Source organism: Ochotona princeps, chromosome 14, assembly GCF_030435755.1.
Source record: "Ochotona princeps isolate mOchPri1 chromosome 14, mOchPri1.hap1, whole genome shotgun sequence".
In the NCBI taxonomy this organism is placed as follows: Eukaryota; Metazoa; Chordata; class Mammalia; order Lagomorpha; family Ochotonidae; genus Ochotona; species Ochotona princeps.
In genome coordinates, this window is record NC_080845.1 from 32,301,690 (window position 1) to 32,373,778 (window position 72,089).

Consider the following 72,089-nt stretch of genomic DNA (forward strand, 5'->3'; position numbering starts at 1 on the left):
ATCTGGGACTGGGAGGGCGCCTAGTAGGAGGAGTTGAAGAACTCCCCTTCTAGGCCACATCTCTCTCTGAGAGCCAGGATTTGGAGGTGGGCCAGGCAGGCAACGCTGCAACACCTGCTGGTACTAGTGAGAGCCAGAATGGGTGTGGGACAAGCTGAGTGAAGCCACAGCACATGCTAGCATGCACAAGAGCCAGGACAGAGTGTGGCTACACCACCCCGGACTAGGCTACACCACCATCTAGCAAGAGCTGAGACTGAGAACAGGCCATGCCAGGTTGGGTTGAAGCACCCCATGGCACACATAAGATCTGGAGGTTGTCTTTGTTCATTTTCTATCTTTTTAACAAAATAGTTGGAACTGTTAATGTATAAAGAATAGAAATTTAGCTGTCAGGATGGCAAAGCAGTCTAAAGCACTGTGTTCAGAATAGAAGTTTATTTTGCTCACATTTCTAGAAGCTCTTTTGAGATGGTAGCAACATCTCCTTGATATCTGATGAGAGCATCTTGCTGCAGCCGTGTTGCCACAGAGAGAACTCACTTTTATAACAAAATCACTCCCTTGACAACCCATTAATCCAAGAAAGGATTGATACGTTCATAAAGGTAAAGCCCTTTTTACCCAATCACTCTCCAAAGATCCTACCTCTTTGGAAGACATATTTAAACTATTGCATTAATATTATTAAATGCTTTCATTGTTATCTTTTAATTTGGCAAAGCACTAACTCTTCCTCATAATTTATTCAAATTTATTCTTCAAATAATTGATTCATCTTTTTTCCCAAAATTTATTCTTCATAATCTTATTCTTCAAATTAACTCCTCAAATTACAGAGTAAGGCAAGGTTTAACATCTCATTATTTGGATCTCAAAGCACACAGTGGATGAGGAAAAGAGTTGCAATGAGGACACTGGGGTCAACCTAGGATGTGGCCACAGCAGCTCAAATTCTCCCCTGAAGATAAATGCAAACATGTCAGTAATATGCCCATTACACAAGACTGTGGTGGGGAGAGTTAATAAGTGATTAAAGTGATTACAAAAGTCTTTGTGAATACAGAATGTTGTAGAAATGCAAAGTGGCTACAACTGTAATTAGGTTTTCTAATGACTGTCTATTCTGTGTGCAGCTGTCTCTCAACATTCAGTTTGACAATTTAATCACCCCATTCCAATGAGTGAAGTGACAACCCTTTTTCTCAGACTCTTAAGAAGCTGTCCCGCATCCTCCCCAGCTGCCATACACCTTCCCCCCTTGATTCCCTAGTAATCAGCAAAGCCTGGATGCTGGTGTTAGTAGGAAACAAAGGGGTCTTCTTGAGCCTGGAGGCTTTCAAATTCTTGGTTTACAAACAAAATTGGGCACAAGAGCCTGGAGAAGTACGAAGAATGTAGAAAACAGAACTTGCTCTCCCCTACATAAGAAGGAGCTTTTCCTTCTTCTAAGTTACAGTCAATGCTCAGGTAACCATGGTGATGTACAATTTTATGAATCATTGTTTCTTTTATAGGGGAACTAGGATATAAATAAATAAAAGGTAAGATACCAAATACCAAATCAAAGTAAGTACCAAATGTACTCACTAATAACTAAAAACTACTAACCTCAAAGCACCCAAACTTTGCCTATCACCATTTCAATTAGCATGGTTCAGCAGTGTGCTACATCACAGAAACATGGCAGCCCATGCCCCATCTATTTGGCATAGTTGACAGAGTGAGGAGCTGCAGAAACTCAGCATGGATTATTTATTTATTTGCTTGTTTGAAAGGCAAAATTGCAGAAAGAAGGATTGACAGAAAGTTCTTCTATCTGTTGATTCGCTCCCCTAATGGCTACAATGGCCTTGGCTGAGCTGGTCCAAAGCCAGCAGCAGGAGCCTCCTCTGTGTCTCCCACATGGGTGCAGAGGCCCAAATACTTGAACCATCCTCTGCTGCTTTCCCAGACCATAAATACAGAGCTGGGTCAGAAGTGGGGCGGTTGGGACTTGAACTGGTGTCCATATGGATACCAGTGCATAGAGGCCCAGCATGCCATGAGATCAACCCCACCGTGGATGGTTTTTGGCTTTTAATATTTAGAATCTCCTTTTAATGTTCAGAAACAGGAGTGGGCCAGATCCAGGAGTTTGATTTTCATACAGGAGAACCTTATAGGATACTGACTGTTATTGTATGGTAGCTTTCTAGTCTATCAAGTGACACAATGAAATGCAACTGTTTATATGAATATTTCCTAATGAAATATATACAATAAGAGCTGAGTAAAATGTGGCAAATATGACAATAAATTCAACATGTTTGTTGCCTACTTCCTATCAGATGTTTCTATAGATATAAGGGCCATAGCAATCATCAAATCAGAATAATCATGGCCCTCATAGATCTTCGAGTTTCAATGGTGAAAGGTGGGTACTTAACATACAAGTAAAACTATATTATATATCAGAATGAAAAACAATCATAAAAGAAAGAATGATGAGATGATCATTTGAGGTGGAGTAGTCCAAAAAGATCCTTCGGGGAAGTGATATCTGATTAGAGTAGTGAATAAAGTGAGGGAGAAAGCAATGCTAGGATCACCGGCAGCAGAAAGTCAGGGGCCACAGCAATTGCAAAGGCCTTAAGTTAGGGGCAGGAACAACAAGGCCAGTATCAGTTGGTGAGAGCCCTGAAGAGAACAGTAGGGGCAGATTTTGGAGTATTCCAAGCATTAGGCAATGTGGGAAACCCTTGGCCAAGGTTAAGCTTTGAACTGATTTGAATTTTATTCTACATGGAATGTAAAACCACTAAATGATTGATCAAGGATATAATAAGATTATATTTATATTTTATTCAGCACACTCTGGTTCTGAATACCCCTTGATAACTGACTATGGGAGTAAGAATTAAAGTAGGACAGAGGTTCATGCAATCAATCACAGATGGCTTGGGCTGTTTGCAGGGGTATTGGCAAGAAATGGCAGGCTGATAGAACTTGCTGGTGGGTTAGATGTGGTATATAAGAGAAAAGAGGCATCAGCAATGGCATCAAAGGTTTTGGGCTGAACAGTTGAGAGAAGGGAGCTACTATCTACTGAGATGGGGATATTCAATTGGAGATACAAAGTTGACATTCGAGTAGAACAACTGATTAGGTGTAGTTGCAAATATTTGCATTAAACTGAAAGGAGAGGTTGGTCGTAAAAATGTAAGCTCAAGTCATCAGCATATGGGTAGTATTCAAAGTCATAGGAGTAGATGAAGTCATGTAGGGTGTAAACACAGATTAAGAAACTAAGAAACAAGAGGACTGAGGCCTAAGCCCTGGAAATGCCAGGTTTAGAGATTAGAAATATGACACAAACAGATCATGATCAAGAAAGAAAACTAGGAAAATATGATGTCTCTGAGCTTTGTTAAGTATACTGTAAAGATAAAAGGAAGTAGCCAGCCATGTTAATGTGACTCAGCATGTAAGATGGAAACTGAATTGAAACTTGGATTTTATAACCTTAAGACCATCGCCTGTCCAAGAGCATTCTCAGCACAACGGTTGGAGTTGATAAGTTTAGATTCATGGGAGATAAGGAGGAGAGGCAATGAAGATATTATCAAGAAAAGAATCATGAACTGAGAGGCATTATAGAATAAAGTATTTTTGTTTTGTGTTGTTTACTTAGGAAGATATTTTACAGTATGTTTGTGTGCTGATGGAATATCAGAATGATTCAGTAGAGATGAGAATGAGGTGAGTATTTTTTAGTCAGTAAGGATATGAACACATCAGTGGCTCCTCCTTGTGGGTAGGCAGATAGAGTCTAAGCAATACAATGCTATGGATTCCCTGATGAAACATGTAGGGAATATAGTGGTCCCTAAAATGGAAGACTAAAACAGAACCAATAAATTAAACTGTCTGGCCTTATTTGGTGAGCAATGTAGCTCAGATGGTCTCCTCCCCTCAAGGGAAGCAGACAAGTACTAGAAAGAACCAACGCAATGTTGCCTAGGGGTGAAAAAATCCTGCAGGCTCTTAAAAACCATCTCTGCCTTGAATGTTATATTTCTCATATTAATTTTACTCTGTATTTACTTTTGATTGTTGCTTTGAAGTATTTACTAAACTCTCACCCAGATCATCCTAATTATTTCAGCTGTGCTACAGAGAAATTAACAAGAGCTCTGTGTCCAGATGAGCATCAGAATGTTAAGAGGCAGCAATTTCTCCAAGAGGAGAAAATTGTGGCCAAAAAAGTAGGGACTGGACCACAAATTCCAAGCAGTCTTTACTTCTCATCCCAATGTTGATCTAAGAGAATCTCCATTTTATGTAATGAAGAAGAGTGTAACATCCTTTTAAAATCATAATATTTTATAATCCTAATCATTCTAATTTTTAAAATAGTACACAATTTCTATTATAATTCTAAGAAGATAATGGGTATATGAATACACTGTTTCTGTTATTAAATAAAATTCAAACATTCAATCTGGAAAAAGACTTTCCAGGCAGGAAGGAGTAATCTTTCCAGGAAGGGGAATCTTGCACAAGCAGTTCTGACACTCTTCCTCATATTCTCCTGTTCCTTTGGGACACTGTTGGCCCAAGAAATCCTGGGGTGTGTTATTCTTTCACCTGTGTCAAGCAGTACAGTGTAAGCAACAGGCATTAACTGAAAGCCTTTCTAAGGAAAGGTTCAGTTTTGGGGCAATCCCTTCTACCAAGTAAAGCCAAAAGACTTGATAGAACACTTAGAGCACTCTGAAAAATAAGTGGCAGTAGGTGAACTGAGACTAGAATCCAAAGTATCATAGGATCAGTGGTGATTTTATTTTTTTCCCTGTAATATTCTTTAGTGGCCACCATTTGTGCCGGGTCTGCACAGCAGGCAGCAAACTCATGCGGACCTGGAGGATGTTACTGGTTGGGGTGTGCAGGGACATGGGGGCTCACATCTAGGCAGGCAGAATGAGCCTGGGGATTTCCCTGCATGCTTGGTCCCAAGCAGGGGGAAGGGGAACTGAGAAAAGGGAGGGGAGAGCCCTGGGTTGGCTTGCTGGCCTGATGTGCTGGTGCACCATCCTTGGGAAACTTTGGGTGGGCCTAGATCTTGGATGTGTGGAGGAGTGAGGTCCTGGGCCAGCATATGTGCCAGGAGTTTAGGACCCTATTGGACAGATAGTTCTCCTGAACAGCACAACACCCCACCAAAAGACTGGACTTTGGAATGCTAAGCTAAAGAACCCATGAGCTCCCAGGCAAAGGGACTGTGGATTGATCAGGGAAAGGGGAAATGGGATGTGTGGGAGGGAGGACCAATGAGGGAATATGTTGCAGGTGAGGAATGACTTCTGAGGGACTTCCATTGACAAGACCACTGTACTTGCAGGTAAGCAAGGAGGCTGAGACTTAGTGGTTTGGAGGGGAGAAGTAGCAGAACCTTTTTGGGTCAGACCAATACACCAGCCCATGTGGAAGACCTGAGCTGGGCATGTTAACATGGATCACCACTAACCACCATGCACTGACCCACACTAAAGCTAGGGCTGGGAGCCTATGTGGCAGGACAGGTTCACAATACCCACCAGTGAGAGTCAGTATAGTGGATAGGTAATATTAGACTGAGCCATGACACTAAGCAACACAGAAAATAACCAGTTCTGATGACAGATTCTGTGAGGGATATGTGGGCTCACTCCTGTGGAACTGGTTTTTCCACTGGATGGTTTATGAGTTTGGGGTAGTAATGGGCTGAGCTAGGTATGACCATGGAACTCTTCAACATTCATGGGTATGGGGGTTGGGAATAGGACAGGATGGTCCAGGATGCAACACCCCCAGGCACACCCCCAAAATAGGGTGTGGGGCAGGCCTGGATACAACATCCACTAGCTCATACAAAGGTTCAGGAATGATGGGGCAGACTATGCTGGGTAAAGGCCTAGCACCTGCTGGAATGCATGAGATCTAGGTCTGGGAGTGAGTCTGGTGGGGGAGCTTGGTAAAGTCCCCTGGTGAACATGTGATTTAAGCCTCGGTGTTGATCAGGCAAGGGCAAAGTAGCTCCAACCATCGGCAAGTGTGTGCATTGGTTCTAGAGTGGAGTGAACTGGCATGGCTTAGTCAGCCTTAGCCCACGGGCATGTGCAGGAGACAAGCTGGAGTACAGGTCATAATTGACTAGACTGTCACACCAACCAACATGCATGAGCAATGGTTGAGAGCAGATTGGGTAAGGCTAGGCTGCAGCATCTGCCAGCAAGAATTAGGACTGGGGGCAAGTCAGGACAGGACAGGCTGTAGCATCCAATGTAGCATCTGACCAAGGTGGTGGGTGGGCTATGCTGAACTGGATCAGAGCAACCACTGGCACATGCAAGATTTGTGTCAGACAACAGGCCTGGTTGGGGAGCTAAGGGGATACCCCTGCTGGGTTGTGGTTCCCACAGGTGAGTGTGAGAGCCAGAATGGGGGCAGTAATCTGGGTTGCACAAGACTATAGTGTCCCTTGGCGAGAGTGTGGACTGGGTCTAGGGTACACCAGCCTGGGCTGAACTCTAGCACCCACTGGTGCATGGTGGCTGCAGAATGGACTGGGTTAGGTCTCTGCACCCACTAAACCACACAAGAGCCAGGTGTGTGTGTGGAACAAGTGTGGCTGGGCTGTAGAACCCAACAGCAAAACCGGAATAGGTGTGGCCCAGTTGCGCAAAGCCACTGTTCTTGCCAAGGCATGAGATGGGCCAAGTCAGTCTGGACCAAGGACCCACTGGGAGGAGACCTGATAGAGGAGCAGAACGCCTCTGTCAGGATGCAGTCCCTGCAGGTGAGAACAAGAAGCAATGCTAGGAGCAGCCCTGACCAGGCCAAGTTATGGTACCTGCCAGCACATGTGGAGGCCAGGTCTGGGGGGTGGGCCAGGATGGGCTATTTCTTAACACCCACTGGTAGATTTGAGAACCAGGACAGGGTACATGACAGGCTAAGCTGGGCTACAACACTAGCCAGTCACATTAGCGCCAGACCTGGGGGCTGGCTGGGCTGGGCTAGGCTGTGGCACCAACCAGCATGAGCTGGAACTAGGAGCAGACTGGACTGGGCCAAGCTTCAGCACCCGCTGGCAAATGCCAAGGTGAGGCAAGCCTTGCCAGGCTGGGCCACAGCACACACAGCACAAGTGAGACCCGAGGTGGGTAGGCAGGGGGAATGTGTGAGTCTGTTAGTGGGACTGCAGAGAGCCCCTACTGGGTCACTGCTACCATTGTTGAGCGTGAAAACTGGGACCAGGAGCAGACAGTGCTGGACAGAGATACAACACCTGTTGGACCTGCATGTGAATACAGTTGGGGGAGAGCTAGGCTGGGCTAACTGACTGTATTCACTGGTGCATTCATTAGCCAAAGTAAGTGCAGGTTAATTGGGCTTTGCTGCAATATCAGCTGGAAATCAGGGCAAATTCATTCAAGCTAGACCACAGAACCACCTGAAGAGTGCAAGATCCAGGACTGGGAGTAGGCCAGGAAGGAAATGGTGGGCACTTCTCTGATGGGTTGCAACTCCCACTGGTGAGAACCAGGGCTGGCAGGGGCAGGCATGGCTAGACCAGAAGGTGGCACCCACCAGCATGAGTGTGAGCTGGATAGTGCGGTTGACTGAGTTGAGCTAGGCTTCAATGCCCATTGATGTATACAAGAACTAAATGGGATGTGGGAGAGATGTATGCATATACTGCCAGATGTGTGTACATATTGGCAAGCACAGGAACGAGGGTTAGGGGAGGACCAAGTGGAGGTTATTGGGGGTTGCTCCAACTAGACTACAGTTGCCCCTGATGTGTATGAGTGCAAAGTGTGTGGTGGGTAGGGTAGGGTTGGGTTGTAGCATTCATTGGTTTGTGTAAGAGACAGGGCTGGAGACAGAACCGACCTAGCAACTGCAATTACCAGTGTGTGTGTAGGCTGATGTGGGTGACAAACTGAGCTGAACCTTCTACTGGCAAGCACACACATGAGAGGTCTGAGATCATCGCAGACCAGATTTCTTTTGGGATGTCCCTAACTGAACCACTGGACTCAGAACCCCAACCATGGGGAGAATCACAGGTATGTTGTCTGATCATGGAGTCCATATATCAGAACTGGACTTCCTCAGTGGCTTAGACGGAGCAATGGGTGGCATGTGCAAATGAATAAGGAGGATATGGCAGTCAGTTGGGGCCCGTAAAGGACATCTGGAAGGAGGGCAGAACAAATTGGACAACTACCCCAGCCAAGCATTGACAGCAAATATCTTGGAGAATGGACACTGTAAGTTGGACCATGCAGCCAATGGACCTTGGAAGGATTTCCTCATCTTTGAGTTGGTGAGAATGACAGCACATCAGAACTATCAAAACCACTTTAGCAGAACCCTCAGAGCATGTTCCACATTGGGGACCCTGGGATGACATTTGGCAGCTGTTCCCCATATCTGGGTACTGAGGCAGTTGGGAGGCTAGATGTGTCTTCTCCCATTATTTCTCCCCCTTCTCCCAGATACAGGAAGAAGAAAAAGAAAATTTGGAAACAATGGTCTACCCACTTTCCCCTAATCCTCAATTCTTCCCACCCTAATCAATTACCTAAATATAATGAAAAATAAAATAAAATAAACCTCTCTAACCTGAATTCAACCCAGTCTGAAATCTGGAAGTATATAAAGAGAGCTGCAACAAAAGCCCTGATTCCAGCACAAGAGACAGAGAAATGGGTTTCTAAAACTCCAAGCATAAAAATCAACATTTCTTTTCTTCTTTCAGTTTTATTTCTCTTTTCTCAAAGCCTCTAGTCAATGATCTTGACAATAACAGCATTGAGGAGCTTTACCCTATGATCAAAAGAGCTGAAGCCCCAAGAGGATGGGGTGAACCTCCATTGTGATTTTCTTTCTTCCTTCTGCCTGGTCTTGGTACAATCATGGGAAGTGGTTCATAGCGTGGGTTAAGTAACACCCTGGATTGTCCTACCCTAGAACAAGAAAATAGGAGTCCCAAGAAAATATTTATTGGGAAGATTGTGGAGGGAACGGAACTTGGCAAAGAAACCCTTGAAAGTTGTTTATGTGCCCCTGAGTTCACCTCCAAAGTACACATACACATACTGATCTATTCCTAAACAGCAAATGCAGTCTTTGAAAGCTAAGTTATTAAATTAACTGATGCCCAGGTCCCATAGTGGGGAATCAATGGGGCACATGTGAAGAAAGCATTGCAAAGACTCTGAGAACTGAACTGATGTTTAATCAGATAACGTAAGATTAGTTGAAACCCATCATCTGAACTTAACTGGATAGATCATCTGCTCAAATTCAGACATCAACATTATCTATATGATTTAAACAGCACTCAAATTTCTATAAGATGGCAGTCAAAATGTCTGAAATATGATTCAAAGTTATTCAGCTAATGAAGAAGCAGGAAAATCCCAACTGCAGAGAAAAATACAGTAAGTGCATGAAAATGCTAAAATCAGACATATGTTGAAATGATCTAACAGAGAGGTGAAGCAGCTATTATAGAAGAACTCCAACAAAGTACAAGTGAATACTCTGAGAATAAACAGATTTTTTTAAAAATTCTACAAAGAGATAGAATACAGACTAACAAATGAAAAATTTGAGATCAAAATATGTGATAACAACAATAAACTTCACTGTATTTCAAATTAAAGAAGGCAGTGGGAAATGTCAGTCAAATTACATCAAAATATATTAGTATTGAATTTGGACAGCTTTGAGAATAAGTACGTATTTCTTTCTTTTTATTTCTTATTTGTTTGAAAGACAGAGAACACAGAAAAGGAGATAGAAATATTGAGATCTTACACCTGTTGGCTCACTGCCCAAAATGCCCCCAACAGCTGGGGCTGGACCAGGCTGAAACCAGGAGCCTAAAGCTCGATCTGGATCTCCAATGTGGGATAAAATCACTAGCAGCTGCTTGGGCACAGAGAAGCCAGTGCTTGAATCGGCACTCTAAAAGGAACGCAGGAATCCCAAGTGGCAGCTTAACTTGCTGCACCACAGTGTGCTCTGGCAGTATCTTATGAACACGTACATCCCAACCAGGCCCCACCTAAGTATGTGTCTCAAAGAAATAAGGACCTTTGCTCACTTAAAATCTTGCACACCAATCTTTAGAGTGTCTTCATTCAAGCTTGTCAAAAATGGAAATGATTCAAATGTCATTCAGTGAATGAATAAATTGTAGTATGCTATGCAACAGAATACTGCTCAGCAATTAAAAGAATGAACCATTCACACACAAAATAATTTGGATAAATCTCAAAGGCATTATGCTAAGTGAAATGAGTCAGTATGAAAGAATATGATGCCGTGCCCGGCGGCGTGGCCTAGCAGCTAAAGTCCTCGCCTTGAAAGCCCCGGGATCCCATATGGGCGCCGGTTCTAATCCCGGCAGCTCCACTTCCCATCCAGCTCCCTGCTTGTGGCCTGGGAAAGCAGTTGAGGACGGCCCAATGCTTTGGGACACTGCACCCACATCGGAGACCTGGAGGAGGTTCCTGGTTCCCGGCTTCAGATTGGCGCGCATCGGTCTGTTGCGGCTCACTTGGGGAGTGAATCATCGGATGGAAGATCTTCCTCTCTGTCTCTCCTCCACTGTGTATATCTGGCTGTAATAAAATGAATAAAGCTTTAAAAAAAGAAAAGAAAGAAAGAATATGATACCATATGATTTCATTTATATAATAATTTTGAAACAACAAAGATGTCTCCATCAACAATCATTGCCAGGATTAATGGGAATGTAGTAGGAGTATGTGACTACAAAGGGATAGCATGAGAGAGAGTAGTTATAAGAATCTATACACATGTTAAAGTTCACATGAATTTGCATCCTAACCTAACTTGAAAAGAACAGAGTAATATTTGTAGATCTTCAAGCCCTCGCCAAATGAAACTTATTTCCAGGTTAATATGTCTGACTTCTTCTGAGGTCACATGATTGAGTAAATCTAATCTACAGTAGCTTCTTACGGAAGTCAGTCAGCAACTTCATTCCAGGGGCCAAACAACTAAGACATCCACATCTCACAGAAGGATGAAGTGCTTCATTTTGGATCTGGGCTTCACTTCTGATTCAAGCTTTCTCCTGGTGCACATCCTGAAAGCGGGTGATGGCTCAAGCAGTGGGAAACTTGGATTGAGTTCCAGGTGCTGGCTTCAGCTTGGCCCAGCCCTGGCTGTCGCAGGCCTTTGAAAACAAAAATGAGTCAGCAGATAGCAATTCTATTTCTGCCTTTGAAAACAAACAAACAAACAAAGTAGAAGAAGAAAGAAAAGAAACAGGAGGCAGGGTGGGGGCGGACACTGAGTGGGGAGGAGGGAGAAGGAAAGAGGGAGGTGGAAGAAGGAAGATTCTTTTAAAAAAAATGTATTCCAGGAGGCCAGATTTAGCATCAATTTGGGCATCTATGTTACTGCCTTTTAAAGACTTTCTGCCAAAAATAACCCAGGGAAAACTGGAGCAAAGAGCCAACATTCCAGGACATTTGGTATGTTCCAGGTGAATAGCTTTTGGGTATAGCTAGAAGTATTGGGTCAAAGTCTAATTTCTTCGGTGCAAAAGCCAATAATTTGCTAAATTCTAAAAGAAAAGAAGTTTATTGCTTGGACTCCATTTATTTTTTAAAGATTTATTATTTATTTTTATTGCAAAGTCAGATATACACAGAGGAGGAGAGACAGAGAGGAAGATCTTCCATCTGATGATTCACTCCCCAAGTGACCACAACGGCTGGTACTTGCCGATCCGGAGCCAGGAGCCAGGAACTTACTCCAGGTCTCCCACGCAGGTGCAGGGTCCCAAGGCTTTGAGCCATCCTTGACTGCTTTCCCAGGCCACAAGCAGGGAGTTAGATGGGAAGTGGAGCCACCGGGATTAGAACCAGCGCCTATATGGGATTCAGGAGCACAAGGTGAGGACTTTAATCACTATGCTACTGCGCTGGGCCCAGAACTAAATTTCTGATTCTGTTACAAGGTCTAAATGAGAGCAAAGAAAAGCAAACAGGTGAGGCTGAGAGTGTGGTAGTGAAGAGGAAAGTGGGGATATTTTCTTGGAAACTCAGCAAGTTGGTGCCGTAAAGTATGACTGCTTCTCCCCTTCTACAGGGTGTGTAGAGCAGAGCTTACCACCTCATCACACTGTCCAGCATTTGAAGAACCTTCCTCAAAGACAATTCTTTCAAATGCGAGACATGGCCGGAATGTCACTCTCAACAGGAAAAGGTATGAAGCCCAGATTCATCCTTCCCTGCTCCCTGAGGACCAGCTCTTTACAGTAGACTCTTAAGGACTGAACAAAGCATGCCTTTCTGGACTGTGGAAGCACATTCTACACAGTCTAAGGCAGTAATGCACAGCATTTGTATGCACTCCGTTGGAATGTACATTATTCATATAGCTGCTGGAAGAAATAGCTGAAACAGGAAGAGAGAGAGAGAGAGACAGAGACTGGTAAACTGAGATGATACAATGTTGAAACTATGGCCAGCCATAATTTTACTCTCATTTTTTAAAAACTCAAGTGGAGTGAAATGTGCCACTAGCAGACCCAAAATTGGAGAACACTATTTTTAAACTACTTGAATTCGGCTTTGTCTCTGAACTTCCCAATTTCTGCTACACAAGGATCAGTAATTTGCACCAACCCTATGCTGACTTAATTGCTGTTGTTTTATAAGAACTTTTGAAATTAGGAAGTGTGAATCCTACTTTATACTTTTGCAGGATTGTTTTAGCAGCCTAGGTAAATATCTAGGGTTTCTTGCAGTTCCATGTGAGTTTCAGAAACAGTTTGTCCATTTCTACAAAGAAGTCAGCTCAACAGATATGGAAGTAAACGTGCAGATGAACTGTATAACAGAGACTATCATGAAGAAGTGAAGACACATTGCCGTATACATCTCTACTCCCAAGTACAAGATGGACTCCCAATGACACTGTTGGATACATCCTGACAATAGGATGTTGCACTTTCTGTCATTTTCTCTTCCTACAGTGTAAGGACACAGTTAAATACCAGAATGATGGACTTATGACTATTTTGAAGGACTGTTGTAATAAAATCGGGGAAATCAGTGGTGGGAGTGGATTCGGGGGGAAGGGGAGAAGGAAAATTCCTGAGCCTATGGAACTGTATCATAAAATAAATACATTTTTAAAAAGCCTAGATTCTGGTGGAGATTGCACTGGAAGTGCTGATCAGTTTGGAGACCACTGACATCTTAATAATTTGAAGCTTTTAGTTTCCCCCATCAGCTTCTTAAAAAATCTTTCATTAGATCTTCTTTCATTGCTTTCAACAATGATATTTTACAAAGAATAAACTTTGCATTTCTTTTGCAAAAGTTAACTCATAAATATCCTAGCCTTTTTGATAGTATTAAAGATGGAATTTTTAAAAAATGCATTTGTTTTTGGATTATTTATTGCAAGTATATAGAAATAAAAATATACTAATCAGTATACTGATCCTATAGCTTACAACTTTGCTAAACTCATCTATTAGTGCTAATATTTAATTGGACCCCTTAGTATTTTCTATGTACAAGACCAGGTCATCTGCAAAGATGGCTTAGTTCTTCTTTTATAATCTAGATGCCTTTTTTTTTAATTTGGGAGGCAGAAAGGCAGGAAGAGTATACATACAGAGAGAGAAAGACAGAGAGAGAGGGAGAGGAGAGCCCACCTGTTAGTTCACTTTCCAAATGCCCACAATTGATGAGATTGGACGGGGACCCAACCACTTGAACCATTACTTGCCACCTCTGAGGATCTGAATTTTTAGGAAGCTGGAATCAATCAGAAGATGGAGCCAGGAATCAAATCCTCACACCGAGATAAATATGTTGTACTGTGAGAAACTACATAAAACATGAAATTTACCATTTTAGTCATAGTTAAATTTAATTAAAATATGTATAGCTCAGTGGCATTAAGTACACTTACTTGCTATACAACCTCTGCCACCACCATCTATATGTAAAACTTTATCATCATTCCAAACTGCAACCCTGTGTCAGTTAAACAATAACTCTCCATTACCCTTTTTTCCCTCATCCTGGTAAACACTATTTTACTTTCTATTTCTATGGATTTGACTATTCCAAGTAACTTCTGTAAGTGGAATCATACAATATTTCCCTTTGTGTCTGACTGATTTTACTTAGCATCATGTCTTCAAGGTTCATTCAAGTACGTGTATTAGAATCTTATTTCTTTCTAAGGCTGAATAATATTATATTGTATATACACATGCATGCTCTTTATCTCTTCACTTTTTACCATGAACATTTAGGTTTCTCTCTCTCTCTCTTTTGCTATTGTAAATCATGCTGCCTGAATGTGCATATACAAGTATTTTTAATTACTTTGGGCATATAATATCAGAATATAATTCTACCCAGATATTGAACTGCCGGATCAAATGGTGACTGTGTTTAACTTTTTTTGAGTAACTGTCATACTGTTTTCCATAACAAATATAGCCAACATGCACCAGAATTTCAATTTCTACACATTCTCATTAGCAATTATTTTCTCAAAATTTTCTTGTCTTAAATGACCTTAACAGTTTGAAGGAGATGCCCCTCTATTAGATGTGTCTGTTTTTCTCATCAATTAGAATTAGGTATAGGTATATGCTTTTTCAAAACAACCATTTCAAAACAACATCTCATTTCGAGTGCCTCCCCTAACTTCTTTTTTTCTATATCCTTCCAGTGCTTTTTAAAAACTTTGGTATGTTAGTGCTTTTATTTGATCGGGATGATACTCTGCTGGCTCTGCCATCAGACCAGAGAGGGTCTCCCCAACAAGTAGTTGGACTTGATTGGACTATAAGATGTTGGACTCTAAGCTCGGCATGTGCTTGCAAACAGGGAATCTCAACTGAACTTGAACTATGGTTAAGCAACAAGGTGGAGGAGCCCACCATGTGGGGAGGGTGTGGGGAGGTGTGGGGAGAATCCCAGTTCCTACGAAATTACAACACAATGTAATTAATGAATAAAATTAATTTAAAAAGCTTATTTGTTTGAAAGACAGACATACAGAAAGATAAAGAAGCAGAGCTCCAATCTCCTGGTTTACTCCCCAAATGCCTACAACAGCCAGTGGGCCAAAACCTAGAGCCAGGAACACAATCCAGGTCTCCCCTATGTGTAGCAGGAACCAACGACTTGAACTACACAGCAACATGGGATGCAGGCTTCCTAACCAGCCTGTTAACCACCAGATCAAATACTCACCCACCCTCAAAGTTGTTATGTAAATGGAAGCAAATATGCATATATATTTTTCCACCTCTCCCACATACAGTATATGTGTTAGCTTGGGTCTTCTGAAAAACTCTGGCCAAAACAGACTTAAAGTGTAAGAATAATTCCTGGAATCTGAATTGTTGAGTTGAAAGGAAAATGTATTTGCAATTTATAATAAATATTTTTAAAATTGTCCTCCAAAAGGATTGTCCCATTTGCACTCCACCAGCTGACTATGAGATTACCAGTTTCTCTTCATCTTGCCAAGAGTATGCTGTCAGACTTCAGAATTTTGTCAATCTGCTATGGTGAGAAGTGGTGTGATTTTAATTTGCATTTTTTCGTGAGTAGGTTTGATCATCTTTTTTTGTATTTAATGTCATTGGTATTTCTATTTCTGTGAACTATTTGCTTATGTCCTTAACCAATTTTTTTTTACTGTATTATTAGATGTTCTTAATATGAAAGAGAAATTAGCTGTTGGTCTAAGAAGATCCACATTTGTCAGTTGCAGTTTCTTTTTGCTTTGTTAATAATGTGTTGTGCCATGAAAACATTACTTTTGAAATATAGATACACATAGACAGAATGAGACAGAGAGGGGAATGAAGAAGCAGATGGAAGACCTCTCTGTGTTTGTCTCTTTCTCTGTCTCATTCTGTCTATGTGTATCTATCTTTCGAAACAAGAAGTGCATACATGAAAGTACTTGAAGAATACATGAAAAATTATTTTTAGAACCTTATTGAAAGGAAAGCTTCTCTAATTAAGACTGTGAAAATATTCAGTAATTCTATTATGTAAAATAATGTTTTCATGGCACAACACATTATTAACAAAGCAAAAAGACAAACTGCAACTGAAAAATGCTCAGACTCATTGGCTGGTGTAGGTGACAGAACCTGACCCTGCACTGGCTGGTGGACACAAGAGTCAAGTCTGAGGTCATCCCAGACAAGATTTCTTGGTGAACTTCCCAACTAGACCACTGGACTCAGACCTCAGTCAAAGGGAAAATCAGTATGTATGGTCAGACCTTGGAGTGCATGGATCAGGACTTTGCCTCTTCAGGTTGCTGATGCCGTGCAGTGGAAAACATGCCCAGATGTACAAGGGAAATATGATGGCCAGCTCATCTAGGCCACCAAGGGATCCCAACTGCCTTGTCAGAAGATGGAAAGCAGAACAGGTTGAACCACTCTTCTGGCCAAGATTTGCAGCATGTTCCTGGGTCTATGGCTACACTAAGGTGGACTTTGTCAACCAGAAGAATTTGGAATAATTTTCTCAACCCTGGTCCAGTAAGCTGACAACATCTCAGAACTATCGAAACCACTCCAGTAACACCCTCAGAACACATGAGAGTCTCTAAGGCATTATCAAATTACTGTCCACCATCCCTGGTACTGATGTTTGACAGCAAGGAGTGGCCTCCTCCCTCTTCTCCCCTGTGGACACAGGAGAAAAAAAAATGGAGCATTTGTCTCAACCATCTTCTTCCATACCTGACCTTCCCCATCCTAATCAGAGGTCCACGTGAGCATGCATCCCTCTCAACTATGTAATATTAATCTATACTCATATTAATATGTAATATTGATATTAAAAAGAAAATTTTGAATTTTTTTAAAATTCAGGCTGGGCCAGGCTGAAGCCAAGTTCAGAACTCAATCCAGGTCCCACATGAGTGGCAGGCCCAATTACCTGAGCCATCACTAACACCTCCTAGAGTGTACAGTGTCAGGCAACTGGAATTGGAGAAGTCAGAATTTGAACTGAGACACTGATGTGGGCTATGGATGTCTAGGGCAGCATCTTAATCACTGCACTAAAAGTCCACAGTATTTTAAGTTATATGTGTTTTATGCATAATGTTTTAATGAAATCTTTTATGATTTTAAGTCTACCCAAGTATATTGTATAAAGCCTATACTCAACTTCTTCAAGGGGTTACACAATTGTACTAAAATATGCATGCCTACTCCAATGATTTGAGATGTCATCTCTATCATAAAGTAGCATAAAAATGTGCTCTATTTCTGGGTATCTTATTCTGTTCCTTATGTTTGCCAATCTTTTCATACATAAGACTTTTTAACTATTAAAGCCATATTATATGGTCTGTCTGGTTGTTTGCTACCTCATGGCACTAATCTCAGATCTTCTATCACAGTTTTTCTTTTGGAAAGTTTTTCTAACTATTTTTGCTTACATTACACCATTTATTTATATGCGTCTTGTCTAATTGTCTTCTGTCCAAAAATATTGATATTTTTAACATCACATTATAAATTAACTAAGGAGAAATTGTTGAGTCTTATGATCCTTTAGAATTGCATTGATGAGGGTAGATGCTTGGCACAGTGGTGAAGATGCCATTATAGACAATCACATCCCATGTCAGAGTACCTGGATTCAAGTCCCAACTGTGCTTCCAGTTTCAATTCTCTTTCCCTCTCTCCTCTCTTTCTCCTTTCCTTACAAATAACTAAATATCCAGAGGATTGGATAAGAAAGCTATGGTTCATCTACTCCATGGAATACTACTCAGCTATTAAAAAAAACAAAATGCAGTTCTTTGTGGCCAAATGGGCCAAACTGGAAACCATAATGCTAAGGGAAATGAGCCAATCCCAAAAGGTTAAATACCACATGTTTGCCTTAATTTAAGATGATATGATGTTATGTATAACATGTTATGTTTTGAATGTTATATGTTGTGTATAAACTAAATTGAAGTATAGGTGAGGTGGTCACAGAAGGTGGCTGGGAACTCGCATTTACTTTTAACATATTGGTTACTCATTACTATGTCAATTAATTCCATAATGATGTAAATTTTTGCTGATGGTATGTTGGAGCTTTCAATTGACTGGGATGATACTCTGCTGGCTCTGTCTTCAGACCAGAGAGGGTATACCTAAGAAGCCGTTGAACTTGACTGGACAATAAGATGCTGGACTCTATGTTTGGTATACGCTTGCAATGGGGGAATCTCAACTGAACTTGAGCTGTGGTTATGCAACAAGGTGGAGGAATCCACCATGGTGGGAGGGTTTGGGGAGGGGTGGGGAGAACCCAAGTATCTATGTAACTGTGTCACATAATACAATGTAATTAATGAAGTTAAATAATAAATAATTAAAAAAAAAACAAAAAAAACCCACAAATAACTAAATATCAACTTAAAATATTTTTGAAGTGTGTTAATGCTTTTGAAAGTATTTTGGCATTTTTCTAGAAAAGATTTTGCAGGGACTTGCAGTGTGGTAGAGCAAGTAAGCTGCCCCTTGCAAGGCCAGCATCCCACTTGGAGACCCAGCTGCTCCACTTCCAACCTAGCTCCCTGCTAACACATCTGAAAAAGCAGCATAAGATGGCCTGGGTATTTTGACCTCTGTCATCCATGCTGGAGACCAGGATGGAATTCCAAGTTCCTGCTTTTGGCCTGGCTACTGCAGCCATTTAGGAAACAGAAGGACAATCTTGCTCCTTTCTTCTTTCTCTTTGCCTTTCAAATAAATATATCTTTTATATATATGTAATATATATTTATATATAAATATATAAATAAAAAAAAAATATATATATATGGCATATTTTGGAACTGGCATTGTGGTGCAGTGAGTTAAGCTACCACTAGGAGTGCCTGGGATCACATCCCACCTCCACCTCTGAGCCAGCTTTCTGCCAATATGCACTCCAGAAAAAAGCAGATGAAGATGATGGCTTAAGTAATTGGGTTCCAGTCACTCACTTGGGAGACTGTTATGGAGTTTCCTCTCTCCTAGCTTGGCCTGACCCAGTCTTGGCTGTTGCAGGCACTTATGGAGTGAACTACTCAATTAAAAAATCTCCTATTTCTCTATAGACTTTTAAAATAATAAAAATAAACGTAAGAAAATATTTTACTATTTTATTTCTAGACATTTATTTCTCTGTGTTATAAAAAGGCAGGGAGAAGTGCCTCAACTCCAGGCTCATCTAATCATAAGGAAACAATTCTTACCCATCATGCTATCAGGATCAGCCAAAGGTAGCATCCAGCAGTCTTTGCTATAGCACGAATATGAAGAACCCCGGCCCCGCTGCGGAGGCCATCTCTGAACTGTAGTCTTGGTTTGTCAAGATCCAGATTCAGGTTTTCCAGTGGCCCAAAAACCTCTGAAACAAGATGAACTTTTTAAATAGAGAGTGTAATTTTAGTGCTTTTTTTTAAAGATTTATTTATTTTATTACAAAGTCAGATATACACAGAGGAGGAGAGACAGAAAGGAAGATCTTCCGTCCGATGTTTCACTCCCCAAGTGAGCCGCAACGGGCCGGTGCGTGCCGACCCGAAGCCGGGAACCAGGAACCACTTCCGGGTCTCCCACGCGGGTGCAGGGTCCCAATGCATTGGGCCGTCCTCAACTGCTTTCCCAGGCCACAAGCAGGGAGCTGGATGGGAAGTGGAGCTGCCGGGATTAGAACCGGCGCCCATATGGGATCCCGGGGCGTTCAAGGCGAGGATTTAGCCGCTAGGCCACGCCGCCGGGCCCTAGAGAGTGTAATTTTATCTTCATAGTCATCATGTAATTAATGTCTGATGCCCTTCTGGATTACTCGACAAACACAGGAGCTGCATACAGTATGTGTGCCCACCATTTACATGCAGCATTTACAACACCCCTTAAAGAGTCAAAGGAAACACAAGTGAGTCTGTTGTGGAAGGAACTGGCTTCCACAGCACATGTACATGGACGCAGAAGTTTAGAAAAAAAAAAAAAAGACCTTGCTTTATTCAGTGTTTCCACTTTTCTGCCAAAAATAAAGTACACATACTAAAACTACTAATTGTGTGTTGGTGGTGATTTTGCATAGAAGTTAAATGCTGTGATATTTGCATTTTAAAACTGGCACTGCACAAAATTAAAGATGAACAGGAAAATGTTGATTATCTAGTTTTAGTTTTTCTTCATATAGAACATAGAGCAAATTTTAAAAATTCAGAAAAAGAGACTATAGTTTAAAAGGGGGGCTGTGTTTTAGAACTTTTAAATTCTTTTCCAACTTTTAGAACAAGGGGCCTATGTTTTTGCTTTGCACTGGACCCTGCAAATTATGTTACCTGTCTTATTTTTAACAAGCTAAACACAAGTTAGACCAGGCTTAAGAGCCACCAGGGCTGTCCTTTGAGTGGACAGGTGCTGCCCTCTAGTGCCTCTGTCTGCCATCTAGCCACATTCAGTGCCCTCGGCACTGTGCTCACCTGCTGTGTGGTCTTGGTGCCAGACAGTGCTATGGGGTTTCCAATGGCACCCCCTGGAAACCTTAGCTCTATGGGCATGGACAGAGATGCTGCTGTATGGCAGGAGCTACCCTTGGAGAGGTTCCTCAGTACTGTCTGAACCTGAGGGACAAATCTTGCATCTGGAAGGGTCTTCTGTTATTTTGAAGATTTCTTTCCATTTGCCTGAGAAAAGACCTATAGTTACTTCTTAACACTGCAATGAACCAGCTACTCTGTGTACACAGAAGCTGGATGAGGGATGGAAAATATAGGAGCCCACTCAGTTGGTCCTTTAACCGCTGTTCACAAAACTTCGCCAGGGTGGCTGAGGAAGGCTTGGCCAGGAAGGCTTGGGGGAGGGTGTCTGGAATGGGAGGTCCTGCCAAATTCCCACCACCTCAACTGTGAAACCCTTAAGTCCAGGCTGTTTCAGGTCCTTCTTGACACCTGTTCTGAGCCATGCAGGAGAGTCTGCTGGCCAGCTGCTGCCTGCTGCCTGCTGGAATGCCTGCTCTGCCTCTGCACACTCAGCATCTCCACGGGCCTCCTTTAGCATCCAGCCCAGCCTACTGGTTAGGATGGACCTTCTTCCCCTGTGCCAACACATTCCTGTCAAGTTCTGACTCCTGGCTGGCTGTTGAACACCTGTCTGGCTGGCGGAACAGTTGAGTAATGAGTATGTCATGGACCTGTATTTTAAAATAAGAAGGAAAAAAAAAAGCTCTGCCAGATCGTGACAGATGATATCGCCTCCTCTGCCCACTGGGAATGTTCCTGTGTTGAACAGCACCTGGTCTGCACCTAAGTAGCTGTCAGCCTTTTTTTCTGCCCTGATGAACTTGACAAATGGTGTTAAAATGCTCAGTGTACTTCAGTGCACCATTTCCAGCGTGTGTGCTGTAACTCTACTCCTTTCATGCCCATATAGCAAAGCATGTGTGAAACAGAAGTGAGTAAAAGAGGCCTATTATACAGATAGCCTATATTTTTCATCAGGTAACACATTCAGAGATTAGGGCATAACTGTTTAGTAACAGATCACCCATGTTGAAAACTACTGCTTGGGAAAAGTGGTAGTTCTCCTCTTAAGAAAGTAGTTACTAAGCACTTTATGAATGCACAGCACTGATCCAATTTGCAACCCAATGCGTGGGCTATCTTTTAAAAATATTTTTATTTACTTAATTGGAAGACATAGACAGACAGCTCCTGTTTTACTGATTCACTCCCCTTATGTCCACAACAGCTAGAGCTGAGCCCTGCTGAAACCAGGAACCTGGAGCTATATCCAGGTCTCCCACATGAGTGACCGGACCCATGCCCAGTGTGCGCATTAACATTGAGCCAGGCCTTGAGAGGAAAGCTGGAACTCAAACTGAGGTACTCTGATAAAGGATGTGGCATCCCAACCAGCGTCCTAACTGTTGAACCAGATGCCCACTTTAAATGTTGACTGAATTTACAGCTCCATTCTTATGAGCATGAACAGCTTCTGCATTTGTACTGAGTGGCGGTTAACTAGGTCTGTGTATTCTTCAGTGAAGTTCTTGGCTGGCTAACCAATTAAGTCTTGCTTCCTACTGACTGTTCCCATGGCCCATCCATCTCTGGCCCTGAATGTGGGTGGGGTTTTTTTTTTTCCATTTTAGAATTAACACTGCTTGGAAGAAATCAGAAGTGAGTAGAGAGAAGACCAGCCATCTCCATAATGAGAGAAAGGTAACTTCTCATTAGACACCAAGATAGACCCCACAATAATGTAAGTTCTTTACACAAACTCAAGAAAGGCTATAAATGCTTTTTTTTTAAAAAAAAAAAAAAAAAAAAAAGACACTCCTGGGATATTTGAGGAGTGCTTCCCGGCAAGTGCATGATGACTAATGTCACAGGTCTTTCCCCAAAGCCTAGCAAGTTACGATAATTGACCTGTGTAACTTGAAGAGATATATACAAATGAAGAAAAACTCTTCAAAGTCTGAAGTTCCTTCTGCACTTATCTGAAAAAGTGAGAGCAAGAAGCTAATGTGAACTTTAGAGTGTAGTGGTTGGAAATAAGATTGGAAAAAGGCTCTCTAGAAAAATTCCACTCCATTGTGTGTACAAAGCCCAACTTCTGTCGTTCTGTATTCGATTCTGTCCCTTTTCAATGTAAACTCTGGTGTTAGCCTCAAGGTTGCTTTGTAGAATTGCACTGCCTGTAGGGTAGAATCAAAATATCTCTGAAAGGCTTCCTAATCATTTATATCTCGAGATATAAAGTCTGGCCATATGGTACACACTTTCACAGGGCTTGGGAAAAGTGTGTGATACAGTGTGTGACAAATTTTATGGTAGTGAAACTATTTCTTCTTCCCTTTTTTTTTAGATTTATTTTTATTTGAAAGAGTTACAGAGAGGTAGAGGTTCAGAGAAAGATCTTCCATCAACTAGTTCACTCCCCAGTAGCCGTCAACAGCCAGGGCAGGGACAGACTAAAGGCAGAAACCAAGAGCTTTATTCAGATCTCCCATGTGGGTTCAGGGACCCAAGTACTTGGGCCATTTTTGCTGCTTTTCCAGGTGCCTTATCAGGAAGCTGAATCAGAAGTCGAGCCGCCAGCAATTGAACTGACCCCCCCCCCCATTGGATGCTGGCATTGCAAGCAGGCCACAGTTTAACCTGCAGCATTAAAATGTTGGGCCCTGTTTCTTTCTAAAGAAAGAATTGTTTATGTATTTAAAAGGCAGAGTTACAGAGAGAGGGAGAGAACTTTGATCAATTGGTTGATTCTCCAAATGGGGTTAGAAGTGGAGTAGCCCAGACTAGAACCAATGTTCATGTGGGATGTTTATATTACAGGTGGTGGCTTAACTTGCTGGCCACTGAAACTGTCCCTTCCAAACCGCTTCAATTTCAGTGCTGTTGCTACCATATTTTCCAAAAACCATGGATGACAATGATTGCAGCTACCACACTTTACCATAGTGATGAATGGGAAAGCAGCCACAAACAACACATTAACTAACAGGCATGACTGTGTTGCAGTAACAGTTGATCAGGAAGCTGTATTGTATTACATTTTCATGAAGTGTGTATTAAGCAAAGATACTTTTTGTGCTAAAGTATGACTTATCTAATTTCATGTTTGAGATGGAGAGAGAGAGAGAGGGAGGGGGGTCTTATTTGGTGATTCATTTCCCAAATGTGCTTATCAGCCAGAACTGGCCAAACCAGTGCCAGGAGCCAGGAACTCAGGTCAGGATTTCTGCACAGGTGGGAGAGACTCAATTACTTGAGTGTCACCTGCTGCCCCTCAGGATGCACATTAGTGGGAACTGTAATTGGGAGCAGATTTAGGACTCCAGTCTAGGCACTCTGAAATGGAATGCAAGAATCCCAAGCAGCATCCTACTACTAAGCCAAATGCATACTCCAACATGACTATTTTTAAAATAAAAGTGTTTAATTTAAATTTGTATAAATAAACTGTACCACGTTTCACTCATAAGACATGGTGAAGGGCCAATGGGTGGGATTGCCATGTACAGCACTGGCATCGCACATGGGCTCCAGTTTAGGTACTGGCAGCTACACTTTTAATCCAGCTCCCTGTTGGTACCCTGCTACCCGTGTGGGAGACCTGGAGGAACCTCCTGGCTCCTGGCTTCAGAATGGCCGAGCTCCCACCAGACACCATTTGGTGAATGAACGTGTGGATGGAAGTTCTTGTCTCGTCCTCTCTCTGTAACTTTGACTTTTAAGCAATTAAATAAGTCCTATTTAAAAAACAAAGAAAGAAAGAAAGAAAGAAAGAAGGGGTCCTGGCACGGTAGCCTAAAGGCTAAAGTCATAGCTTGCACGTGCCGAGATCCCATATGGGTGCCAGTTCGTGCCCCGGTGACCCCACTTCCCATCCAGCTCCCTGCTTGTGGCCTGGGAAGCAGTAGAGGATGGCCCAAAGCTTTGAAACGCTGTACCCGCGTGGGAGACCCAGAAAGAAGCTCCTGGCTCCTGGCTTCAGATTGGTTCACCTCCAGCCATAGCAGCCATCAGGCACAAAATATTCCTGTCTCTCCTCCTCTGTATATCTCACTTTCCAATAAAAACAAATAAATCATAAAAAAGAAAAAAAGGACATGGTGGGCCCACTGCATTCATTGATGTAGTTAGTGGCTTCTTTGTGATAGTTGTGGTAATCAAAAGTTAACTAAAGGAGCTGGCCCTAAGGCATAGCTGATAAAGCTGCCAACTGTGATGGTGGTATCCTATGTGGGTGCTGGTTCATGTCCTGGCTGCTCCACTTCTGATCTAGTTCCCTGCTAATAACCCAGGAAAAGCAACAGAGAATGGTTCAAGTGTTTGGGCCCCTACCACAAAAAATGAATCTCCCGGCTCCAGGACTCAGCCTGGCTTAGCCCTGGGTGTTGTTATCTGGGGAGTAAACTAGCAAATGGAAACTTCCTCTGTGTGTGTGTGTGTCTGTTTTGCTGTCTCTGCTCTTTCTGTAACTCTACCTTTCAAATAAATAAATAAATAAATAAATATCTTTAAATATGTTTTTATTTGAAAGGAAGTTACAGAGAAGAGAAACAGAGAGAGAGGCCTTCCATTCACTGGTTCATTCTCCAAGTGACCACAAAACGGCCAGCACTGAGCCCATCTGAAGCCAGGAGCCAGGAGTTTTCTCTGAGTCTCCCACACGAATGCAGGGTCTCTAAGCTTTAGGTCATCCTTTGCTGCTTTCCCAGGCCATAAGCAGGGAGCTAGATCAGAAGTGGAACAGCTGGGACATGAATCAGCACCCACATGGGATGCCAGTGTCACAGAGAAAGGCTTACCCTACTATACCATAATGTCAACCCTCCAAATAAATAAATCTTTTTTTAAAAAAAGGGGAGGGTAACTGAGGCACAGGTCTTTGCTGGTCAAAGCTTGCAGCAAAATTCCTACTTACCCCGGAGGTGTCTACCATACAGAAATGCTGAGGGCCAGCAAGGGCAGGGCCATGGGTGAGGGCCTATGCCAGTTGGTCCCTTCATTGTACTCTCCCTGAGCCCTCTCTCCAGGTCTGTTCTGAGCTTTAGTTTGTGAAAGGAGTTCTCTGGAAAACTTTAATCGACTTATTTTCCAGATGAGTTTTTCTTCTATACTTACGACATTAAAAGTCAGTGAAATTCTCTTCAGTTGAGGCATGTTTGCTGCGTCTTCATGAAATTTCACAAAATGTAAGTGCTTCTCCTGCATAGACAGAGATTTTAACTTTGTTGTTTATTTGAAAAGGCAACATAACAAAGAATTCTCACAAGGGAGGAAGAAGGAGAGAGAGATCTTTTGTCAACTGGTTCATTCCCCAAATGATGGCAGCCGTAGTGGGACCAGACTGAAACCAGAAGCCGGGAACACCATCAGTTCTCTAATGTGGGAGATCCATCATGTGATCTCCCTCTTGAAGGCAGGAACCCAAATCCACTTGGACCACCATCTGCTGTCTTCCCAGGCTATTTGGAGGGAGCCATGACAGAAACAGAGCAACCAGAACTTCAACGAGCATGTGTTGTGGGATGCTAGTGTCATAAGCAATGGCTTTTCTTGCTATGCCATAACTCTGGGTCTGATTTTTTTATTTTTGAATGTTCCTTTGAAGAGTTCAGACGTGATTGGGGAAAGGGACAGGTGCCTGGCCTAGCAGTTAAGGTTCCAGCTAATCACATTTACCAGAAGCTGGGATGGGAATTAAGGAGAGAGGAATGGGGAAAGATTGACTAATAGGTGCTAGTGCATTAATTAGGAAGGGGTAAAATATGCTGGGGTTCCATTATGAAGTAGGATAATCATTACTGTTAATACACTGTATATTTCTCTAATTAAAAACTAGAGTGGGGCCCGGCGGCATGGCCTAGCGGCTAAAGTCCTCGCCTTGAAAGCCCCGGGATCCCATATGGGCGCCGGTTCTAATCCCGGCAGCTCCACTTCCCATCCAGCTCCCTGCTTGTGGCCTGGGAAAGCAGTCGAGGACGGCCCAAAGCTTTGGGACCCTGTACCCACGTGGGAGACCCAGAAGAGGTTCCAGGTTCCCGGCTTCGGATCGGCGCGCATCAGCCCATTGCGGCTCACTTGGGGAGTGAATCATCGGAAGGAAGATCTTCCTCTCTGTCTCTCCTCCTCTGTGTATATCTGGCTGTAATAAAAAATGAATAAATCTTAAAAAAAAAAAACTAGATTGGCATTTTGAATGCTTTCAGTATAAAGGAATATTAAATGCTGGAAATGATAAATATTTGTACTCTGATTGGCTATCACACAATGTATAAATGTAGCAAAACATCACATAACACCCCATACATGGGACCAGCATTGTAGCATCATGAGTTCAGCTTTACCTGCAATGCCCACATTTCATATGGGGACTGGTTTGAGTCCCAGTTGCTCCACTTCAGATCCAGTTCCCTACTAACGGCCTGGAGAAAAGCAGTGGAAGACAGTTCAAGTGCAGGTCCCTGCCAACCACATGGGAAACCCAGATGAAGCTCCTGTTTCCTGGCTCATCCCTGGCCATTATGGCCATCTGCAGATTGAAGCAACAGATGGAGGACCTCTCACATGTACTTTCATTCAGATGAATAAACATTAATAAGAGATTCCAGTTAAGAACCTGCACCCCCATTGAAGTACCCGAGTTCGATAGTCTGTTCCAGCTCCTGACTCCAGCATCCTGCTAATGCAGAACCTGAGAAGTGGTGGTGACGGAGTCACTTACACGCACCTGAGAGGCCTAGATTGAGTTCTGGCTCCTGACTTCCGCCCTAGCCAGGGCCATTTCATGTATCTGAAGAGTGGAGCAGTGAATGTGAGTGTTCACTCCCTCCTTCTGGCCTCTTTATCTCTCTCCGTCTTTCACACATATATATGAATAAATATGAAATAATTTCAAACACGATTTAGAAGAGAAGTGATAGGAAAGGGAAGTTTTTGGTGGAACTTTTAAATGTACGTTTGTTTAATTTTCATCTCCTTCAAAGGCAGAGCATCTGAGTCGTCATCTGCTGCCAGCCAGGATGCCGAGGAGCTGAGACCGACAGGAGCACTTCCGTGTGTTCCAAGTACTCCCATGTGCTCAGGTGTTCCCAGCTGAGGCTTAACCTGCAGTGCAAAACTACCCACACACAACTTCTGTGCTCCCAGTATTTTCAGAGTTTTCTTAAGATGTACAGATATAACATACTGAGCCCTTACATGACTTTAAAACCCTTATATCTCTCTTCCCTCTTTGAAAACTCTATCACAAAATATCTAAACAACACTATTTGTCTCAATTCCAGTTCCCTAGCAAACAGGACCCGAGCAAAGCTTAAAAACTAATTTTTCATAAGGAGATGAAACGAAGGAAAGAAAAGGATAGAAAACAATTAGAAGGTGGTACATTACAGAGCCAGCCCAGCTCTCAGTCACATCTCTAGACTGGCCGCATAGAAACACCATACTTTATGCGATCTGTTGAAGAGGTAACAAAGAAAAAATGATAGCCAGCTTCCAAAGTAACTGTTACCAACTCTCTTATATCTATACTTATTTATACTGTAGTACTTATATGTGTTTGTGTGTTCCCTGTATTTTTTTCCCGTGAAAATAGGAGCACACCATTGACACTTGCTTCACTCCTCTACAAAGGCATATATGCCCTCCTCATCCATTGTTATTGGCTGTGTAGAGTTCCATTTTATGGAGAGACCATAACTTATTTGACAAACCTCACGTTTTAGCTGTCTCCACCCCTTCACTATTAGCGATAATGATAACACACATGTCTATTAGTCTGTGTGCATATGTGTGAATTTGCTTACTCAGTTTCTTGAAGGCAAAATTCTGGGACTACATTTCTGTGCATCTTACCTTTCTACAGGTGCCCCTCAATCGTATTCTGAAACTGTGTTCCTGGTTATGTTGTAGTCAGCAGCAAAGTCTTGCCTAGAAGTTCCCTGGGCAGATATCCCCTTACACATTCTTAGAAATAGGTCCACATGTCCTAAATGTGAGTGAGTCTAGGCTTGGGAGCCTGGCAAAGGGGACTAATTCGTTTCATATCTATGGTTAACAAAACACCTGCCCCTGCCAAAATAAATGGCTTTTAAAAAATGAAAATTACTACAGTAACTTGTTATTACCTGTCATTGTTTGGGAGATTGACTGGGGTCAGCCCGGCAGCTTTGTTTTCACACCTGCAGTCAAGTCAGTGTTGGTGTCAGTTCATCTGAAGCCCCCCACATTCACATCTCTGGTGCCTGAGTGGATAAGATAAATGGCTGGCGTTACACCCTCAGCACCTTTGCCATCTCCCTGTTCTTCTGTGCAGTCTCTCCTCGTGGCCTTCTGGGTTTCCTGTCTGGCTACTGAGGAATTCAAGGGCACATGTCCTGAGGAAGAAAGCCAAGTAATAGTTATATTGCTTTTTATGACCTAATGTAGAAAGCTGTGTACGACGCTTGCCCATCTTCTGTTTGTTGAGTGAGTCCCCAAAGGTCTGCTCACGTTACCAAGAGAGGAAACAGATGCCACCTCCTGATGATGAAATGACAAGTTTCAGGAAAATCAGGTCAGAGTGCAGTGGCTGCTTTTGGAAAATGGAATATGCCTCGATTGTCTTTTCTCGATTCTGGTTCATCCTGAGGAACTGGGTTTATTACAATTCCTGAGTAAAAATTAGGATTCATCATATATTGCAGGTCAGAATGGTACGGCCACAATGGAAAACAGCTTGTTGGTTCGCCAAAAAGTCAAACATAACATCACAATATGACCCAGCCACTGCATTCTCATGTTTATTTCCAAGAGAATCGAAAACAGGTGCCCAAGCAAAACCTTTTACATGGACATTCATATAAAAGTAATTCTTAATAGATTAAAAATGGTAATAGCTCCAGTTTCTACCAAGTCTTGAATGGGTAGACAAATCCATTATTTCCATGTTATGAATTTCATGCTGAAATATCATTTAGCTGTGACATTGGGGGGGCAGAAATGGGAGGGAGGGGAATCCCAGACTATACAGAATTATATGATAAATTTCAAGAATTAAATATATATATATAAAGATAATAAAAAAGAATATCATTTAGCCACAGAAACAAAGTACTGATGAACTTTGAACACATTAAGTTAAATGAAAGTTAAATGAAAGAAGCCAGATACTAAAAGCCATATTATTATATGATTCAGTTTGTATACAGTGTCCAGAATAGGAAAATTTCTAGAAAAAAAAACAGATTGATGATTTCCAGGGACTGGAAGGAAAAACAGAATGGAATTTGCGTGCCTCATGAGTCCAGTGTTTTTCGCAAGTGGGCATGAAAACATTCTGAAATTATTTGCGATAGTTGCACAGTAATGTGAATATACTAAATCCACTGATTCGCATACTTTATAATGGTTTAATGGTGGATTTTACCTTAACACTTTCTTTTAAGGGTTCAGTTGATAGAATTTTTAAAATTTATTTTAAAAACACCTTTTTCTGGGCCCAGTGTGGTAGCCTAGTGGCTTAAGTCCTCCCCTTGCACATGCTAGGATCCCATATGGGTGCCAGTTCTAATCCCGGAAGCCCTGCTTCCCATCCAGCTCTCTGCTTGTGGCCTGGGAAAGCAGTCGAGGACGGCCCAAAGCCTTGGGACCCTGCACCCACATGGGAGAGCCAAAGGAGGCTCCTGGCTCCTGGCTTCTGATTGGCTCAGCACCGGCCGCAGCACTCAGGGAGTGAATCAATGGATGGACAATCCTCCCGTCTATCTCTCCGTCTCTGTGTATATCTGACTTTCCAATTAAAAAAAAAAAAAGCAAAACTTTTTTTTTCTCATTAAATTCCTCACTGACTCACAGATCATACAGTAGCATCATATTCTTCAAGAAGATTCTTAATTTTCTTTTTCATTTCTTCAGTGACACATTGGACATTCAAAAGCACGTTATTTAACTTCATCACATTGTAAATTTCTTTTTTTCTTCCTGCTGTTAATTTTGTTTTGTGGCTTTTCATTTAAGGGATGTATAATGACTGTGTAAGGGAGACTATCATATCCAGTGGCATGTTGTTCAATTTCATGGCATTGTTCTGGCTTTGGATCAGCTCAGCTCTGGCTGTTGCAGCTACTTGGGCAGTGAACCAGTGGATGGAAGATTTTTCTCTCTCCTCTCTTTAAGTCTGCTTTTACAATAAAAACAAATAAATCTTACACAAAAAAAAACTAGCAGTACCAGGGATGGGGATGGCCATTTGATGACACTTTAGAGGCCCTGATATGGGGAAGAGTGTCCCAAGGGTGTCACTTGAATGGTTTTGATAGTTCAGCTTCATTGGACCAGGGTTGAGAAAACCATTTCAATGTCTGTTGGCTGACCAGGTCCACCTCAGTGCATCCACAGACTCAGACACAGGCTGCAAAGCCTGGCCAGGCTGTTGCAGCCATTTGAGGAGTAAAACAGATGGAAGGTCTGCCTCTCCCCTAAGCCTTTCAAATAAATAAATAAATAAATTTCTGTCTCTGATTTTTGCCTTTCAACTCAATAAATAAATCTTTAAAAAGAAAAGAAAAAAGAGCACTGATGAGCCTGGCAAAAACAACCTTTATCTCTGTTACCATGTCTTCTATTTCCAGAATTTCCATTTGATTGCCTCAGTTTCTCTCTACTTAAATTGCCCAGTTGATCAGGAGGACTGGCCACCTTTTCCACCAGATCCTTCAACTTATTAATCATTGTTCCTTTCATTTCCCTGTATTATGGTTCCAGTGTATGTAGCACACCTGAGTCTAATTCTGTTCATTACTTTTTCTCTCTGTGTGTCTACTTTATTGAAAGATTAGATACCACTATAAGTTAGATAATATTTATCTAAATATTCTTACTTTTATACTTTTTACTTAATTTTATCTATTTTTAAGATTTATTTGAATGTCAGAGCTACAAAGAGAAAGGGACAGATCTCCCATCCCCTGGTTCACTACCCAAATGACTACAAAAAGATAGACCTGGGGTCATGCCAAGACCAGGAGCCAGGAGCTCTGTCCAGGTCTCCCACCAGTGGTAACAGGAGCCCAAATCTTCTACTGCTTTCCCATGGCCAATGGCAGGGCACTGGCTCAGAAGTAGAGCAACAGTGTCGCAGGAGGTGGCCTTACTGACTATGCTACACCACTAACTCCCAAGTTAAAAATTTTAATGTCTGGAAATGAACACCTCTTTTTCTTCTTCTAGGCCTTTAGTGTGGGAGACTGAATAATCCTAGTTAGAAGGGCCAGGCATTGGGCACAGCAGCAAAGATGCCCACCTGGGATGCCAGCGCCCAATACCAGAGTACCTGGATTGGAACTCCAGCTCCATTTCTGTTTCCGCTTTCTGGGAAGGCAGAATATGATGCCTCAAGTATTTGGGTTCCTGCCACCAACTTGGGGGACCTAGATTGAGATTTGAACTCTTGGATTCAGTCTGGTATAGACCTGATTGTTGTAGGCATCTGGAGAGTAAAACTAGTGGATAGGTGTGTCTCTGTCTACATTTCAAACAAACAAACAAAAAAAGCTGATGCTGAATCAGAAAAACTGAGAACACCCTCCACACACATTCACATACACACATACACCACCACAATAACAGTGAGAAGGGTAATAAGTGTTAAGTAGAACAAGAGTCTACTGCTGAAACAGCACTGAGAGTATGGAGAAAGGTCAGACACAAGGCAAACATGTTGAGGGTACAGCAGATATTGAGGAAACTTCTGGAAAGCTATTCATAACCATCGACACAGAAACTCAGAACCTACTGTGCACTGAATGCAATTCTTAACTAATACAAGCATCGGTTTTCCTTAGTATTTAAAAATAAATCTTAGGGCCCATGGCAGAAGCCTAGCAGCTAAAGTCCTGCACGCGCTGGGATCCCATATGGGCACGGGTTCTAATCCTGGCGGTCCCACTTCCCATCCAGCTTCCTGCCTGAGGCCTGGGAAAGCAGTAGAGAATGGCCCAAAGCTTTGGAACCCTGCACCCACATAGCAGACTCTGGAGAGGCTTCTGGCTCCTGGCTTTGGATCGGCTCAGCTCTGGCCATTGTGGCTTCTTGGGGAGTGAATCATCGGACAGAAGATCTACCTCTCTGTATATCCAACTTTCCAACAAAAATAAATAATTCTTTCAAAATAAATGGATTTGGGGTCCGGCGTGATAGTGTAGCAGTTAAAGTCCTCGCCTTGAACATGCCAGGATCCCATATGGCTGCCGGTTCTAATCCCAGCTGCCCCACTTCCCATCCAACTCCCTGCTTGTGGCCTGGGAAAGCAGTCGAGGACGGCCCAATGCTTTGGGACCCTGCACCCACATAGGAGACCTGGAAAGAAGTTCCTGGCTCCTGGCTTCGGATCGGCACAGCACCAGCCATTGCAGGTCACTTGGGGTGTGAATCATCGGATGGAAGAACTTCCTCTTTATCTCTCCTCCTCTCTGTATATCTGACCTTGCAATAAAAAAATAAAATAAATCTTTTTTAAAAACTTTCTAAATAAATAGATTTTAAATGGGAAAAGTATAAACATAAAAGACAAAATCATGAGTACCTGAAGAATTAGGGACTTTTTTATAACTTCAGAGAGAAAAAAACACATTGTGTCATTTAAAACTCAGAAATCATAAAAGACTAAATAAAATGCAAAATTTTTTGCATGACAGAAACTCATCATAAGCATCAAATTACAACAGAGAAAAATATTTTTTTAAGATCCATTTATTTTATTGTCATATTTACAGAGAGAGAAAGATCTTCCATCCAATAGTTCACTTCCCAGTGGCTGCAACAGCCAGAGCTGAGCAGATCCAAAGCCAGGAGCCAGGAGCTTCTTCCAGGTCTTCCACACAGATGCAAAGTCCCAAGGCTTTGGGCCGTCCTCTACTGCTTTCCCAGGTCTCAAGCAGGGAGCTGGATGGGAAGTGGAGCAGCTGGGACATGAACCAATGCCCATATGGGATCCTGGTGCATGCAAGGGGAGGACTTTAGCCAATAGGCTACCGTACCAGGCCCCCCAAAACATTTTCAATACATAAAGAACTAATGTCTCCTAATACTGAAAAGCACTTATAAATTAATCAGTGAAGTTTTCCCAACAGTTGATCTTTCACCCAATAATCTGTGAATAAGAGATAGGAACAGGAATTTCACTGAAAATTAAACACATATTCCAAGATATAACCAGAGATGTTAGCCTACCATAAAGCAAATTTATGAATATATGATACAATTTTTATTTATCAGATTGACAATGATCAGAAGTTTGATACTGTTGAGTTAACAAGTATGAGAAGAGAGGCTTTCTTTCCCAGTTTTGGTGAGTGTGAAAACATATATTTGGTGAGCAATGGAGAAACAATGTGTAAAGCACACATAGTTTTATCTATCAAGTCAGCTCTTAGGACATCTAATGCCCGTGTCCTCATCCCTGTGCACAAGGACTTATGCCTGGGAAACTCAAGCAAGCCCTATTTGGTAAAGCAAAAGACTCTAAGCAATGAAATATCCATGCCCAGCTGTAAGCAGCTACCTAGGTTGCTTTGTACCTAGGCAAGTGTTATACTGTTGCAAGAAAAAGCAACCAATAGCTGGCGGGCATTCTGAGCCCGGTTAATGCCAATTTTGTGTTTACTATACCAGTGTGCCAACGTAGTTGCCTATTTTATTCTGTTTTTCTTTTTTTAAAGGAAGGTGGGAAAGCTGGGCCCAGATGCCACCCGGGCTCCCAGGCTGAGGGGAGAGGGGAAGGGTGCTGCAGATCGCCTGGGAAAGGGGGTCTGGGGATAAATTGGAGTACAGTGGCTGACAGCATATTTGACAAAGGAGGAATGACTTTTGGGGGCTTCCGCGGACCCAGCCACTGCACTCTCAGGTAGGCAAGGATGCTGAAATGGAGTGGAGTGGTTTAGAGAGGGAGAAACTGGAGGGCATGTCTGGGTCAGACCAAAGTACCCACCCACACAGGAAACTGGGCGTGGCTAAATAGCATCACCCATGGCCCACTGGTTCACTCAAAAAGTAGGGCTGGGGGCATGCCTGGCTGGGCCAGGCCATAGTACCCACCAGTAAGTGTCAGAGCAGGGGATGAGTCATGTCAGGCTGGGCCACAGAACCCACCAGAAAGCAAGAGAACCAGATCCAAGGGTAGATTCTGTAGGGGATTTGTGGGTTTGCCTCTGTGGGACTACAGCACCTGCCAGGTGATGTGAAATGACTGTCCTCCCTGTGGGCAGAGGGGGAAAATAATTGAAACACGTGTCCTACGCACCTTCCTCCATACCTCCACCTTCCAACTCTACTCAACCCTCCCTGCCTTAATACCCACATGGGCATGCATCTCTCTCAACTATGTAAACAACATTTTATTTTTTAAATTCATGAATGTGAAACTGAAGATGAATTCTGTTATGGTTCTTCCCCCCACCAAAAAAAAAAAAAGACTGTAAAGATTAAAGAAAATTATATACAGAATACATGTTCACATTACTATATAGTCAAAGAAGAAATAATGTCTATCATGTTTCTCTTTGTGAATAAAATTTATTTATACTTTCTGGAATAAATTAATTCTGAAAGATAACACAAGGAAGAAAATTACTATGTGGCAAGACAAGAGTGGGAGATAAACTATATACCCTTTTTTTTCTTTTTGAATTTGTAACATATGAATGCCTTTTTTCCAAAAAAAAAACCAAAATCAGTGGTTGAGATAAAATCAATATAGAGACCCGCCATCCGATGGCTTCATGCCTGCTTCCCAGTCTTTGCCCACAGTTCTCTCAGTCCTGTCACGTGAAGCTCTGCTGCAGGCTGCCTGGATTTCTTACCACCAGCTGAACCCTGAGTGTCTCCATTTATTGCTGAGTTTCTCTCTTCCCCACAGTCCACTATTTCAGCTCCGACTACCTAGAAGCCCTCTCTGATGACCATGACCCTCGCTACAATCTCTCTCCTCTGAAATGGGATACTTATAGCCAGAACCTCACAAATGAATATGTAATTCAATGTGTCTTAAACTGTTGGCTGTTGATTTGTATAATATGAGGTAGTCTAATTTTGAAATTAGATTACCAGCTCAGTAGCTCAACAGGCTAATCCTCCACCTGCAAGGATGGTTCAAGTCCCTGGGACCCTATACCCAAGTGGGAGACCCAGTAAAACTACTGGCTCCTGACTTCAGATTGGCTCAGCTCCAGCCACTGCGGCCATCTGGAGTAAACCAGAAGATGAAAGATCTTTCTCTCTGCCTCTCTTTCTATAAATCTACCTTTCTAATAAACATTAATATATTCTTTTTTAAAAAAATTTTCCTCTCCCCCTTCTCCCCAAAAAATACATTTTAAAAAGATGTATTTATTTATTTTAAAGGCAGAGTGACACAATGGGAAGCAGGGAGGGTGGAGGGAACTCTTCCATCCACTGGTTCATTCCTCCAAATGGCCACAGTGGTTTGGAGCAAGCTGAAACCAGGAGCCAGGAACTGCATCTAGCTCTCCCACATAAGTGGCTGGGACTCACATACTTGAATCATAACCTATTGCTTCCCATGCATATTAGCTGGCATGTGGATTAGAAGTAGAGTAGCCAGAAACTTAAACTGGCATTCCCATGTGGTGGCCACAACACCTGCTCCAAAACTAGATTTTCTTTTTTTAAATACATTTTTGTTTCATTTCTTTTCTGTTGTTAATATTTTTTACTTATTTGTTTTCATTTTATTCGAAAGGCAGAGAAACAGATCTCTCCCTTCTACTAATTTTACTGATTCAATTCTCAATTGCCCACAACAAGCAGAGTTGAAGTCAAGAGCCCAAAACACAATCTGGCTCTCCCACATAGGTGTTAAGGACTCAAGTACTTGAGCCATGACTTGCAGCATCCCATAGTGTGCATGAAAAGGAAATGGATCAGAAGCAAAGTGGTTAGGACTCAAACCCAGACACTCCAACATGTCCCGTGCAGTAGCACTTCAGCAACTTTGCCAAATGTGCATATGCCTTTTAAGTACCTTGAGAGCAAGAACACAACACGAGTGTCTTTGTACCATGGACACTACTGACTCATACTGAGTACTTGCCATGTCTCTTGGTGGGCAAACTGGGTACTAGAAAAAAGACAAAACAGGCCCCAGGAATTTCTTGGATGGAAATCACTATCAAGAGGTAAAACCCTCTCAAGGATATTGATAAATTCTGGGGCTATTGGAGTCATGTCACAATATCCATAGAGGCCAGTAACCAGCATAGTAAAGTGATGGGTCTTGGGACTGAATTAATAGACACCTTTCCTACCTAAAAGCTTCCAAAATTCGGATTTGAGGGCAAAAGAAGCAAACAAACAAAATGCTCATGTAAACAAACACACATCCAGTCAAAATCAGTAACTAGTTTTTGAGAAGTGATTGGAAGTAGCTATTAATCCATCTCTGCAAGCACCCATCCCCCCGGACAGACAGAATGCTATTACCCAAGTAAAATCAGTTCTGCAAAACCAAGCCCTGAGCAGAATGCAGTAGTGGGTCACATGAATATTTCTCCATGGAAAGTAGCGTATACCTGCTCTCCCTACCCATAATTTCACACAGACAGGGTAGGTATAGTGGCCTTGGCTTCTCTCCCTGCCACATCAGTCATGTCTCCACTTCTTGAATGAATGCTTTCTGATCACTCATTGCCAGAAACATCAAAGCTTTCCAAATACAAGACACTACCAGACTTATCACCACCACCCCCCACCTAAACTCCTGCATCCTACTCAGGAATTGTTCCTGGGCATGTGGGAAAGTTGATGGAAGTCCCTGTGTCACAGTCACTCTTTCTCATAAAGATGCTAAGGCACTCAGTTTTCTGAGGCCAGGTCACCAGACAGTTGCTATGAAGGAGAGAACTGAGCCATCAGCCTGGTATAGGGATAGAGTGAAGACAAGGTGGGAAACAGGCACTGCTGGTGAGTGTGGCACCTTAACTCCAGGCTCTATAATCCTTACAGATAACTAGACACTCTCATCTACAGACCGAATCACCACATGAGCTTCCCTATGGCACAGCCTCATGAGACAAGAGGGCTTTGTGATGCAGTCTGGGAGCCTGGTTCTGTCTTCTGTGAGGCGCACACGACAAGGCCCAGCACTGGGAGTCACCAAGCACTAGGCCCCCGAATGCCTAGAGAGAGGGATGGCTGGTTTGGTGCTCCTGAAGCTGAGACTATGTTGAACCCTACTTTTAGTCTGTGGGATGTGGGGTATCCCTTGTATTCCTGTGGCTCCATCTTCATCCTTATCCTACTTATCTGGCAAGTGAAAAGAAATCAACGTGGTTTGACACTGAAATCTAAAAGGAGCTGCTGCCAGGTAGGCAAACACTGACCATAATGGAATTGATGCAAGCTTGAAGTGCTTGGTGTGTGTCCTTGTTAATCCCATCCTCATTCACCTTTTACTGCACTATATGTTCAGTTAACTTTGTAATTTTTTTTCTCAGAGTTCACAATTCCTGGCTAGGCTCTCTGCAACATATTCTAATTGAAAAGTGGGAGAACTATTACACTTAACAATTTAGACACTACGAGGTCTACTGCTTTGCATCTTAACAGGCCTCCCACTCGGCTGCTTTCTCTGCCTGGTGGACTCTGGTGTAAGTTCTATTGTTAGAATCATTCAGCCGATAATCTGTTCCACTATTCCTATTGAGTCATCCTAAGCTCTCTTCAGAACTTGTCATGGGAATGGGACAGGAAGCATGCAGAATAGAGAGCCATGACGTGTATCAAAAATAAGCAGAGAAGGGAACATTTAGGATTAAAAAAAAATGTAAAAAATGTAAGGTGTATGTAAAAGATATGTTACGGAGGGGGACAGAGTGTCAATATAGACAGGGTTATAGAAAGGCAGGGGAAGTGTGTATATGAGCTGTGTCTCATTTTGGAAATGAAACAAAAAAGTCTCAGTTTCACGTTCTATGTTTTTGTCTTTAAGCGTCACCGGAAAGTCAGGCAAAGGGCTAGAGATGCAGCATCAAGAGGTAAAGTCCTGCTCTCTCCCCGGACTCCCTTCCTCTGTGGGCGAGGTTCCCGTGGTTCCTGTCCCTCATGAATCCTGATACCAGGCACCTGGTACTCTAGCCAAGAAGGCTCTAATCTAATCCAAAGGCACAGGAGAGTAAATTGTTTGTGATTACATTGTACGTAGGCCTGAGAGCATTACTAGTTGCATATTTAAGTCTTCTCTGGCTGAGGGTCAAAGGTCTCCAGAGACCTCTAGGATGACTCTAAAACTCTCCTATGCTTCACAAAACGATTTCCCGGTTTCTCAGCTAGGAGACTTTCCCAGGAAGAAGCTGAGAAGCCACGGGAGCTGATCTCAGTCATGAAAAGGTAATGTCTGGCTCTTTTTGGTCTCCCAAGTTTGAGTCTTGTCTGTAATGGTATCTTGGTCTGGGGAAAATGAGGAGAGGAATAATGGCTGGGTGGGAGACACACACAGTGCAGGCTGCTTCACTAGCTGAGAAGGTTGTCAGGGCAGAGGAGAGTGAGCACATCTCAGGAGGGACGGGTCGCCCAGTCCTACTCAGTGCTATGCTGAAAACAGTTCCAGAACTCAGCATAGCCTAGTGACTAATTCATACTGTCAAGAGAATGCATTTTGCATCAAGAAATCATCACTGCCATATTCTCTTTCCAACTACACCCTTCTGAAGGAACACCCTTGAGCTGGATGGATATGGGTCTGGCTGAGATTATCTCTTCTGCTTCTGTCTTTAGGGAGCCAGTTCCTAAGGCAGACCTCACATGGTAATCTATCATGTTATCCAGTCTGTAAGATCTCTAGAGGACAGGACTGGTTCCCAAGACATGCTGGTTATAGCAGCAAGAACACCAAATACCCCCAGAATACAGAGTTCCTTTGGGTCCCTCAATTCCCACAGTTTAGATGTATTGAATATAAACCAGGCTTTCTTTACCTAAACTAAGACTGATCAGGTTCTACCTGGTACCATGCCTAGTGATGGCCCACCAGCTGGAAGGAATTAGGTTGATTCTTTTCTCCTGATTTAGCTTCCCAATAAATAAGGTCATAGAAATTCAGTCAAGATTCAATCCTCTCTGAGGACTCAGCCCAGCTTATCTGAGACCCCACCCAAAAAAAACCCAGGCCCTCAACCCAGCCCATCATACCCTGCCAAAAAGGTGTTTACTTTAGGAAGACATACAAAGAGATAGACACCCAGAGGCAACAGGTCCCCTCTAAGACCTGGGGAGGACAGTGCCAGTCTCCAGGCCACACTCACTCAAGAAGATGGATGTCCCTCCATGGATAACAATTTCTGCATTTCCCTCCCAGCCAGGGATGGCTTCCTGAGGAGGAAAATGTGCGGCGGCTTCTGTGTGCAGACCGCAGCTGCCACATCTGCAACTCTGTGGCCCTGGAGATTCACCAGTTGCTGGAGGGTGAGAACATCCATGCTTCACCCACAACACTAGGGCCACCTCAAGTCTCTCCTTGTCTAGAGATTCAGTCCACATCCAATGTGTCCCTTGAGCTTCATCAAGAGCTACATTCTGAGCACTCCGAAGAGCTGTCACTGGTATCTATAATCCCAACAGTGATACAAGTAACAGATCCTGAATACTTACCCCAGTCAGCTACTAGGTCACCAAGTACAGTTGACATCCAGGAACACTGGGCTGATTTTGATTTCCTCCAGCTTGAGGAGGAATTTGCAATGCCAGCTATGATCCTGGACCCAGAGACTATAGCTTCTTCAGTGCTCGAGGAGCCTGGCTTTCCAGAGAAGCAGGAGATAATCGAGAACATCTCCAGTCTTGTCATTGAGGAAGACGAATGCCATCATTTGAAGTCCCAGGCTTCTTTGCTGGCCCTAAATACAGAGGCCACTCATTTGACACATCCGATGGCCTTTCATATAGATGCAGTCCTCACTGATGACTTGCCATTTCTTAATCCTAATATCCTGAGGCTTCTTGAGGTCCATGTGAAAAAATGGGTGCACTTCCAGAGGTGGGGGCTCCCTAGACGTGTGGAGGAGTCCCTGAGGCAGCTCATGCCAAACACAACATTATTTTGGCAACCTGGAAAAAATGAATCAGTTTCCTATGTCCTGGATAATGCTTCTAAGATCGCTATTGAAAAAACCAGTACCGTTTACCATCAGACTTGGGGTTCATATATGACTGGTCAGCCCATACAGAAATTTTGGGTTTCTGAATGGTCTATAATGGACTTAAAACAAAATCACCACTGCCAGAAAAATCAAAGACATGTGACCCTAGCTTCATACACTTCAGCCACTACAGACCCAAGTGGCCGATGTTCACTCTCTAAATGTCAAACCTGTGACTCAGAAAGCTACCAGCAACAGAAATACACTCAGCTATACTGTGGCCTCCCTTCGCTGCACAGTGAGTCCCTGGTTTCCACTCTCCTGGGCTCTCCAGGACTCTCAAGAGCTCAGACTGTGTCCAGGACCTCCATGAAGAATTATTTTCTCCTCAAGGAGCTTTCTCTCTTCCCTCTGATGCCCAAAACTCCAACCCAGTCAGATGAACTTACTTCCCCGCCTTCCCCAAAGTGGGTGTCTCCATCTGACCATCAACAAGCTCAGATCAACATCCCATTTCTGACTCTGGCTGAATATGAAACCTTGGAATGGCACCTGCTGCAGAGGCAGCTCCAGCTTCAGTGGGGCTTACCAGCTGCCTTCCGGAAATCTCAGCATGCCCACAGCACCATGCAGCAGGATCCCTGTGGCAAAGCCCGGTCTCTAGAGGCTGTAAAAACTTCCTGGTCGGGAAAGCCTGTCTCAGTCCTCACCAGGGAATTGCTCTTCTTCCCGGAGCATGCCCGCAGGATGCTGGAATTTCATCTCCAGAAGCAGGTGATCCATCACCGTTGGGGTCCACCCCAAAAAATCCAGCAATCCATCCAACTGCTTCTTTCTTCCATTGAGCAGCCAGTCCTCACCTGGAGCAGCGAAGAATTGCCCAATGAAAGTAGACCCCAGGCTACAGCCCTAGAGACCAACAGGGCCGGTGATCTGCTCTCACCCACTGTGACTCCAATACTGACCCCTAAGCCACACTTGTTCACCCAGGCCAAGGCACTGTTGCAGAGCCACATCACTTCTAAATGTATACAGATCCAACAAGGCAAGGTCCCTGCACGTGTGTACAGCTCCTGGAGCTGCAGAATTCCTGGGGGCCTAGCAGTGGTTCCCTTTTCCTGCATTCCAGAGGTCCAGACCCTGGAGCTGCAGGAAGCAACTGACCCCGGCCCACATCATGAAGTTGTGCCCTGGATGCCAACAGTTCTTGATCAGCAAGAACAGGCCTTATCACATGCTGTCCCTAAACGCCGTAAGATGCCCCAAGCTCTGTCTGAGGAAGCCATTGAGAAACTGGAGACTACTTTACGACACAAGTACCTAGCCTTCCTGTCGGGGCTGCCTGCTCTTTATTATGTGGCTCTCTGCAGAGCCATTACCCCACTGATCAATAACCAACCCATAATCACAGAGGTGGTATCTGGGCCTATTAAGAGCCCAACAGAGGCCCCAACTCAAATGATATCATTTCAAGAACAATACTTGAGTATTGAGCCAGGCTTTCAGGATGACAATAGGATGCCTATAGACAATGCAGAAGAGTTGCTGACTGAACAACAGGCAGAAGGGACAATGGAGACGGTGCTTCCAGAAAATCAGACACAGCCTGATAATCCTGACTCACCCAAGACACATATCTTGACCAAACTCAATTTCCACCTGAGGAAAAAGGTCTTAGAGATACAGTTGGGAATTCCCATCAGGGCAAGGGTGTCCAGGGAAGAAAACATTGCAAATACAGAGAACATGTCCTCACAGGAGTCTCCTGAGAATGTCAACAGCCAAGAAGAAACACTGCCCCAGAAACCAGCCACCCCACCAAGCCCTCCTCTCGCCTTAGAACCTGAATGGGTCCTCCTCAAGGAGCAGCTGGCAACTGAGCTGAAGGCAATCCAGCAGAGCCAAAAGCAACCTACCTCCAAAGAAGTACCCCATGGGGCTGCCAACTGGGCTTCCACAATCTCTCAGCCCAGTGGGGACACAACACAGGCCCAGGTGCTTCATGTCCAGGTGGAGACCAGTGAGAACAGCCCCAGCCTGGAAGAAGCCTGGAACCCTGAACCCCAAAGCCCTGGCAAGAGCAAGGACTCAGCACCACTCCACACACCGGCTAAGAAGAGAGAGGACCCAGGGAAACTCAGAGGAGCAGGAGACCAAGGGGAAGGGGATGCAGGTCTTGGGTCCTCCTTAGCCCAAAAAGAAAGACTCCCTGTTGAAGAGCAAAGGCCAGCAGGGATGCCTCTGAAGAGGACACTGCGAGGCTCCTGGAGACACAGCCAGAGCTTTCATCTTGCCGATCTCTGTCAACACAAACCCCAGAATCACTCTCAGCTTAAGCCCCCAGAGCCACCTCCAGGGAGCCCTGGGAGGAAAGCTTCAGAAAACAGCTTGCAAGATAGCCAAGCCAAACTAAATGTACCTCTCCGACCAGCAAAGATTCTTGAGAATGCCCAACCTCTGGTGGCCTGGGCTTCCCACGGCCAGCCTTCCCAGGGCCAACTCATTCAGGCTAAGGTTTCTCAGGGCCATGCTTGGCCAAGTCAGCTTTTTCACGACCAGGTGAGGCCAGCCCACCCTCACAAGAGGCCCAGCCCTCCAGACTCAAACCTGATAAATAAGATGAAATCCTTCCTTCACTCCTTTAACCCCAAGACCAAAGGCAACGTGTGCTTGGAATCCACATTCTGTGCAGCTGAGAAAGCAGCCAAAAGCAGAAAAGAGAATGCTGAAAAGAGACAGGCTCCAGCCAAAAGCCCTCCCAAGAGAAGTAAAACCGAGAAGCCAGCTGCACACCCCAAGGTCCAGACTTCTCCCACTGAGAAACTGGTGGGCCCGGCTCTCCTGAGGATCCCTCACTCCCCAGACAATAAGCTCCGGTTCCGTTCCCAACAGCAAGGCTCTGCCCCAGTCCCTGCCTTCCCCCGCCACTGCCCTCGGCACTGTCCTCGAATGGCTCCTGCCACCCATCCAGGGAAAGCTTCTTAGTCTCCCAGCCCTCACTTCAGAGAGAGACACTGGTCTGCTCATGAGGACACCCAGGGCAAGGAGAAAGAGTCTGTGGGTTCCCCCAATCCTCTTGAAGCCTGCCTTGAAGAGGACTGCGTTTGTCATTTCCCTTAATGCGCAGGTGGGCAGAGTCCCACCCCAAATATACTCTATATCTCTAAGCCAAGAGTTGTCTGTCTCCTCCTTGTCTGCACTGTACTTTGTTAAGGGAGTACACGAGAAAGGATGTGAAGTCCTTCCTACCTAGGGAGGAACATCAACCCACAACTCAGACAGCTTTCGCCACCCACAGACCTAATCTATATATAAAATGACTTGAGAAGGAAGGACATATTTAAAGTGTCTTGATATTAGAGGTCAAGCTTGAACTCCAAACATTCACTCCCCAACCCCACCAAACTCTTTCCTTGTCTCATGTCCCTCCCCAAGGGTAAGGATTGTGGTTTCTGCATGAGAATAAGTTAATATTAATTGCATCCAAAGTCAGCTGGGGAGGCTGCCAAAATATTATGCTAGTGTGCTATTATGATGAAATATTCAGAAGAGGAAGAGTCACAATGGAAATGACCTTGTTAAGCACTTGCATTCAACAAAAAAGTATCTGAGTACTTTTGTCGGTTACTGTGCCAAACACAACAGCATGCAAAACACAGGCCTTGACACAGGGGATCTCATAGTCTCCTAAGGTAAACAGTCACATATGCCCAAACACTCAGCTCAAACTATACAGATATAAACTCCTGATTCCCTCCCATCACCACCCTGCAATCACATACAGCAAACACGCTCCAAAAGATGAAATACATCTGTTCAGGCCAGAAGCATGGACACAGTTACCTATTTTCTCTAATGTTCCACATCTATTCCAGTAATAAAGACTAATGTTTCTACCTTCAAAAAATACAGCCAGAATATGAGCTGTTCTCACCCTCTTACTTCTACCGTCATTGCAGTAGCATAACTTGAGCCCATGCCTCCAAAAGTCTTACCTTCAACACAGGAGCATGATTGTCCTAGGGAGGGTCCCGGCTGCAGAGAATACTAGATACAAACACATAGATAAATGGGTGGGTATGTAGGTAGGTAGATAAGTAAAACAGCCATCTAAACAAGATCACTGCAGTGAAGGAACAAGCTAAAAACTGGGCTCTGGGACATTCCTACTTTAAGAAACACAAAAGTAAAAGAAGACCCAGCCAGCAGAGGAGCTGAAAAAGCAGTAACTAGGGAATCAAGAGGAAAACTAGGAGAGAGTGATATACCAGCAACTTTTTCAAGGCAAAGCCAACATCTGCATGAAAAATGTCAAGGTGAGGACTGACAGACTTAGCAACACAAATATTATGCATGACATTGAGAGAAGTACACATTCAAGTGATGCCAGGTAGATGTGACCAGAGAGGATTCACGAGATGATAGAACCACCATTGGGCATAGCAAATGCAATCAGCTCCTTCAAGTTTTTTTTTTTTTAAATCACACTAAAAAGATGAGGCAATAGCACCAAAGGGGTTTTTTCAAGATTCATTTTTTATTTATTTGAAATTCAGAATGAAAGCAAGAGAAGGATAGACAGAGAGCTTCCATCTGCTGGTTTATTTCCCAAATGACCATAACAGCTGGGGCTGAGCCAGGCCAAAGCCAGGAGCTAGAAGATTCTTCCTGGTCTTCCACATGGGTATCGAAGCCCAAGCACTTGTCCCATTCTCTGCTGCTTTCCCTGGCACATTAACCAGAAGTTGGGTCACTGGAGCAGCTGGAATTCAAACCAGCACCCACATGAGATGCTGGCACTGCAGGCAGGCAGCAGCTTAACTTTCCCCATAGCGCTGGCCCTAAAGGCTTTTTAAAATATTGAAACACAGTATGTTGAAAGTTTTTATGGAAAAGACTCTATTGAAAGGAATAAATGATTCAGAAGAATAAGGACAGAACTTCTGGAACAAATTGTTCCAGAAGAAAAAAAGAAGTATCAGCTAGTCCCCCAAAGAGAGGAGTTGGCTTTGGCTAAAAACAGATATTTTGCCAGTATAAGTAGGGAATCCAGGATTAATGAGAGAATTTTGTGCAGGAGGAGAGTAAGTTTCCTCCAGCAACTTCATGGCACTATTTCTATGATTCCAGTCTCACATTCTCACTCAGCTTCCACAGAGTTTATGCGCAGTGACCCAGAGGAATTTATGAAAATCTAGGACTTTAAATGGAAAGGGCTCTACAGAAACCAAAGAGAAAAAAAATTGGAGGTAAATCGAAATCATAGGAGTTACTGTGGAAACTTTCTATTGGGGCTAATGAGTTGGGACTACATAGTCTTGAAGCCAGGGGAGCTGGAAATGTAGCTGAAACTTCTAATCATGGATATGAAGCAAGAGCTCTTGGATACTGGAGTGGCAGGAAAAGATCACAGAGAAAACTCTGTGGAGCCTGAGTGAGAACGTAAGACTGGAATCATAGAAATAGTGTCAAGATGGAACCTTGGATGAACTTGTGCTGAATAAATGGGCATTTCCTTTAAAAAAAAAATGGAACCTGGGGGATTAAAGAAGGACCAAGGAGGTTTAAGCATGCAGGGAGAGCAGCAAGAAGGCAGAGAAGATGCCCTGAGCATAAGGGACCAACTTCTGTATTGGCTACCTCAGGACCCTCAGAAGACAGCATCTCTGTATCCTCATTCCAGGAGCTGGAGAAAAGACAGAAAATATGATGGCTTCTTTATGCTATGTTATGATGAACATGGGGACATTTGGTTCCTAAGAGTTCAAGATCATTCACTATCTCATCAAATCAGGAAGCTGTGGTAGACGCTCTTCCACTGATAAAACCCTTGCATGTAATACAATGTGTGGCCTCTGCAAGGATACTGAAGAGCTACGGTTGTGTTCCTTCTCTGAATGCTGACTCTGTGTCCAAGGGATGGGAGCCCAGTCTCTAAAGGGGCCCTGAGGGTAGGGGGCACAGGGTCCAGGCCTGATGAGTCAAGACTCTCCAGGTGTCTTCCTAAAGCATGCCAAAGATCAAAGGGAGGTCTTGTGACAGAAACATCCTTTCTGCCTGGTGGGAATTGGGCAGTGAGCCATGGGGCAGGGGGAAGGGAGGCCCCAGAATGAAGCGAACAGACTCAAATGAGTGCCAGTGACATCAGATAGGAAGCCAGGGTCAGTGTGCAGACATCCTGGTGAGGGTGGAATACATCCCTCCATTGGTCTCCCACAGCTCCTACCTCCCACAGACCATTGGGGGCTCACGCTGCTGACAACATGCTGCAGGCAGACAGATGAACTGAAGATGGATTTCAAGTTGCCAGCAAAGTCAAGAGTAGAAGACGACAGGATAAGAGCCTATGATTCGTGGAGGAAGCACCTGGAAGATGAAGCCTCGTTCAATCCATTCCACATCCCTTGTATAATCTTACCCTCCCTTCACCCCTCCCAAGCCTCTCAAGAGAGAGAAAATCAGAAGAGGCAAAACCTATGGAAAGGCAAAAGGCCTCAAATGTTAGATACTTGAGAAGTGGAGGGAGGCAGATGCTAGGATACATCACTGTTTGCCTGGGACAACGTCATGTCTAGGCCAGTAGGCTTGATGTCTTCCAGAGTCCTTCCCTAATCTGCAAAAACATTATCAGCCTTGCCTGGGATTTCAGTCAACTGATTACCAGCAGTGGGAGGAGAGTAGCTTCACCACCACAACTCTCCTATAAGACACTGGGTCATAGATTTAGAGTTAGGGTTAGGATCACCTCACTTGTGTGCCTACTCACTTCAGTCCAGACAGGGAGGATAGAGAACCCAGTATAAGCAGCACCACGGGAATGCCACTCCTGTGCCTTGTGGGAGGTGGATGGGCCACTGTTACTTTACCACTGGAGTTGAATGCCCAGGCCAGACATGATGTAGAAGGAAGGATACAAATGGTTCTTGTGCCCACTGCATGAGAAACAAAACAAAGAAGACCCACAATGAGTTTAGGTGGGAAAGAAGAAATAAGCACAGAGTTGGCACTGTGGTACAGTGGGTTGTGCCACTACTTGTGACACCAACATTCCATATTAATACTGGTTTGAACCCAAGTTGTGCTGGTTTGATCTAGATCCCTGTTAATGTTCCTGGAAATGCAGGAGAAGATGGCTCAAGTGCTTGGTTCCCTGCCACCCACATGAAGGACGTGGACAGAGTTCCAAGCTTCTGGCTGTGGCCAGGTCAAGCCTCAGTTATTGTGGTCATTGGGGAATGAACCAACATATCAGCAGATAGAACATTCTCTCTCTTTCTCTCTCTCTCCCTCTTTCTTTCTCTTTCTCTCTCCCCAAATAAAAAATAAAATTCTAAAAACACAAATTAGCACAATAGAGGCATTTAAAGTTCAGGGGGAGGAGCGGTACAAAGGACCAGATTCCTACCAGGTCGAACTAAGCCTGCAGGGAATTGTCCATTCCCAGGACAGGGACACTTGGCCTGGATGAGGGTATAGAGAGGAGAGAGAGAGAACTTAGGAAGGGGCCAGAAAGATATCTTGTTTCCAGAAGGAGGGGCAGGTGCTGCCAAATCATCCCCTTTCCCGCCATGTAGCTCTCAATCATAACTTCTCTCCATCCAAGATCAGGCAAGGAACATTCTAGGGGATTTCCAAATGTATCATTCCCAAGGTCAGGTCAGGTACAGAGGCCATAGGGGCAGGGTCCTGGGCAGGCAGTCTGACATGAGAACCCAAACAGCGGGAAGGGAAGCCACTGCGTGCAGTAAATAATATTGGCAGCTGGAATATCTCAGAGAAGATGAAGAGTACAGTGTGAGAGGCCCAAGCAGAACCACACACAAAGACAGATGAACACAAGCACTCAGCCACCCAGACAGTGCAGAGAAAGACACAAAGCCAACCATGCCACTCACAAACTAATTCAGAGTGTTCACAAACAGGCCCAGGCAATGCAGTTACGCAGACTCATGAACAATCGGAGACATGCTCAAGCAGACACACACACACATACACACACGCATCTCATCTCATGGACCCACAGTCACAAACGCAGTCCAAATCCAGGCTTCCTTCCAAACCCCTCTCCTCCATAAAGCCCCTAACCCACCCCAGCTCAGGCCACTTTCTCATCTCTAAACTCTAGTTTGTGACTCTGTCTTGTGATTTGTCCTTTAATAGCACAGTCTTGGATTCCATTGCAGGTCCTTGGAAAACACAACTTGACTCTGTGCCTTTAAGGAACTGTCAAGGTCAAAATATGAGTCCACTGCACACTTCACCTACACACCCATCACCATGACAGCCCTTATTGCTCTTCCAATCAATCAGGGTGCTGACCCCTAGAATCTGACAAAGACACAAGAGAAGAATGGGATAGACACGCCTAGGCAGGGTTACCCTCAGGAACCATGAAAAACCATGCTCTCCTTTTCTGGGAAAGAATACCTCACACAAGCCATGACCACATATGCAGCTTTAGCTTCACCCATAAACCTCAACTCCAATACCCAATTTCAGCCCCAATTCCAAAAACAACTCCGAGTCCCAGCTGCTTCAGTGGAACGAGGACAACTTTCCCTCTGCAATGTGACATTGGAGCTGGTGTAGTAGTACACCAAGGGTCACCGCCTGGTATACTGTTATCATACTGGAGTGCTGATTCAAGTTCTGAATGCTCTTTTCTGATCTAGCTCTCTACCTATGTGCCTTGGGAAGTAGCGAAGATGACCCAAGCACTTGGATCTCTGTCATCCACTTGGAAGACTGATAGAGTTAGGGGCTGATGGCTTTGTCCTAGGTGTCGTTTGTAGCCATTTGAGGAGTGAACTAGAATGGAAGATCTCAATCTCTCCATGTCTATAGCTCTGATTTCAAATAAATAAATAATTTTTAAAATCTTATAGACATATCTCTAAGCAACAGTCCACTAATACAATAGGTCATAATTCTGTATATTGTTTTTAAAAGATTTATTTTTATTATAAAGGCAAAGGAGAGAGAGAAAAAGATCTTCCATCTTCTGGGTCGTTCTCCAAATGGCTGCAATGACTAGGGCTGAGCCAATACCAAGACACAGGAACTTCTTCTGGGTCTCCCGTGTAGGTGCAGAGGCCCAAGTGCTTGAACCATCCTCTAGTGTATTTTTCAGGTGCATTAGCACAGAGCTGGATGGGTAGTGGAACAGCTAGGACAGGAACCAAGCCCAATTAGGATGCCAGAACCACAAACAGAGGCTTAGCCTATTATGCCATGGCACTGAACTCTTGTATACTGTTTATAAAGTTTTTTAAAAAGCAATATTGATGGGTATTAACTGAAAATGTTTACAGGACCCAAAAGAGTGTTGACATAGAACGTGATAGTCCGCTCTCCCAGACCTAGCTCTCTATTTTCCTTAGCTGAACCATAGCTGCAAGAGTCAAACTCCACAGGCATGGAGGATCCAGAAGATAGCCAATACCAGACAAATACCATGCATTACACCCAAGCCTAAATCCATATACATTTATCTTTGGCACTCAGCTGGGAATCCAAGAGCGCCAAAGCGTCCAGACCTTTTGACCCCCGTTGGACACACAGGCTATGGGACCTAACCCACCCCAAACTCTATTCCAGGACTAGCCCAACCCCTAAGCCAAAATTCCCGCTATACCCCTCCCCAACCCTTGCCTTGTGCCAAGCTCAAAGCATCTGCTGCCTGAAACCCCCCCACCAGGCAGACAGACAAGCCCAGGGCCGAGGGAATGTGGCCCTTTCCAATGTGGGGATTTCCAGACTCTTGCAACACCCATACCTAGGGTGTCCATCCCACAACTGGCCCAGGTGCTTGCCCTAAAGAAGCAAACAGTCTGCTGACAGAAAAAATATTTCCAAAGTCTAAATCATGATAGCGCGTATCGTGAGAGAGCTCAAGTCAGCCTCATCCACAAATGCCAGTGCAGTGCCTCTCCACTGTCCCCACCCCGAGGTTGTCACATAGCACCTAAGCTCCACCAGGCCATCAACAAGTCAAAACCTTCACCCCTAGGACTCAAACTCAATCACAGATGTATACCCACCCATGTTGTGGTGCCACTTTCCCTATGTCTATATTCAGCCTAGCCTGAGGGCCAAAAGGGGCCTTAGTTTAGGCCTACAAACTCTATAATCCTCTACTGAGGATAAGGTTCAGAGTGGGAGAACTAGACCAGCAGAGCAGCAGTTGAGCTCCGCAGGCAGTCTGTGTAGCCCCTCTGAGGTTGCTCTATCACTGCAATGTCAAGTTTAAGCACAGTCTCCTTTCCTGAAGCAGGAAATCCAAGTTTGAGATCCAAGAGAACTGCAGCCACCATCTCATGGGAGTCAGAGGACCCTGGGGACACAAAGAGGATCACAGTACTTGGAGTACAGACATCCCTCCATGGTCTCTGAATAGCAAAAGCACAGGGAAGTCCCAAGGGAACAAACAGGCCCTCATGGCTCTCCCAGCCCGGGTCCACCAAGAGCTTGTAATTACTGGGCAGCTTCTAGGTACAAAGTACAGACTCCAAGGCTCCTTCCTGATGTTCTTTGTCAGTGGTCCAGAATTGCGCCTCTAATTTCATATTTTTTTAAAGATTTATTTATTTTTATTAGAAAGGCGGATATACATAGAGGAGGAGAGACAGAGAGGAAGATCTTCCATCCAATGATTCACTCCCCAAGTGAGCCGCAACGGCCGGTGCTGAGCCGATCCGAAGCCAGGAACCTGGAACCTCCTCCAGGTCTCCCACATGGGTGCAGGGTCCCAACGCCTCGGGCCGTCCTCAACTGCTTTCCCAGGCCACAAGCAGGGAGCTGGATGGGAAGTGGAGCTGCCGGGATTAGAACTGGCCTCCATAGGGGATCCCGGCGTGTTCAGGGCGAGGACTTTAGCCACTAGGCCACGCCACCGGGCTCTAATTTCATATTCTTAACTGGGTTCCCAGGTGATTCTGAAATGTAGCTGAATTTGGAAACAATCTAATACATTGTGATTCTGGAATCATCTACACCACTCCCCTCAAAACCCTTGGTATTCCACCTTTCCACAGAGACAAGCGTGCAAGAAATGGGACTCTGCCATCAAACTAGGTATAGCAACCAGAAATATTACCTTCCTGTTGTGTCTGGTCCTACACCAGCAGTGCTAGCCTCTTATTGGTAAGGGACTCTATGCCCTGCTTAAGACTTAGGCTGCTGGCTCCCACTGGTTGATGTAAGGGCCAAGTACATGCCGGGCAGAACCAGGCTAGACTGCAACACCCACTGGTTCCAGTGCAAGTCGGGACTGAAAACAGAACCAACTCAGCAATTGCAACCACCAGCTGACCAGGGCTATGGACTGTGCTGGGCCCTGTGCTTGCTAGAACATACAAGAATCTGGTCTGGGAATACCTCAAAGTTTCTTTGGAGATCTCCCCAATCGAACTGCTGGACTCAGACCCCTAGCCAAGAAAAGACAGAGGACAGAACAAGTCAATCAACCACCTCAGCTATATATTGGCAGCGAATACGGGGGGAATGAAGACTCTACGATGGACTGTGTCAATCAATGGATTCTGCAATGACCTCATCGAGCTGGGAGTGGTGAAACTGGCAGTGATTCATAACTGGAGGACTATTAAAACCACTTGAGCAAGTATGCTCCACATCCGGGACTTGGGGTGGGTGGGAAACTAGGTGGGGTTTCTCCCTCAATATCCCCCTTTACCTCTGATACATGAAGGAAACAATATGGACATAATAGTCTTACCCACTTCCCTATACCCCCTGAACCTTTTTTTTTTTTTACCATAATTAACTATGTAAAAATTGTCAACAATATAATAAAAAAAAAAACTTAGGCTGCTGGAAAACCTCACATGCAAAGGCTTGGTCATCTGTCTTATGGCCACTCAAATCCTGTTCCCATCCTCCAAGGACCTGGAGGAAAACACTGTATCTCTTCTTTTCCTCCACAGCCGAGTGCCTGTCTCCAGTCCCTGTCTCCAGTCCCCGCCCCACGCCCCCGCATCCCATCTTCCCCGCCAGAGCAATGCCCCTCTGATAGGCCTGATATTTTTGTCATTACAGCATTCCCAGTCATGCTGTCCTGACTATGTATCTCCCAATTCTGGGTCCCTCCTCATCACCTTAAGGTTTCTCCTGCCCCTCAAGCTCCATCCTTCAGAAAACCTGGGTAAGCCTGCAGGTGAGTGATCTCTTGCTTTATTCAGCACTCTGGAAACCAGATGGATTTTCCGGTTTGAACCTAAGGGTTCACACCTATGAGGTCCCTACTCAGTGTCCTTTTTACAATTTATTTATTTTTAATCACAGAGAGAAATGGAAGCAGAGTCGGACAGAGTCCTTCCATCTTATGGTTTTATCTTTAAAAGATCTCAGTGGCTGAAGCTGGGCCAGCCCCTGGAGCCAGGAGCTTCTTCTGGGTCTCTGCACTCAGAGACCCAAAGACTTCATTCTCCACTGCTTTCCCAGGCCATTAGTAGGGAGCTGGATAGAAAGTGGAGCAGCCAAGTTCAAACCATCACCCACATGGGATGCCAGCATTACAGGTGGCGGCTATACCTGATAATACATCACTGCCAGCTCCCCAATCCACTGGATTCAGTTTTAAACAGAAATTCAAAGTCATGATTCGGTCATCCTTACACAGAACACATGAAAACACAGATAAAGTCTTTAAGATGTTAAAAATTAAATTACAAGGATTACAGCATACAAGATGACAGAATAAGAAGCTAGGAATAGAAGAAATAACGTGTGGTCAAGAAGACTAAGTCTTCTTGTGATGCCTGGATCCCAGTTCTGAGCATTGGATCCTCTGCTTCCAATCCAGCTCCCTGATAATGTACCTGGAAAGGCAACAGAAGATACTGTGGGTACTTGGGTCCCTGCACCCATGTGGGAGATCCAAATGGAGTTCCAAACTCCTAGTTTCACCTGGCTCAGTCCCAGTTGTCACAGTCATTTGGGGAGTGAACCAATGGATGGAAGATTTCTTTCTCTGTCCATTTCTCCTTCATGCTACCTTTCAAATAAATAAGCTTAAAAATTAGTAGTAGTAGTGATGGCAATAATAGTAACAGTAGAAATGTATACCATTTCTTCTTGGTGGAGGAGAGAAGGCTTTCTCAGGTCATGAAGTAACTGCAAAGGGAACAGAACATAAACCTCAGTGAATTCACACAAGAAAGAATAGGTATTTAGAAAGATAGCTTGGAGAAAAGCACAAATGGGTGACACAATCCTTCAGTCAACATCAGCAGCCTCTAAAGAACACAAAAATTAGATTTCCAGATACTATCCAGTTATCAATAAGAAATGACTATAGAAAGAACCGGAAAGAAGAGACCATTCACAGCCAAAAAAGACTCCGGCAGAGGCCCTCCCTAACAAGGTCCAGACATCGGATACACCAGATAAAGATAAATGTTTTTCAAAATTTATTTGAAAGGCAGAGCAACAGAGAGAAAGATAGGCAGGCAGAGACAGGGCAAAGGAACAATTTACTGGTTCACTCCCCGAATACCTGCAACAACCAGAATTCAGTCAGGCCAAAGCCAAGAGCCCAGTCATCCAGATTACCCCCATGGGGGGCAGGGACCCAACCACTTATGATACCTTCTTCTGCTTCCCAGGGTGCACATGAGCACAAAACTGAATTGAAACTGAGGCAGAACTCAAATCCAGGCAGGTGTCCCAAGCAGTAACTTAACCCACTACCCCACAATGCCCACCCCTAGATGAAGACTTGACCTTAATGATGTTAAATTTGCTCCAAGAATGGAAGGAAACCATGGGCAAAGAATTGAAAGATGGCTGGAAAAGGTACAGGAACAAAATGAGCATCAATGGAATAGACACGATTCTTTAAAACAAAAAAAGAACAAAAGTACATTCTGGAATCATAAATGCCATAATTGAAATGAGACATTCATTTGAGGAGTTCAGCAGCAGATTTGGGCAGCACGAGAAACGATCAGGATACAAGAAATGATCAGAAACATCACTGACCCTGAGAAGAAGATAGGAAACAGACAAAAAACAAATAAGCATCTGAAAGACACCACCAAAGCAGCCCCATTGTAAGAGTTTTCAAAAGAGGAGAGAAAAATGAGGAGAAAAAATTCTTAATAAATTTTTACCTCCCATCCAAGTACTAACTAGGTCTGACCCTGCTTAGCTTCCGAGATCAGACAAGATCAGGCACAGTCAGGGTGGTATAGCTGTAGACATGATATGAAGACACAATGCAACATGTACCCCTACTTCCAAATCACAGATGGACTCCAATGAAACTGATGGACATATCTAGACAATGGAATGATGGACTGTCTGACATTGTCTGTATCTTGTCTGATCTCAGAAGCTAAGGAGGGTCAGACCTGGTTAGTACTTGAATGGGAGGTCAAAATGTGGGGCATGCTTAAATAACAGACTGATGGGATTATAACTCCTTATGAAGGACTATACTATTGTAACCATATGGTGAAATCAGTTGGAGGATTGGAATTTGCGGGTTGGGTTTAATCCCAGACTCTAAGGAATTGTATCATAAAATTAAAAAGTAAAAATTTTAATTTTAAAAAGTGGGTGAAAATTAAATATATGTGTATATATATTTATTAAAATGTATCATATTTATATTTATATTTATATTTATATTTATATTTATATTTATATTTCCCAAATCTGATGAACAACATGAGTTCAACAACTACAAACCGGATAAACTTGAAATGATGTGCACTGAAAACCCCTTACTGTCAAATTGCCAAAACCCAAAGGCAAACAGAAAATTTTAAAAACAGTAAAAGAGAAGTGATTCAGGGCTGACGTCATGGCATAGCATGATAAGCCTCTTCTTGTGGTAACAGTATCCCATATCGACGCTGTTTCCTGTCCTAGCTGTTCCACTTTTAATCCAGCTCCTTACAGCGAAAGCAGTACGGTATGGCTCAGGTCCTTGGGCCTCTATACCCATGTGGGAGACCTGGAGGAAGCTCCTGGCTCCTGACTTTCAACCAGCCCAGCTCTGGGCATGAGGCCATTTGGGGAAAAAATCTTTCTCTTTCTCCTTCTCTCTTTGTAACTCAGCAAATAAAAAAATCAGAGAGACAGAAAAGGTACCTCATTATATTCAAGAGATTCTCAAAAAGGTTAGCAGCTGGAGTGAGCACTACGGCACAGTGTGTTAAGACACCACTTGGAACATCCATTATCCCATATTGGAGTGTCAGTTTGAGTTCAAGCTGCTCTATTTCATTCCCGTCTCTTGATGATGTGTCTAGCATTTGAGTTGCTGTCACCCATGTTGAAAACCAGGGTGGATTTCCCAGCTCCTGGCTTTAGCCTGGTCCAGCCCTGGCTGCTACATGCATTTGAAGAGTAAATCAGCAAATGGGGAGTCAGGGGGCTGGCACAGTAGCTCAATACGCTAATTCTCTGCCTGCTAGTCCCTGCATCCCACAAGGGTGCCAGTTCTGGCTTCAGATCAGCTCAGCCATGGCCATTGTAGCCATTTGGGGAGTGAACCAGTGGATTGAAAACCTCTCCCTGTCTCTCCTGTGTCTTTCCTTTTCTCTCTGTAAAATTTGCCTTTCAAATAAAAATAAACACATCTTTTTAAAAAATCAGTAGATAGAAGATCTTTTTATTTTTCTTTAAGCCTTTTAATTAAAATTAAAATAAGTTTAAAAATTAAAAATTTAGTTATTATTTTTATTGAAAAGGCAGATTTGCAGAGAGGAGAGACAGAGAGAAAGATGTTCCATCAGCTGATTCACTCCCCAAATGGCTGCAATGGTCGGAGCTGAGTTGATCCAAAGCCGGGAGCTTTGAGCCATCCTCCACTGCTCTCCCAAGCCATAAGCAGGGAGATTTATCATAAGTGGAGTAGCTGGGAGACAAAAGGGCAGTCATATGGGATGCTGGCACAGCAAGATGGAGGATTAGCTAGTTGAGCTATCATGTCAGCCCCATAAGTAAAAAATGTTTAAGAGGGTTTAAAAGTATAAATAAAATGACAACTCACAGCTACACAAACTAGATGTTTTCCAGTAATTCCAAATCTTAAAGAGGAGGAAACAAGTGAAGAAGAAAGAGGAGGAGGAGGAGGAAAAGAAGGAGAATAAGATTAAGAAAAAGAAGGAAGAGATGGAGGAGAGGAAATCACAAAAGAAGTCAATAAACTCCTTCAGAGGCGGGTATTTGGCTGAGTGATCTAAGTCACTGCTGTAGATTTTCACAGCCACATCAGACAGCCTGGGTCAAGCCATGATCCATCTGCTTCTGATCTAGGTCCCTGCTAATGTATACCCTTGGAGACAGCAGGTGATGGCTGAAATACTTAAGTTCCTGCCACCCATGTGGGAGACCTGCCTGGAATTCTGGGATCCTGACCCAGTCCTGGCTGTTGTGGGCATTTGCAATGAAGACAGAATCAAAATCTCTCTCTTGCTCACTCTCTCCCTGTCTCTCATTTTCCTGCCTCTTTCAAGTAAAACTTATTTTTAAAACATTTTTAAGAGAAACAAACTACCTCCAGGCAAGTGAAAACAAAAGCATAGTTATAACAAAATGTGCAAGATACAGCAAAAGCAGTACTAAAGGGAAAGGTTGTGGTTGGAAATCTCTACAGAGAAGAAGACTTCAACTCAATACCCTGTATGTACAGTGTAAAGAACTAGAAAAGCCCAAGAGAGTAGGAAGAAGGAAATAAAAACTAAAGCACAGGTATGTGAAATCAAAAATAGGAAAACAGAAGAGAAAATCAACGTAATCGGAATGTGGCTCTTTAAAAACACTGATAAACCTTCAGCTTTCCCTGCTTGTGGCCTGGGAAAGCAGTTGAGTACGGCCTAAAGCCTTGGGACCCTGCACCTGCGTGGGAGACCTAGAGGAGGCTCTGAGCTTCTGGCTTCAGATTGGCACAGCTCCGGCCGTTGTGGATGCTTGGGGAGTAAACCATTGGACCGAAGATCTTCCTCTCTGTTCTCCTTCTCTCTGTATATCTCACTTTGCAATAAAAATAAATGAATCTATTAAAATTATGAAATAGTACTATAAACAACTGTACACCAAATTAATCATCAATATGAAATGAATACATTTCAAAAATTTAACTATCAGAACTTACTGAAGACAACAGAGAAAATCTGAACAAATCCATATGTAAGGAGACTAAATCAGTGATGTCACTGCAACAGAGAAAGGCTCCGGATCAGCTGGCTTCACTGGTGAGTTCTGCCCTACATCTAAAGGAGAATTAACACATATCCTTCTCAAACTCTATCAAAACTGAAGTGGAGCTAACACTCCCTGACCCATTCCAAGACTCTCCTGATCACAAAGACAAAGACACCACAGGAAGACATCATCCAATATCCCTTACAAATAGATACAAAAATCTTCAACAAAATATTAGAAAATGAATGCAGTACCATATTAAAATAACTGCAGATCACGATCACACAGGGTGTATTCCTGGGATGGGACAACAAGTCTAACATGCCAAAATCAATGTGATCCAGGTTAACAGAATGAAGGGGAAATATCATTACAACCATCTCAATCAGTGCAGAAAAAAAACACCTGACAAAATCCAGTCCCTTTTCACTCAGATAGGAACAGAAGAGCGCTTTCCCAACATAAAATGGGCCATATACGAAAACCTTACTGCTAACCTCATACTCAACCGGGAAAACTGATGCTTCTGCAACATTAGAAACCAAAGATGCAGATCCTTGCACATCACATTGCTAATAAACATCTACTACCCTGAAAGAAAAAAATAAAGCACCTCCTATAATCCAATCATCAGATTTTTCTGGAAGGAAAGAAAAAGTGTGACACCTGAAATATAATGAAGGCACAATCACAGGGCTCCAGGGGAGAAGCCAGGAAGCCTGCCCCTCAAGGCAGGGTCTGCAGGATAGGGCCAGTCGGCAGTGGAGAAATGGATGGCCCTTGACTTTAGGAAGGCGGAGGTAGGGGGAGATGAAGGAAGTGAAAGCGTTGGAACGCATAAATAGGCAGCAGGCCAGACCCAGCCCACACACAACCCCCCAGCGTGCAGCTGTGTACCTCAGCCACAGCTCAAACTCACATCCAGCCGCTGTCTCAGCCATGGCACAGCCGCTGGCTCTGGGTCTCCTTTTTCTGGTGCTAGTACTCTGCATCCCCCAGACCCAAGGTACCCTGGATGGAGGAGCAGCCTTGGGGTAGGGCGACGGGCTGGAGCGCCCAGACAGGAGCCTACAGGCAGCCCCTGTATCCCTGTGAATCCCACCCCACAGGCAGTGACGGAGGGGCCCAGGACTGCTGCCTCAAATACAGCCAAAGGAAGATTCCCTACAGGATGGTCCGCGGCTATCGGAAGCAGGAGCCAAGCATAGGCTGCGCCATCTCAGCGATCTTGTGAGTGGGCACAAGGCGGGGGGTGCAGGCTGGCAACTGAGTAGAGGGTGTGGGGTGGGGGAGAGACTCAGTGGGCAAGAAAAGAGTCTCCTAATCCCATCTCCCAGGTTCTTACCGCGGAAGCGTTCTCAGCGCGAGCTCTGTGCAGACCCTAAGGATCCCTGGGTGCAGCAGCTGATGAAGCGTCTGGATAACCCGACAGCTCCACAAAAGCGAGCCCAAGCCTGCAGCAAGGACGGGGGCGCCTCCAAGCTTGGCAAGAAGGGGAAAGGCTCCAAAGGCTGCAAGAAGTGAGGAGATGGCAGGGATTGGGGGGAGGAAGGGGGGAGGAAGGGGGGAGTGCCTCCATGAGTGACTCACACCCTTCCTCTGCCTCCCCAGGACCCAGGAGCTGCAGACCCCAAAAGGGCCGTAGCCCCGTGTCCAGCCTGGAGCCTGGGAGGCCCCATCGGCCCCACTGCAGCTAGATCCCAAAGCAACTGGCGAGAAGTGGGCTAGGAGAGGGATTGGCCTGGGGGGAAGGGTTGGGGGGTTACCCAGAGGAGCCAGCCCACACCAGCTTTGCAATTCCCCTTCTCCTGCCTCCACGGTTCCTTCTGCCTGCTCACCCTGCTGTGCCCAGCCCAGGCCCAGACCCCTGACAGACAGAGAAGAAACCATCTCCTAGGGAAGTGTGCGAGGAGGCAGCAGGACTGTCACCTCTGAAAGGTCACCCTGGTCTGACGCTGCTCCCCACTTGCTGTACCCCACTTCTTCCATGTAAATGTGACGTATGCGTAACGGAATAAAGAGCTGTGCTGTTCTCCCCACCAGAGCACCTGTTCTGGTGTGCTTGTGTCTGTATGAACACCAAGGTCACCCACTTCACAGTGGGCTCACACCACGGCAGAAGGATGGAGCAGTCCCAGCCCAGGAGGCTCCTGGCAAAGTCTGCGTTTCTACCTACACCAAAAGTCCCCCTGCTTCTGTGTACCCAGACTCCTGGGAAGTGGAGGGACTGACAGCCCTGTGGGCACCATCCTGTGGAGGGACAGAGCCTGCAGAGACCCCAACCCTTGTTCTGCACGCCCCCTCACTGCTTGGCCCCTTCAGCTTGGCCCACATCTACCCAGTGGCAGCCTCCTCCTTGCCTTGGGTTCCTCTGCCCTGGTCCCCAGGAGGGAAGCTGTGGCATGGGCCCATGAGGGATGTGGGCAAACTCAAGGGCTGCTGAAATCCATGCTGGACACATTCGTGACCCTGGAGAGCCACCCCTCAGACCTAAGAGGACTCCCACCTGCCCTGCTCAGTGAAGTTGGGGCCCCAGCCCTTCCCCTTCATCTCATGGGACCATGGCAGTCTCCTTCTGCTCCCATCTGGGCCCCTTCTCTCCCTCAGCTCCTGTCCAATTGGAAAAACCAAACCTTCACCCTAGCCTTTTGTGTTCTTCTTCCTCCCTTAGCTGAGGTTAGTCTGGCTTCTGTACACCCCTCACCTCCCAAGCAGGGAGACGGAAAGCCATGGGGGGTAGGAGGCAGGGGTCAGGCAACAGGTTCTGGAGGCAGAGGGAAGGCAGGGACCTAAAAAGCCAGATGTGGCCATCCCACCACCTCTTACCACTTACATAAAACCATTAAAAAGTTTGTGCTTTTTTGCTCCTCTTGAAGCTGGTAATGACAGGGTCTCCTCCTCACCTGCCCTTGTGCAACAGCTGTGAGCTTAGCCTACACCCTCAAATATGCTACAAGTTACCTTTTGCAAGGTGCTTTACATAAACTGAATTCTGGCTCCAAGCCCTTACATCTGCCAAGAGTTGTGCAAAGTGTCACAGAAGACCCATGGTGTGCCTCCCACCTGCTCTACACACCAGCCCTTCATTGAACCCTCTCACAGGTTCATGCTCTGATCCTTGTGGTCACATCTGTCTCCTCAGCTACCCCACCTTCAAACCCCCCAGCTCTGTACCACACTCAAGACACAGGAATTCAGTCATGAGTCCCTCTGGCATGGACCTGGCTTCCGTGTCCTGTGGCTGGCTCTTTTACAGCCCACAGCCCATGCTGGCTGGAACCACACCCACACACACACCACACCACAGAGTCCCCTGCACATTCGCCTTCTATCCGCAGCCCCTCCAGGACAGACATCTCATACTGACTCCACACTTATAAAACAGCCTGTCAAGTGAAATAAGCCAGGCACAGAGAGATCAGTCCCAAATGTTCTCACTCGTATGTGGATGCTTAAAAAAATAAATAAATAAAAAGGATCACATGGAACTAAAGGCCAGCAAGGAGTGAGGGAGAGGAAATGGAGAGAAGGGAGACAATACTACAAGTTCCAGAGAGTTTTAACATGTTTGTAAGATCACAGTTTCCAACAACTTCTTAGTATACATTTCAAAATAACCACAGGAGAATTGCTCAAAGTTTCCCAGCATAAGAAATGATTTGAGGAGCTGGAAATGCTGAGTACCCTGATTTATCAAGTTTGAATCATAAATATGGACCATCCTTACATCAATTTAATTTTTTTATTTTAAAAATAAAAAAAGGTTTATGAAAGACTATACTATTGTTATCATATGGGGGAAACCAGCTAGGGAGAGGGAATTTGGAGACGGGGTAAGGGAAATCCCAGAGCCTATGAAATTGTATCAGAAAATTAAAAATAAAATTGAGGGGGAGAAAAGGCAATCTCAAAGTTGAACAAACAAAAAGAAAAACCTTTACCTGTGAAAAGCCAGCAGAGAGGGCAAAAGCTCCTGTTTTACCAGGCTTTGCAGCCACCACTGCCTGCCAGGCGTTTGCCCCAAACCTGCTGAGTGGACCTGCAGGGAGCTGTCTCCATCCATCAGAGAAGGAACAGACACTCTATCACAGCCTTCAACCTCAACAGTCAGGTCATGCTCTTTATTCTTTCTGTAAGAGCACACTTCAAAAGGAAGAGAACAATTACACAATTTTTTAAGGATCAAAAAAAAACAGGAGGCTTATTCTGAGCAATGCCATGTCCAACAGCTTTTACTTTTGAAACTATTGCTTCTAGAAGACAGTATGTCAGACATGTAAATATTTGGTTTATGTCTCTGTTTCTTTATGTATCTATTTTAAATACTACCAACTCGCTTCCTACAGCAAAAAGTAAAGATCCAGCTTTTTTTTTCTTAAGATTTATTTATTTTTTATCTGATAGGTAGCATTACAGAGAGAGAAGGAAACACAGAGAGAGAGAGAGATCTTCCACGTGCTGGTTCACTCCCCAAATGGTTGCAACAGCCAGAGCTGAACCAATCTGAGGCCAGGAGCAAAAAGCTTCCTTGCAGAGGTCCAAGGACCATCCTCTATTGCTTTCTTTGGCCATAGGCAGGAAGCTATATCGAAAGTGGAGCAACCAGGACTAGAACTGGCATCCATATGGAATGTCAACAATGCAGGCAAAGGATTAGCCTGATAAGCCACCATGTCAGCCCCAAGATTCATCTTTCTTGCTAAACCTCTTTTCTTGCCAATCCATCCTATAAATACCAGCATAACACTACATTTAGATCATGATCACCTGGCACAGTTAGGACTCTGTAAACATTTATTGCAGAGCAAAGTAGTGTTTATACTATACTTGCTTTTTCTGTATCATTCTGCCTTTTTTTTTTCAAAGATTCTAGGGGCAGACATCAGCCTAGTGGTTAAGACAACCAAGTCCTGTATCAGGGTACTTAATACATGGCTCTTCTGACTTGAGCTTCCTAATCATTGAAACCTAATCATTGAGCCAGCAGTGGTGCTGGCTCAAGTGACTGAATTCCTGCCACCCATGAGGAAGATCTGGGCTGAGTTCCAAGCTCTCAACTTAAGTTTGCTCCAATCCTGATTATAAATCTCTCTCTCTCTCACTCTCTCTCTCTTTCTCTCCCCCCTGTGTGTGGAGAGGGGGGAGTGCATCTCCCTTCTTATCTCTCAAATAAATTTTATAAAAATTCTTGGAGAATCAAGATGACAGAATAGGGTAAGGACACATTTAAACAGACGTAGAAATATTAGTGTGAAGCAGAGGGCACATTCCAGAAAATAGGAGAGGGCACAGAACAACAGCAGAGGGGTACCTGGAGACTGAACGGACACAGGAAAGCAACTAACACAACGATGTGGTGTTGCAATGACTGATACCCCAGAGGCATTCAGCAAGCAACGATTCAAATTGCACCGGCAGTCAGAACTCCACCAGCAACCAGGTGGGAAAGAACTTTCACTGGGAGCTCAGAAGGTGAACCCAGACAAAGAACTGCCCACCCTGCTGGTCTGATTGATTTGAACAGGAGCATAGACAGAGCAGCAGATCCCAGACGAGCAGTGGAGGAACAGGGTTGATTTCACAACCCAGTCCATCCCCTAGAGCCATATTGGGCGCCATTTTGTTTAAGAAGGCAAAGGCTATAGACAGGACTGTACATGCACTGAGCTGGGAGTGAACTCATTCCTGGCTCAGAGAACTACAACAATGTGGCATCCTACAGGTTCCACCCAAGACAGGTCTGGGTAGTCCTCAGACCTGACGGCCAGCAGATCAAGAACTCTAGTAATGGGGCCCAGCCCGGTGGCCTAGTGGCTAAAGTCCTTGCCTTGAACACACCGGGATCCCTTATGGGTGCCGGTTCTAATCCCGGCAGCTCCACTTCCCATCCAGCTCCTTGCTTGTGGCCTGGGAAAGCAGTCGAGGACGGCCCAATTCTTTGGGACTCTGCACCCGTGTGGGAGACCTGGAAGAGGTTCCTGGTTCCCAGCTCCAGATTGGTGCAGCACCAGCTGTTGCGCTCACTTGGGGAGTGAATCATCGGAAGGAAGATCTTCCTCTCTGTCTCTCCTCTCTGTATATCTGACTTTGTAATAAAAATAAATAAATCTTTTAAAAAAAAAAAAAAAGAACTCTAGTAATGGCACATCAGGCACCATTTTGTACAGTGTGGCAATAGCTTTAGGACTGCAGGGGACAACAGTGAGCTGTGCATGTGCTGAGCTCGGCAAGAACTCACTGAACTCAGTGCATTACACTGGTTCCACAAGAAAATAATACCGACTACGGCATCATACGGGTCAAAATAGATTCCTGTGGCCCTCAGACCTAATGGCCAACAGGTTCCAGCAAGATCAGCACCAACAACAACCTAACTATATAGGACACCTGGTGTCTCTCTAATCCTGGAACCTGCTCCAACCAGAAGTGGGAGAAAGGTTGTACAGACAACGGTGCAGCCTCAGAAAGGTATCACAGGAGGTGGAGACTGGTGAGCCAGGAGCTGGGGCTACGGAGACCATGGTGGAAACTTCTCATAAGAATCCAAACCTGGGGCCCGGCGGCGTGGCCTAGTGGCTAAAGTCCTTGCCTTGAAAGCCCCAGGATCCCATATGGGCACCGGTTCTAATCCCGGCAGCTCCACTTCCCATCCAACTCCCTGCTTGTGGCCTGGGAAAGCAGTCGAGGATGGCCCAATGCACTGCACCCCCGTGGGAGACTCAGAAGAGGTTCCAGGTTCCCGGCTTTGGATCGGTGCGCACCAGCCCGTTGCAGCTCACTTGGGGAGTGAATCATCGGACGGAAGATCTTCCTCTCTGTCTCTCCTTCTCTGTGTATATCTAGCTGTAATAAAATGAATAAAGCTTTTTTTAAAAAAAAAGAAAGAACCCAAACCTGGAACTCACTAGAGGGAGTGGCACAACTGACTGCAAACAAAGAGCCGTGTATCAACTGCAATAAGTAAAATCAAACTGTAGACCTGTGGATGACACAGCTTAGAAACCTGCCCCAAGGAGAAGACTCTGCTAACCAGAAGTACAATGACCAACAGCAAAAGAAGAGACAAAGGCTCAATGAGTATTACTGAAGATTCCACTGCAAAGGAGTAAAACCCTTTGCCAATGTGAGTTCTCTGAGAAAGACATCAAGAAAATGGGAGATACAGAATTCAGAAAAGTCATTATAAAGCTTCTTATCAACCATGAGAAGCACGTAAAGCAGGCATTCAAGGAATTCAAGGAATATGTCACACTGGAAATGAATCAAATGAAAGCTGATAATATCAGAAGTGAAGAATACAGTGGAGCAAACCAAAAGTACAGTGGAGTCTCCAAAATAGAATGAAGCAAGCAGAAGAAAGAATCTCAGAAATGGAAGATATTTCCTGTCATCAGGGGAAGCAACCAAAAAGCTGGAAGCAGAGCTGGATCAGGCAAAAAAAAGTATTCAAGAATTGAAAGATACTATTACAGGCCAAATGTAAGAGTTATGGGAGTCCCAGAGGTGCAGAAAGAGAAGCTGGATTTACAAATGTATTTCATGAAATAATAAGGGAAAATTTTCCTCATCTACAGAAAGAATGGGAAACAACATCCATGAGGGCCACTGAACTCCCAAAAGGCTTGATAAAAAGCGATCTTCACCATGACCTATGATAATCAAGCTCTCTTCAATCAAACATAAGGAAAAGATCCTTAGACGTGCACGTGAAAAAAATCAACTGACATATAAAGGAATGCCAATTAAATTCACAGGAGATCTCTCAAAGGAAACTCTACAGGCAAGAAGAGAATGGAGTGACATATTCCAGATTCTAAAAGCAAATAATTGTCAGCCCAGGATAATGCACCCAGCAAAACTTTCTTTTGTCTTTGAAAATAAAATAAAATTCTCCCACAGTAAAGAAAAGTTAAAGAATACGCCTCTTCCAAACCTGCTCTACAAATGATACTTCAAGATGTTCTCTTGACAGAGAAAAGGAACAGCATCCACCAAAACCAAAGGCAAATGCAAAGAGCATCCCAGTAAAATAGCAGATGACTAAATCAATGAACAACCCATTGCTAAAATGACAGGACCAAATTACCACCCATTCATGTTAATCCTGAATGTAAATGGATTAAACTCATCAATCAAACATCATAGATTAGTAGATCGGGTTAAAAAAAACAAAACCCATCTATTTGTTGCCTACAGGAGACACATTTCTGGACTCCCAATGAAACTGTTTACATATTTTGACAGTTGGATGCTGGACTCTCTGTCATTGTCCATGCCCCCCAAAATGGACATATGACTGTGTATCGGGAACTGTACTACAGTAATGATATAGGGGAACTCAGTGAGTGGGAAGGGAATTGGGGCTGGGATAAGGGAAATCCCAGGGCCTATGGAACTGTATCATAGACTGATAATAATAAAAAGAAGTTAAAAATGATAATAATAAAAAGAAGTAAAATTTTTAAAAATTCTTAAAGGGGCCTACATTATGGTGCAGCAGTTTAAGCCACCACTTGCAATGCCAGCACCCCACATGAGGGTGCTGCTTCAAGTCTCTGCTTCCTTACTTCTGGTCCAGCTCTCTGCTAATGCACCTGGGAAGACAGCAGAAGATGGCCCAAGTACTTGGGTCCCTGTCACCTATGTGGGAGATCTAGATGGAGTTCCTGGCTCCTGGCTCCTGGCTTCAGGCTGGCCCAGCCCTGGATGTTGCTGGCGTTTGAGAAGTGAACCAGTAGATGGAAGATCTCGCTTCTAACTCTCTCATCGTCTTTCCCTCTTTTTCTTCATCCCTTCAAATAAATACATAAACCTCTTTTTAAAGATTTATTTTATTTTTATTGGAAAGTCAAATACACAGATAAGATAGACAGGAAGATCGTCCATCCGTTGATTCGCTCCCCAAGCTGCCACAACTGCTGGAGCTGCACTGATATGCAGCCAGGAACCCAGAGTCTCTTCCAGGTCTTCCACACAGGTGCAGGGTCCCAAGGCTTTGGGCCATCCTCGACTGTTTTCCAAAGCCACAAGCAAGCAGCTGGATGGGAAGCAGGGCTGCCTGGATTAGAACCGGCGCCCATATAGGATCCCAGTGCGTGCAAGGTGAGGACTTTAGCCACTATGCTACTGTGCCAGGCTCTATAAACCTTTACGATTCTAACTGTTTGTTTTTTTTTTTTTAATTTTTACTTAGTTGATTAGGGCACAAAGAGTCAAGGGCTACAGAAAATTGAGTAAGACCACTGTTTCCACACTAATATCATTTTTTTCCCCGTTTCTGGAATAAGGGAATAGACAAAGGGAGAAGCCCCACCCAGCCTCCTACCCATGTTCCTCTGTTTTTACAAAGACCTCTAGACATTAGCACAGTCTCTCAAATGTTTCATGATAGGAGGCAGATTAAAGACTGAACATTTAAAATGGAGGTAATAGGGAAAAAATAGGTGAACGCATTCATAATCATGAGGGAGGAAAGAATTTTGTAAATAAGGCATAAGACCATAAAACAGAAGTCATACAGGGGAAAAAATCAACACCATTAAATTCAATGACACGGGGAAATCCAAAGTAAAAACTGCAAATTAAACACACGTTCTTCTCGCTCCTTCCCAAGCACCACTTTGCTATGGCATAAACCCACAAGGACCCAAAGGGGAAAAGAGGTGCAGGCAACCTTCTACAAAACTGATTCAGCTAAAATGGGTACAAAGTTTAAAAAACAAAAGTGGAAATGTCAACTTAGTGCATAGAGCAAAGATACATATTTTGCCTAATATTGTTAGTATACTGCTTGCTGTTCAACAGGAAAACATTGCCTTCTATTAGACACATAAAAGGAAAAAGAAAAAGAAAACTGTGAAAGAACAATGATCTCCAATTTGACAAATGCATCATGCCCTAAAGAGGAACACTCACTGCAGTCACAGGGACCCTGAGTTTTCTTTTAGCATCAGAGAAGACAGGCATCTCTTTACATTAGAACTGAGTTAGCACCACCTCCTAACAAGAAGGCATCCCCATTGCCATCCAGAAAATACTACTAACCCGGGGTCTTTAAGTCACACCATCACCTCTTCTATGCAGTGGTCTCTCTCTCTCTCTCTCTCTCTCTCTCTCTCTCTCTCACACACACACACACACACACACACACACACACAACACTCACACACATAATTGCAATTGCAGGGTGCTCCTTTCTAGTGTCAGTGTGGCCTCAGAATCTGATGCATCCTGCTTGCCCAGGTTCACTCCTCCCCTGTTTAAGGGCCTCTGGTACATGATCAGCTTTCCTGTACCTAGGGCTAATAGAAAGTTCTTAACAACCTGAGTCATGTGAACTTGAACCCAAATGCAAAGGAAGCAAGCAGGCTTCTGAACCACACAGCTCCACCTGCCATGTTACCCAGCCATGCTTTGCCTAGCCACAGTTACATTCTTGACTCATCAGTCAGCTCCTTTAGAGCGACATGATCACCAAAGACAGCTAGGTTCATTCTCCAGATATTTTCATGCAAAAAAAAAATTGTAAATGGCATAGCTGGAGCTATAAGCAGGACACATGACATGCAACATCTCCTGTTGTGGCTCAGTGAAGATGAGAGCATGGTGCCCATCACTTGCTTCTTGTGAAGACTCTAGCGGGAATTCGCTTCCTGGCTCTTATCATTTCCCTGTGAAACACATCTTCCGCTGAAGCTGGCCTCTTTGTGAAGTTCTTTCATTTCTCCCACTCAGGTGTCCTTTCCCCTGTGTTTGGGGACAGAGTGATGCTCTTTTGATAAAACTGCCCACACGCCTATCCCTGACCATCAGCCTTTATTAGAAAGGCAGATTTACAGAGAGAAGGAGAGACAGAGAGAAAGATCCTCTGTCCACTGTGCACTCCCCAAATAGCCACAACAGCCAAGGCTAGGCCTGTCTGAAGCCAGGAGCCCGGATCTTCCTCGGGGTCTGTCTTGCAGGTGCAGGAGCCCAAGCACTTGGACCAGCCTCTTCTGTTTTCCCAGTCACATCAGCAGGGAGCTAGATCCCAAGTGGAGCAGCTGGGATTCCAGACAAGACGCGAAACTGGAACCTATATGGGATGCTGGCACCACAATCGGAGGCTTAACGTACTATACGCCATGGTGCCAGGCCCCCAATTTTTTGTTGTTTAAAAAGACAACAACTGCATAAGCAAAGCCCACCTTGCACCCGCACTCATGGAGCCGAGGGAAGGGCCGCACTGCCCAGATCTGCCGCCAGGTGACAGCAACCACCTCACAGGCTCCGTCCCTGAAGAACTGAAAGCTTTGAGGAAATGAATTTTCTGTTCCCATTTATTTCATCTTTCTGAAACCAGCTGTTCGGGGCGTGTTTGTTGTTTGTTCTATCATGTGCCTGTGTCCTGCCTGTGACAGGCTGGAGTCCTTCCTTCATCCCTCACCCCTGACACCGCGCCCCGCACCACGCCAGACTCTATCATCCCTTCTCCGCGGGAAATGGAAACTTCTCTCAGAGTTGGCTCCGCGATCCACGGGCTTCCGGAATCGGTCGCGGTTGGGTGATTCGTGACTCGGACTAGGAACTGCTTCCAGCTTCTACACCGTCCACACCGGGCCCCTAGACCCAGCGTCAATCGGCCGCATTGAACAAACGCCGCTCCCTCCCGCCCGCCCTGCCGACTGCCCACCGAGGCCGGAGTCTCAGCCGCCGCGGGACGTCGGGAGCCCCGGCCAGCCCAGGTCCAGAGCCTGCGGGCACCCTCAGCCCCGGGGCCGGGGCCGGCGGCAGGCCAGGAGCCGGGACAGCGCCCAGGGCTGGCAGAGGGCCAGCGACTTTGGACGCCCAGCGGGTTCCCAGCACGTCAGAAGCGTCCGCCCACCACTCCGCGGGAGCCTCCCCTTGGCTCGGGGCGCCCCCTCCAGGCCCGGGAGGAGAGGCGCATCAGGAGCACAAAGTCACACCGTGACACACACTAACACACATGCACTGTACACACTGTGACACACAGACACTACGCAATCACATACTATACACACACACTGTACTGCAAGTCACAATCAGTTACACACACTACACACAGTCACACACACACTGTGACAGACACTAAGACACTTGCACTACACACACAGTCACACAAAGACATGCACAGTCCCACCCACTACATGTGCACAGTCACACACACATTGACACACACATGGTCATAGATTCTCACACACAGTCACCCACACACAGTTATACAAACACACATACACACAAACACTTACATACACACAGTCACTCACACATACACAGTCATTCTCACACATACAAAGGCACACACACAGTCGCACAGACCCAGTTCAGGATATGCATTCATCCATTCAACAAACACTGAGCATCCAGGGTGGGTCCTTTCCCTAGAGACGCCCCTGCATCCTTCCCTGCCCCCACAACAGGGCTTGGTAGACTTCCCAGCCCGAAGGACTAGGATGCCCTCCTTTCTAGACCTCCAGTCTCTCAGCCAAGGACTGTGGTGGCCCAGAGAGTGAGAATATTGGGCAGGTGCCATGGAAGAGGTGTGACGAGCGATGGGCTGCACTGGGCTGAGCTGCCCTGAGATGGAACAGGACTTTACCAGGGCTCACACATGAACCAAGAGAAAGCTGACTGGGCTGGAAGAGGATTATGGTGGGAGCTTGCAGCACCAGGATGGGTGTAGCCAGGCACTGTTTCAAACCTGCCTCGGGAGCCCTACCCAGCCCTCCAGCCTCACCCCTGGGGGAGGCTTTGACATCAGTGTTACACCTCCACCCTGCAGAGCATCCTTCCCCTTTACACTCTGTGTGTAGGTAACGCCATCGCGGCACCCTCCTTTGCTAGGGTCCCTTCAACTCCCTGATCCATTCCCATGAGGGTGAAATTCATACCTCCTCTACCTCCACTCACTCTCTTATCAATCTCCCAGTTTTATGGCTTTAAATGTGAGCACCATCCATGCATTCCCAGATATACATATTCTACTAGGATCTCTCCAGGTCCATGCCAACCACCCCAACATCTCTTAATATGTCTAACGTGCAGCTCCAACTGGAAACCTGTCTCCTGATGTCCCCACAAACTGATTATTCTGCCATCACCCAACTATCAGCAAATTCCATCTGTCAAGTGATTCAACCCAAAAACCTTGCCGTTTCTGTCTCTGTTATCTCCTGTGATGACCCTATTGGCAAAGCCTGTTGGTTCCAACTTGTTTCCCCGAACCTGACTTCTCCCCAAGTCCAAGCACCACTATCTCCTCTCCAGATCCTAATGTAGCTTCCAATTTGATCTCCCTTGTTCCAAAAGAAGGAGAAGGAAAAGGAGAAGAAGAAAGTATCTACTGGCCTATTGTCAGTTCAACAGCTAGAGGGAGCCTGGTAAAATAATGACGTCCCAGGACTAGGCCAGTCCAAAGCCAGGAGTCATTCCCACATGAGTGCAGGCACTCAAGTCCTTGAGCCATCATCTACTGTCTGCCGTGGTGTGCCTTAAAGGGAAACCGGAATCCAAACCAGGGCCAGAACTCCTTCATGGGATGCAGGCTTCCCAGGCAGCATCCTAACTCGGTGCCCACCTCCCCTCCCTGTCCATCTACTCTTGCCATTGGCCATCTGACCTCCTGGACCTCAGGCCTTTGGGTTTGGACTGTAGCAACACTACCAGCTCTCCTATACCTGCAGTTTGCACATGTCACACTTTGTTGTGTCTTATTCTTCACAGTGGAAGTGTGACGAGCCCAGAGCACTGCATTGCAGCTCATCCCTACCTACTGAAAGCCTAGAAAATTCACCACCTTTTGAGAAACACTGAGTGAGAGAAGATGGAAAAGGCATAGAGTCACCTGTGAAAGAGACCAAGTATCCTGCCCAGTCCCACACAATCTGGGAAAATGACTTCGAGTTCAGAAACTGGTGCTTTTTTGGAGTCTTGGGGGGAAAAAAAGGCATTGCCCATTGCCAGGGAGTTTTTAAAACAAGCCTGGGTCCCTCAGGGCTTGCTGGATAAGAAGGAATGTTCTGCCAACAAGGGAGGTTTAGTGGGGGTATTTTGAGATCCAAATCCTCTGCTTTGTTTGTCTTTTGCTCAAATATTCCCATCCCAAGTCTTGCTTTAATCCCAGGATTAGGAGCATGGCAGGGCTGTGTGTCTCTCTGGTGTGGCAATGCTACCATCCATGTGATC

At 44.6% G+C, this 72,089-nt stretch overlaps 2 protein-coding genes across 2 annotated transcripts; both read left to right on the top strand.

Moving 5' to 3' along the window:
• Positions 1 to 37,721: 37,721 nt before the first annotated feature.
• Positions 37,722 to 43,905, top strand: LOC101524077 (protein SPATA31F1). Its single transcript, XM_004581209.3, has 4 exons — positions 37,722 to 37,963; positions 38,588 to 38,633; positions 38,925 to 38,985; positions 39,953 to 43,905. The coding sequence occupies exons 1-4, from the start codon at positions 37,772 to 37,774 to the stop codon at positions 43,716 to 43,718; spliced, it is 4,065 nt and encodes a 1,354-aa protein (XP_004581266.2). The 5' UTR covers positions 37,722 to 37,771; the 3' UTR covers positions 43,719 to 43,905.
• A 14,868-nt stretch (positions 43,906 to 58,773) lies between these two features.
• CCL21 (C-C motif chemokine ligand 21) lies at positions 58,774 to 59,955 on the top strand. Its single transcript, XM_004581023.4, has 4 exons — positions 58,774 to 58,911; positions 59,015 to 59,135; positions 59,243 to 59,425; positions 59,517 to 59,955. The coding sequence occupies exons 1-4, from the start codon at positions 58,845 to 58,847 to the stop codon at positions 59,548 to 59,550; spliced, it is 405 nt and encodes a 134-aa protein (XP_004581080.2). The 5' UTR covers positions 58,774 to 58,844; the 3' UTR covers positions 59,551 to 59,955.
• Positions 59,956 to 72,089: the final 12,134 nt, after the last annotated feature.

Excerpts from the sequence above, each read along its gene's own strand:
- CCL21 (XM_004581023.4), top strand. The coding sequence starts at position 58,845 with ATGGCACAGCCGCTGGCTCTGGGTCTCCTTTTTCTGGTGCTAGTACTC. Across the intron at positions 58,912-59,014 it reads CTGCATCCCCCAGACCCAAG|GCAGTGACGGAGGGGCCCAG; the intron begins GTACCCTGGATG and ends CCCACCCCACAG. Across the intron at positions 59,426-59,516 it reads GGCTCCAAAGGCTGCAAGAA|GACCCAGGAGCTGCAGACCC; the intron begins GTGAGGAGATGG and ends CTGCCTCCCCAG.
- LOC101524077 (XM_004581209.3), top strand. The coding sequence starts at position 37,772 with ATGCCTAGAGAGAGGGATGGCTGGTTTGGTGCTCCTGAAGCTGAGACT. Across the intron at positions 37,964-38,587 it reads CTAAAAGGAGCTGCTGCCAG|CGTCACCGGAAAGTCAGGCA; the intron begins GTAGGCAAACAC and ends TTTGTCTTTAAG. Across the intron at positions 38,986-39,952 it reads CTGATCTCAGTCATGAAAAG|CCAGGGATGGCTTCCTGAGG; the intron begins GTAATGTCTGGC and ends TTTCCCTCCCAG.